The sequence below is a fragment of the Camellia sinensis genome, chromosome 1, assembly GCF_055761805.1.
Source record: "Camellia sinensis isolate YWXY chromosome 1, ASM5576180v1, whole genome shotgun sequence".
Lineage (NCBI taxonomy): Eukaryota > Viridiplantae > Streptophyta > Magnoliopsida > Ericales > Theaceae > Camellia > Camellia sinensis.
In genome coordinates, this window is record NC_138961.1 from 243,804,853 (window position 1) to 243,876,941 (window position 72,089).

At 34.5% G+C, this 72,089-nt stretch overlaps 4 protein-coding genes and 1 pseudogene across 17 annotated transcripts; 4 read left to right on the forward strand and 1 right to left on the reverse strand.

Moving 5' to 3' along the window:
- The first annotated feature begins 7,457 nt into the window (after positions 1-7,457).
- On the forward strand, positions 7,458-11,869 carry LOC114289316 (ubiquitin-conjugating enzyme E2 5). Of its 8 annotated transcripts, none has more exons than XM_082900225.1 (8): positions 7,492-7,690; positions 8,680-8,754; positions 8,982-9,017; positions 9,106-9,185; positions 10,359-10,473; positions 10,638-10,690; positions 10,989-11,117; positions 11,529-11,869. In XM_082900225.1, exons 2-8 carry the CDS (start codon positions 8,711-8,713, stop codon positions 11,669-11,671), a joined length of 600 nt encoding a protein of 199 aa, XP_082756351.1. In that variant the 5' UTR covers positions 7,492-7,690; positions 8,680-8,710; the 3' UTR covers positions 11,672-11,869. The 8 variants fall into 8 exon arrangements, with proteins under 8 accessions (XP_028088819.1, XP_028088822.1, XP_082756351.1 ...); XM_082900230.1 differs by having other exon boundaries at positions 7,502-7,690; positions 11,420-11,869; XM_082900224.1 differs by having other exon boundaries at positions 7,502-7,690; positions 11,526-11,869.
- Positions 11,870-11,904: 35 nt separating this feature from the next.
- Positions 11,905-25,824, forward strand: LOC114289313 (putative inactive receptor kinase At2g26730). Of its 5 annotated transcripts, none has more exons than XM_028233012.2 (4): positions 11,905-12,045; positions 16,303-16,402; positions 19,843-20,959; positions 24,870-25,824. In XM_028233012.2, exons 2-4 carry the CDS (start codon positions 16,388-16,390, stop codon positions 25,427-25,429), a joined length of 1,692 nt encoding a protein of 563 aa, XP_028088813.2. In that variant the 5' UTR covers positions 11,905-12,045; positions 16,303-16,387; the 3' UTR covers positions 25,430-25,824. The 5 variants fall into 5 exon arrangements, with proteins under 5 accessions (XP_028088813.2, XP_028088814.2, XP_082756349.1 ...); XM_028233013.2 differs by having other exon boundaries at positions 11,925-12,054; XM_028233010.2 differs by lacking the exon at positions 11,905-12,045 and adding an exon at positions 16,136-16,153.
- A 6,150-nt stretch (positions 25,825-31,974) lies between these two features.
- On the forward strand, positions 31,975-33,909 carry LOC114289315 (RING-H2 finger protein ATL46 pseudogene; annotated as a pseudogene). Its single transcript, XR_014347688.1, has one exon. The product of XR_014347688.1 is annotated as an RING-H2 finger protein ATL46 pseudogene (transcript).
- Positions 33,910-61,166: 27,257 nt separating this feature from the next.
- On the forward strand, positions 61,167-61,792 carry LOC114262495 (uncharacterized). The gene is made up of 2 exons (XM_028202854.2): positions 61,167-61,390; positions 61,438-61,792. Exons 1-2 carry the CDS (start codon positions 61,167-61,169, stop codon positions 61,790-61,792), a joined length of 579 nt encoding a protein of 192 aa, XP_028058655.2.
- Positions 61,793-62,656: 864 nt separating this feature from the next.
- On the reverse strand, positions 62,657-66,766 carry LOC114289319 (uncharacterized). 2 transcript variants are annotated; one of them, XM_082900232.1, is made up of 8 exons: positions 66,439-66,735; positions 66,266-66,346; positions 65,998-66,174; positions 64,261-64,431; positions 63,934-64,146; positions 63,763-63,851; positions 63,458-63,572; positions 62,657-63,379 (listed from the first exon to the last, which is right to left on the reverse strand). In XM_082900232.1, exons 1-8 carry the CDS (start codon positions 66,533-66,535, stop codon positions 62,892-62,894), a joined length of 1,431 nt encoding a protein of 476 aa, XP_082756358.1. In that variant the 5' UTR covers positions 66,536-66,735; the 3' UTR covers positions 62,657-62,891. The 2 variants fall into 2 exon arrangements, with proteins under 2 accessions (XP_082756358.1, XP_028088826.2); XM_028233025.2 differs by having other exon boundaries at positions 62,657-63,572; positions 66,439-66,766.
- Positions 66,767-72,089: the final 5,323 nt, after the last annotated feature.

Sequence of the window (72,089 nt, forward strand, 5' to 3'; positions counted from 1 at the left end):
TGGACGGTTTTCCAACTTGAATCAACCGTCTTCGGCGATTTCAAGCTCAATGGACATGAAAATGCAGGCTTTGGATCTCTTCACTTCTGGTAGATTTTCAGGGTGTTTACATCAGGTTTCTCATGATAATCTTGGACTTTACAAAGACAGCCTTTCTTATGGTGTTGGTCATATGCATCAACAATCAAGCCACAACAGGCAGACGGTGGAATCTCTTTTTCCCAGTCTCTCTCACTTTACACCCAGCCTTACCATACTCCACTCATTCTCTCTCAGTGGTCTACCTTTTTATTTTATTATTATTATTATTATTATTATTATTATTATTATTATTATTATTATATCAAATAATCCATACACTCATGTTTCCCACTGATAGTGTCCACTTTTGAACCCATCCCCACTTCTTTATTTCTTTTTAATCAAATTTCTTTTTATTATTATTATTATTATTATTATTCTTATTAAAAAAAAAAAAACCAAACACCATTGCAAACAATTTACAAATTTGCACACCAACTCATTTTATTCATGTCGGGTCTCACCCCGATCACCATGTTTCCACATACAAAAACACAAAAAACACAAAATAAAAAATAAAATAAAATAAAATAAAATACAAACAAACACCCACATTCACAGGTGGGATTTTTCTTCTCTATTCTGCCGCCAGTCTTTTCTTCTTGCCTCCGTCTTGGGCGGCCCTTGCCGGTGTTGCCTCCGTGTTTCCCACTCCACTGGGCATGATCACTACTCCCTCCTCCTCCACTGCAGCATATGGCGGCCCTCCAAATCGGAACATAAAACTGGCCTTCCGCTTCAGCTCCTTGTTTTCCGCCTTTAGCACACTTATCTCTACTCGCGCATCCTTATACATGCGTTGGAGCAGAGCCAGTTGGGCGTTTAACTGCTGCACCTCATTTGTCCTACTCTGCAGCCGGTTCGACAAATTTGTAACCGCAGTCATGGTTTCCACACATGACTTCAAGGTATACTGATTGGCCTCCACATCCGACTGCACTGCCATTCTTTGCTCCACAGACCGCATAGGAAAGTTCAACGGAGCAAACTCCGGGGCGCTTGGTTGAGGTTCCAGTGCCACTGCACCAGTTATCTCTCTTGTTGACTCGTTGAGGTCGGGAAAGAGAGTGAGCAGACCGCGGGAAGACGAAGCCATTTTTTTCTGGGCAACAGAGTGTTACAGAGTATCTTTCTCAGCAAAACGAAGAATTTTTCAGAGGTTTCTCTCAGTTTTTCTATCTCAGCTTCAGCCTCAGCCTCAGCCTCAGCCTCCGTCTTGGTTAAATAGCCGAGGCAGCCACGCGTATCGCGCGCCACTTGACCCCAGACGACAAACGGACGCGCCAGCCAAGGCACTCACGTGCCTCGCCATCATGTCCGGCACACCTTTTTATGACTTGGGCTCGCCTTTTGATGGCACGCCTTTTTATGGATTGGGCACGCCTTTTGATGGCACGCCTTTTGATAGATTGGGCACACCTTTTGAGGGTGCGACTTTTTAGGGGTCCGACAAGACTCTGTAAACTGTCCCGACATTGATTCCGGTTAGCTCCTTTATGGGTCCGACAAGACTCTGTAAACTGTCCCGACATTGATTCCGGTTAGCTCCTTCATGGGTCCGACAAGACTCTGTAAATGTAAACTGTCCCGACATTGATTCCGGTTAGCTCCTTCATGGGTCCGACAAGACTCTGTAAACTGTCCCGACATAGATTCCGGTTAGTTTCTACAAGGGTCCAGCAAGACCCCGTAAACTGTCTTCTACAACGGTCCGACATGACCCCATAAACTGTCTGCTACATCGGTCTGACACGACACCACAGTGTCTTCTACACCGGTCCGACATGACCCCATAAACTGTCTTCTACATCGGTCCGACACGAGCCAGTGTCTTCTACATCGGTCTACCAACCATACAGTGTCTTCACCAACGGTCTGACACGACCATACAGTGTCTCCTATCCTCTTTTATTTTTATGTATTTTCTTGTTTTGTTACTCTCTCCAAACTCAAGTTGGCTAGTTCCTATCCCCCTTGAGTTTGCGGGGGGCTGTTAAAACCTATCACCTACTTCACCCACTTAAACCTACTCCACTAAACCTAACCCACTACACCACTACCACCTCACCTACTCCACTAAACCTAACCCACTACACCACTACCACCTCCACTTCACCTACTCCTTACCTACTACACACTCACCCTCTTTTATATATAGGAATCATGAATCATTGTAATAGATATAACATTATATCAATCAATAATACATAAATTCTTACATATTCGATGGATTATCTTACAACAAAAGAGAAGAAAATATTCTGGATTTTGCAGATGTATTTTAAAGTTACTTAAATTGGTTTCTATCTCTCATTTACTCATTGTTATTAATCACGAGTGAAGTACCCAATTAAACATGCTTTGTCAAATACAAACTTTATTTTTCCCAGGAGAACGAATAAAGGATCAGTCTTGCAACCGAGCCATATCCTTGTATCCTAGGAAATGGTGTGTGTAGATGGAGCAGCCACATAATACCTATTTTAAAAATAAAAAAAAAGAAAGAAAAAAGGAGCAGCCACTTCTAATTTTTCTCTCTCTGATGAATGTAACATGTTCTGCATGGCTGCATTGTTTATGGTAACAGCAGTGCATTTCTGGTGGCAGGTTGGTTGTGGTGGAGGAATGGTGAAGGTGGTTGAGATGTAGTGAGTTGGATGTGTTAGTGGTTGGTTCAAAGTTTCTCACCCTTGAGAGTCTTATTGCATAAAATATGAAAATGAAAAAACAAAAAATCTAGGGGGAACTAGTGTGACGTTGATGCTTATTTCCTGACCATCTAAACAAGATGATGTAGTCTATTTAATTTTGGGTGTGGGTTGATTAGTTCATTGTGATCAGAACGTCTAACTGTGGGAGGACATAAAATTGAGAAGTTTCTAATTAAATCTGTTTTTTATTTGCCGTGGCTGAATACATATCATGACCTTTTCTATTTCAGGTGCATTTATAACTGCTGGGGTACTCACGGCTGGGTTAATCAGTTTCAGACAGGGGAATTCTCACTTGGGTCAGCAGCTGATGAGAGCTCGTGTGGTTGTCCAAGGTGCCACTGTTGCATTGATGGTTGGCTCTGCTTATTATTATGGAGAGAAGTTCTAAATGGTTGTTGATGGTGGAGTTTAACCACTAAGTTTTACTTGATTTTGCCCCTCAGGGATATCATTTGAGCAAAAAATGAAGGATGCTAGTTCTTGACAACAAAACTTTTTTTTTTTTTTTGGGGGGGGGGGGGGGGGGGGGGGGGTTAAAAATAAGGTCATTGGTTCTAGACCATGTCTGTTTATTTTAAATATGAAGATTTGTAACAAACCAGGTCGGTTGGGGCAATCTGATGCTCTGAGAACCAAAGACTGGGATTATGTCCATACAAAGAGTTAATATAAATGATTACCATATTAACTTAATATTTGATATGACAATTCAAATAAAACAGTGATGTCTCTTGAAGCTCCTTGTTTGAGTAGTTGACTTAAAGTTCTTTGTTGATCTTTTTAAATAGATGACTGGAATGACAAGTAGATAGATTTCAAATATGAGTGCAAAAACTGACCACTATATATTTGTTTTATTGCTATATGCATGCAGGAAACTGAAAATACCAGTGTTCTCTAAGCAATGAGAAAACTTCTTGTGATGTTACTCTTCTATGTGTTTGGCTCTATTTTAGCGCCATTAGTTTCTTTCTCTCTGACTTTTGTGAGAGAATTCAAAGTCAAAACTATTAGTTATGGTCCAAGTACTGCACTGCCTACTCTTAACCTGTAACAATGAGGTAATTCAAAAATAATTCTTTTAGCTTTGTTAGACGGAGTTCTATTTTCTTTCAAGTTTTTTTATTTATTCTTAATATCACATGTTCTTCCATTGCTGAATTGCTTTATTGCTCTGTAGCTTGATAGTTGAATGAATTACAGGGGCATAGCCCAATGGTGGTGTTGATGCTCTGGATGTGTTGGTTATGAGTGTTCTATTATGATGACAATCCTTAGAGGTGCATTGCATCGTGCTAATATTGGCATTGTCAACATTACCCAACATTTAATCTTTAAAAATGGATTAAACCTTCATCTATATGGCTAGTGATTCTCTCTATCCAAAATTACTAGTTTTCTCAGTGGAATAAAAAATAAGTGTGCTGTGCCTCAAATTGGGGAAAAAAAATTTAAAAAAAAAATAGAGAAGAAAAAAAGTATAACGTGGTGATAATCTTCAATTGCATAAATTTAGTGGCACAATCAATTGATAAGAATAAAGAAACAAAAAATATATATGGAGAATTTTGTGCCCTTTCTTAATAGTTTGTCCTAGTGGCTTAATTTTACAATTACTTATATAAGGAACTAGTGACAACTCGTGCTATGCATAAGAATACATGATTTAAATAATTTATTATAGTCATTTTTGTATTATAAAATAAAAAATTCTTATAAATTTAAAATATAAGAGGGAGTTATAACTAACAAATATTTTGAACATGATAACTATCTCATACCTAAATTCATGCATTCATTTTTTTTCCATAAATTTGTCACTTGAAACATTGATTATAAAATTATATATTTTTATCTTTATTCTTTTTTTGTTCATATATAAATAATTAACTTTTTATTTTAAAATTTATTTGACTTGTAATATTTTTTTATGTAAATATTTTTTAGTTGCTCATATATAAATAGTTAACTTTTTATTTTTAAAATTCATTGACTCATAATATTTTTTATTTAGTTATTTTTTAATCTTTTATTTGACTCTTTATATTATTTTGTGATTGGAATTTGAATAGTTATCATTTTATTTTTTTCTATCTCTATCTCTATCTCTTTGTTGTTCATATCTAAATATTTATCCTTTTATTTAAATATATATAATCCTTTTAGATATTGAGATTTAGATAATTGACAATGATTAAAAATTAGGAAAAGTAGGAGGGGAGACTTGAGAGGTGACACGTAAGAGAGATAATCCATAAGAATTTAGTATTAAGAATTTGAAGAATTATCATACTCCGCTATATTTGCTTCTAGATGTAGTATAGTATATAGTATAGTATAGTATAGTATAGTGTAGATATGTATCACCATAATTTATACAGTACATTTTATGTGGCTTCATAGATAACGTGATTATTTTTAAATATCATAAATTAATTAATTATTTATTTATATATATATATATATATATCAATATAGATTAAAAAATTAACCACCAAGGTGGTGGCCTCGTGGACAATGCATTCTGTTCTACAGAGGTGAGTCATGATTGAATCCTAGAAGGCGCTCTCTCTACGAAGATTTTGCACTGTATTATGATCGAAACTTGGCCTCTTCTGTAGTGCGTGGATAAGGTTCATATGGTGCCTCGATGGTGGAATTTTTTTTTTTTTATGAGTTGGGTTAAATTTGTTGAGCAATTTTCATTGTATTTAAATAAATAAATTATGTTTGTGTATTAAACTACAAATAAAATACAAAAGAAAAATAGGAAAATGAGAGAATTGTTTGATTACAAAAATAAACCAATAAATAAAAATAAATAAATAAATAAATAAAAACATATTTTTATTTTGTTACAAAAATAAAATCAAAATCTGATTTAAATAAATAAATAAAAAAGAAAATAAATTAACTTACTTGATTAATTTCTTGAACAATATACTGATCAAGTCCAGTGTTAGACACTGTGTCCTTAAAACAGATTTGTCCTCTCCACGGTACTTAGAGAATATGGACGTCTATCTTCCAGAACAAAATGATTAATTAATGAAAAATAGCAGCACTACAAATTTTTTGTACAACAAACACACTAAGTTTTTTATACTCTTTCTCATAGAAATTTAGATGCAGCAAAATGCAGAGAGCAGTAGCAGATTTAAGGATGAAAATTGGAGTGAAAAAACAAATGAGAGATTTGTTTATTTATAAGAGAATTTATGGCTGTTAGGTTTGAATTAAACAGGTGTAAAACCTGTTTGAACATGTATGATACATGTTCAGTTTGAATAAACAGATACAAATTTGTTGGGTTCAAATTTTGAACAGATAAAATCGAATTGGGTTTGAATCTAGACAGATTCGAATCTATTTGAACCTGTACAAAATTCTGAAGAGGTGTAACAAATTTGAATTTGAAAATTGAAATTGAAATTTGTACAGATTTTATTTTACCAAAAAATAAAATTGAATTCAAACGTTTTTTGCCTAAAAAGATAAGTATTAGGTTGGACAACCCAAGCCTAGGCCTAGCTCGACCGAACGGGCAACGATGTGCGTGTGGTTATTTTTGGGTTCAATAGTTCTAGCCCAATTTGCCTATAACCTCTCCCTTCTACAAACTTTGGGTGCCCCCTTGGGGCCTTCCCCAAGTTATAATTCCTAGCTATATAAACCCATAATTTTCTTCCCACCAAACCAATGTGGGACAAGCCTTTATTCAAACCTTTAAGGATTTTCCACCAAAACTCCATTTCTATAGAGCACACTTTGGCTTCAATTTTCCATTCACCTGATAATGATTTTGAGTAACCAAATATATCACGTGAATCGCAACGCAGTATAGAATGCGTTACCACCTTGACCCGCCAACTTTGGTGCATGGGTCCCACATAGAATATAGACCAAAGTTAAGAAAAAATGCTGTTTTTACCTAGATTTTTTCAAAACATTTCTAACAAAATTTGGCTGATAGGAGTGTAAATTTTTGGCCCACCAGCTTGCAATCCACTTCGAAAGCCCGCCCGCAACTTGGTGTGGGGCCCAGCCTAGCCCGAGACATTAGGCTTGGGCCCAGATCATTTTTCTGAGGCCCAGTCCATTGGGCCACTCAAGTCCTGACCTGAGGCCAATGTCATTTTTGTTGGAAAAAAATGGTTAGGCTTCGTCCAAGCCTGAGTACCTCTTAGAGTTGGGCCTAATTTTTGGCTCGTGGGCCACCTCGTCCCACTTGCACCGAATTTTGGCGTGAAATTGCATGGCCGGACAATGGGTCGGTTGAGCTAAATTTATACCCTTACTGGCTGAAAACCACATTGACTAAGATCCACAAATACTATAGTCACAGAGTTTTTTTTTTTTTTTTTTGCATTCACAAAATAAAAAATTTAAAAAATTATGCAGAAGATGCCATGTATAATATAAACTGTCACCTGTGTTCAAACAAAAAAAAAAAAAAATCCATACTATTACATAACAAATTTTTATCACATAACAAATTTTTCTATTCTAAAATAAAAAAATATTATCCAAAAGTGTGAATAAGATTTGAATATAAGACTTTGGTTTTCATTAAAACAAAAAAATCTTTTACCATTGCATATATAATATTATTTATCTAAATTGCACCCGCTACTATATATATATATATATATATTGTCACTCACACTTTGCACGTGCGGTCTAAGGTAACCATGTCGACAGCACATCTTCCCACCACCCATATCATACACGACACAACACACTTTCCCCATCCTTCTTGTTCCGTCCTTTCATGCTTTGTATTCCCTCTCGATCATTGTCTTTTCGACGGCCAACAAAAAAGACTTATTCTTCACCGTAAACACCACGCACCGGCGATCGACTCTCTGATCCTACACTTTTTCTCATTTTTTACGGTTTCTTTCTTTCTTTCTTTCTTTCGCGCTTCATTATATTCTTCTTGTTTCGTTCTAAATGTTCTCGTAATTAGATGGTTCTCGGAGCCAATCCTCATGAATTTGTTAAATCTCCTCAATCTCGCCCCATTTTTGTTTGATTAAATTGTTTTTTTTACTTCACGTGGCCTCTAAATTCCACATTTATGTATTTTTATTTTTCCTTTTGTAAACGTGTGGTCTCATATTGCAGTTTTTGATTGCCTTGGGTTTGTGTTATTGATTGTTGTTTTAGTTGACTTGAATGTAATTTCCAATGGAAGAACTTGCTTTTTTACTCAGTAATTTTGATGAACATCGCCATTAGAGATTGGATTCAGGGTTCCATGATAATTTACTTTGAATTTTGGTATTAACTTGAATGCAAAGTTTTTGAGTGGAAAACCCTTGCAGAGAATTTATATGCTAAGAATTTTTAGTGGAAACACTAATAATTGTTTTCACTAGCAAGACAGATATGAATCAGTTCACAAAACACATTTCATAAGAAAATTTTGTATATTTTTAGAGCATATTCATTTTGGACTTGTATGACAATTGGTTAAAAGAGTTATAGCAAGGACCATATTTATATAAATGGATAATGGTCTCAATCTAGGCACCAGGAAACTAAATTGGGGATGAAGAGGGCTTTTCTAGAAGTGAATTTCAGAGCTGTATATCCTGCCATAGTTGGGCCCTTTTGGCGTCGACTTGTAGGATTTGTGATATTTATGTTGTTTTCTTCTCTAAAGTTATTGCATACCAATTTGTGATATTTATTTTGGTTACTTCTCTCAAGTTACTGCATACCATCTTTTGATCTTGCCATAGCACATTTTAATTGTTCACTTTCTGTAATTTTTTTTTGTTGTTGTTATATGTTTGAATTTGATTTTTTAATGGACCTGCCTATTGGGAATGAACTTTCATGTGCTTACGTCTGTTTTCTTTTATTATGAATTTGGCAGGGTGGTAAATACATAAAATTTTTAGATTAAGATGTCTTCTCCAAGCAAGAGGAGAGATATGGATGTCATGAAATTGTAAGGTTTTTGAGTAAGATGCTGCTTTAGTTTCAGGCTTGTTGCTTTTTATGTTTCTACTTTGCTGACATAATTTATGCTATAGTTGTAAATAAATATAAATGTAACGAAAATCTTTGGCTTTGTGTACAAAACAAAAATCCTATGTACATCTCTGTTTCATATATCCAAAATTCTATAGTTATAACTAGTGGTATATTGACTTCATGTATGCGTTGGCTTTTCAGTTTGCGTTTTGGAAATTTGGATACTTCTGCTTTCTGGTTTTTCCTATTGCAATCTCCATGAAATCAAATTTGTGGATCCTAACCTTTTTAATTTTATTACTGATCTGCTGTGTTAATGTTATAGGATGATGAGTGACTATGCTGTGGAGCCAATAAATGATGGAATTAGTGAATTCAATGTTGAATTCCATGGTCCAAAAGAAAGTAATGTTTCTACTCTTTCCATGCTATAGTCTTATTGAAATATGACCTTAACAATTGTTCCCACAGATGCTCTCTCTCATTGCTTTTTACTACTTCAAAACTTGAATGGTTATTAGGTTTTGAGTTGGAGAACATGGTTTGCTATTTATGCCTTTGCTGTCCAATTCAAGTTATATGCCTGATTTAAAAGATAGATTCTACTGATTGTCAAGATTATAGACTGTTGGCTTTCAACACTTTTAGATTTGCATTTAAGGTATGTTTCATAGCTTTGAAGGAACTGGAAGGTCCAACCTTTCCTTTTTTCCTTTATTAAACCCAACCATCCAGTCCCCTTTTTTGCTTGATTCTAAACACTAGGTCAGTTTTCCATGTGCAATACAAGTATTTTGAATACTAAGATTTCTTTTAAAGGGATAAAGAATGTGTTTGGTTGTTTTCTGCTACAAGCTATATACGCATAGAGTTGATTTTGCAATATTTCGTTGCTAAAACGTAATTTTTGTTTTAGACAAAAATAAGTTTCCTCATTTGTAGAATTGTACTAAGTGGAATCTTTAAAAGCACAGAGTGCAGAAACAGCCTCAATCTCTCTCTTGCTGCCCTTGTTCCTTTAAATTTTCTTGCTTACCTAAGTTGATGTAGATATGCGTCTTATGTGATTCCTCATCATTTTGCAATTCCATCTTCTTTGCCTTCTTTTGTCAAATCAAGATTTTGTCTGAGATTGATTACTAGACATGTAAGAATGTTTTGAGAGATTGGTTTTTGTCATTATATTTGAGCATGGCAGGCTAGGAGTCCTGTTAATCACTTTGTTTCTACTTATTGATATCTATAGCTTATTACTAAAGTACAGAACCCCCTCAAATAGCTGGTGTCAGCAGATGTTTTAGAACTTGTGGAACAAAGTTCAAATGCGTGTGTGTGTGCATGTCGCAGGTGATGCTAAATTTGTTGCCATAACAAGAAAGAAATTTCATGTTTCTTTTTTCTCGCACTCATCAACAAGTTATCTAGTCTTGCCATGATATTGTTGTCAAGTTGTGCTTCGTTGTTTCTTTTTCGCCTGAGATTTCTCTGCCTACAGACCTATTAGTACCTTATATTTTGGAGGTCCCAGTAACTCCTGTTTCTGATTACATCTTATTGGTGGTATCTCAATGGTTGCAGGCCTTTATGAAGGTGGTGTCTGGAAAGTTCGTGTTGAGCTGCCGGATGCTTACCCATACAAGTCTCCTTCCATTGGGTTTCTGAACAAAATATACCACCCAAATGTCGATGAGCTGTGAGTCTTCTCACACCCTTACATAGCTCGCATGCAAGCTATATTGATTAAACAAGCAGCTATTGTTGTACTGCTTTTTTGAGTCTGTCTATTACGAGTCTTCTGAAACATTTTTGTTGGGAAAGTTGTTATTTACTGACTGGAAGGCTTTTGATCCACTGCAGGTCTGGTTCCGTATGCTTGGATGTAATTAACCAATCATGGAGTCCAATGTTTGGTAATTATTTTTATATCTTAACATATCGCTTGATGTTATATCTTAACATCCTGATATCTTAACATATCGCTTAATGTTGGGCCTATTATTTAGGTCTTGGTCTTTTGCTGATCGACCGTACCTAAAGAGCAGGCGCTTAAAAAATTGTTAGTACAAAACAAAGACGACTGATATTAACTAATTGGAAATGTCATTGATTATGTTTGTTTGTTGTATATGCTTGATCTTCATTAGGGGTCTTTTCAGACCAAAAAAAAGAAGTCTTTCAATATCTGACACTGTCTATTCTGGGCTACAGATCTGCTCAATGTGTTTGAGGTTTTTCTTCCACAGCTTTTGCTTTACCCAAATCCTTCAGATCCACTAAATGGTGATGCAGCATCGCTGATGATGAAGGATCAGAAACAATATGAACAGAAAGTGAAAGGTGAAATTTCTCGTCTATTTTTTTTCTTACGTATAGCTTGGCTTCAATACTGTAATAAATTGTGACTGTGTGAGGTTCTTTATGAAGTAATTTGAGAGGATTTTATTTGTTTATTTTATATGTTTACTTCAGTTGGTTTCCTTTTAAGGGGCTCTGGCCTAGACTTCAAAATTGGAGATGGCAGCTTAGGAATTTATCTATTTGATGACCAGCACCACAAAAAAATCCTTACATATGCCTTTTATTTTGTTATTTGTATATCATTATTATTTTGTAATTGTGGAATTTTTTTTTTCTTTTAGCAGAACACATGGAGGAATTGAAGGTGTTATAGGCCTTTTGGGTTCAAGTGATAGCATTAAGCTGTTAATAATGAAAAATGTATTTCTGACTATCTACTTGTGACAGCAGAGTATTGTGAACGTTATGCAAAGAAGGAGAATATCACCAGCACTCTGATAGAAGAGAGTGACGAGGAGTTAAGTGACGGGGATATCAGTGATGGACGAAGTGTGTCTAGCGAAGATGATGTTGCTGGAAAGGCAGACCCTTAAAGGGATGAATGGCCCGGACTTCAACATACCAAATTCATCTCATGTTTGCATATTGATTTTTAACTCAAATGTATGACATTATGTTAATTGTTTGTAAAATGATACTTGGGTACAAGATACCATGCATGTGTATCAAATCCATATTTATGCTGGCACATTCGTTCAAAGAAGAATAGAAATGAAGATATTGTTTTTATTCGTTCTCTTGTGATCTGTTACTCTGATTATTTGTGTTGCCAAATGGTCTGATTATTGTGTGAATTTGTTTTTTGTTTAATGATTTCTTTGGCAAGCCAGTAAAGCAGGGTTCCTCTTTAAAACACATCAGACTGGTGTCAAGCTCCAGATCACTCACTGATTCTCAAACGAACTTGGTGAGTCTTGTAAGTATTGTAAGCAAGATGACAGAAATATGAAGAATTATACAAGCTAACGTTATGATTTGGGAAGTGACTTGGAAAATGCTCGTGCACAAAATGAAAATTTTCAACTAGTAAGGCCTCGTTGGGAAACAGGCTATTTTAGTAATTTTTTTGCTTTTTGACTAAAATATGAGGTAAAAAAAATTAGTATGTTTGGAATGACTTTTGATTTTTATGAAAAGATATGCAAAAAGTAGATAGAAAAAGGAATCTTTGATTTTTTGGTATAGGTTATAAACTTTTTGATTGTTTTAGTAATTTTTTGGCTTTTAGACTAACACTCTCACATGCCAAACGTGGCCTTATTTTTTTTTTCTTTCCTCATTCTGCTTTTTGATGTTTAATGTTAATTTTTTTTACAATTGATAGGTGGAAAATAGGAGAAAGATAAGTTACATTGCATGGTAGTGAGAATTAAATCAGGACATCATGTCCATGAGGGCTCATCCAAAAGCCAACCCATTGGATGATAAGAGGCATGTTAACTGTTAATTCTAATGTGTAAAGAGAGAAATACAGAGAATAATGTATCTATATTATTATTGATTGATTGTAATACAAGATTGTTGTGTATATTGATTTTATTACAAGCTATTATATAGGAGAGGTGTGAGGTAGGTGAGTGGTGGTAGTGGATGGTAGTGGAGGTGGTGGGTGGTAGTGGAGATGGTAAGTGTGTTAGGTTTAGTGGAGTGAATGTAGTGGGTTAGGTTAGTGGGTTAGGTTTAGTGTACATTAACAGCCCCCCTCAAACTCAAGGAGGATAGGAACTAACCAACTTGAGTTTGAAGAGAGTAACAAAACAGAAAAATAAGCTGATAAATAAAATAAAACAGGATAGGAGACACGGTATGGTCGTGTCAGACCGTTGTAGAAGACACGGTATGGTCGTGTCGGACCGTTGTAGCAGACAGTTTATGGGGTCATGTTGGACCGTTGTAGCAGGACAGTTTACGGGGTCATGTCGGACCGTTGTAGAAGAACAGTTTACGGGGTCATGTCGGACCGTTGTAGCAGGACAGTTTACGGGGTCATGTCGGACCGTTGTAGAAGAACAGTTTACGGGGTCATGTCGGACCGATGTAGCAGGACAGTTTACGGGGTCATGTCGGACCGTTGTAGAAGACAGTTTACGGGGTCATGTCGGACCGATGTAACAGACACTGTGTGGTCGTGTCAGACCGATGTAGAAGACAGTTTACGGGGTCATGTCGGACCGTTGTAGCAGGACAGTTTACGGGGTCATGTCGGACCGTTGTAGCAGACAGTTTACGGGGTCATGTCGGACCGTTGTAGAAGCTTGTGGTGGTGCACCAAGGGGGCGACTTAGGGAGTGCGCCATGAGCGACTTATACATGATGATTGATACATGATATTGTGTATAACCCCCCCTCAAACTCAAATAGGTGTGAAGATAGAAACCTATTTGAGGTTGAAACAAAGGGATTGATAAAGCTGACCGGTGTAGAAGACACTGTATGAGTGTGTATATAGGCTGCCCAAAAGATATACATGGATATAGATATCGAGCCCTCAAAAGTCGTGCCCTCAAAAGGTGTGCCCGCACCCTCAAAAGGCGTGCCATCAAAAGGCGTGCCCGAGTCATGAAAAGGCGTGCCCGAGTCATGAAAAGGCGTGCCATGAAAAGGCGTGCCAGGTTGTCGGCGTCAAGAGGCGCGCGATGCGTGTGGTTGCCTCGGCGATATAACCAAGACTGAACCTGAGGCTGAGACAAAAAACCTGCGAATTTCTCTGAAAAACTCTTCGTTGTGCTGAGAGAGAGAGTTTGTAACACTCTGTTGCGAGAGATAGTCTGTAATACTCTGTTGCCCAGAAAATGGCCTCGTCTTCCCGGAATCTGCTCACTCTCTTTCCAGACCTCAACGAGTCAACAAGAGAGATAACGGGTGCGGTGTCCCGTGAACCTCAACCAAACACCACTGGGTTTGCTCCGTTGAACTTTCCGATGCAGTCGGTGGAGCAAAAAATAGCAGTGCAAACGGATGTGGAGGCTAATCAGTATACTCTGAAGTCATGTGTGGAAACCATGACGGCGGTCACAAACTTGTCGAACCGGCTGCAGAGTAGGACAAATGAGGTGCAGCATTTAAATTCCCAGCTGGCTCTGCTCCAACGCATGTATAAGGATGCGCGAGCAGAGATCAGTGTGCTAAAGGCAGAGAATAAGGAGCTGAAGCGGAAGGCCACCGTGATGTTCCGATTTGGAGGGCCGCCATATGCTGCAGTGGAGGAGCAGGGAGTAGTGATCGTGCCCAGTGGAGTGGGAAATACGGAGGCAACACCGGCAAGGGCCGCCCAGGACGGAGACAAGAAGAAAAGGCCGGCGGAATAGGCGAAGAAGTGAGGTCGGTTGGTGGCCGGCTGCAGAAAAGAAAACAAATTGGTTTGTTTGTTGTGGTTGTTGTTTGTTTGTTTGTTTGTGTTTTTGTTTTTTTTTTTTTTTTTTTTGTGATGTAAAATGGTGATCGGGGTGAGCCCCTGATATGAATAAAATATGAGTGTTGGACAAATTTGGAAATTGTTTGTTTTTTTTGTTTTTTTTTTTTTTTTGGTTGTATGTTTGATTTGACGTGTGCCCCTCTTTACAAAACAAAAACAATAAAATAAAAGAAAATAATAAAAAAAAGAGATATATATATATATATATATAGATATGAGGTAGGGGAAAAGATGGGTTTTAAAAAATAGTGGGTATGGGAAAGATGTGGTGGAAGTGATGATTATGTTTGTTTGTTTGTTTTTTTTTTTTTTTTTTTTTTTTTGTTCTGTCAGTGAGCACATGGATTTGAAAGAATGGGTGGATAATAAAAAAGAAAAAGAAAGGGAGCATGGTGGGTATGTAAAGTAGATAATAAAATAAAAGTGGGTTTTGTGTGTGTGTGTGTGTGTCCCCCTTGTAAAGAAAAGAAAAGTGGGAAATCACGTGGGTCTCTTGTTTATTTATTTATTCTTCCAAAACTGAAGAGAGAGGGATGTATGCCGTGTGTGTGAATGGTGTAGCAGTGTAGTGTGGGTCTGTTGAGTGGAATGTTAGAGAGAGAAGAGTGAGTGCCCCCCTATGTGGTTCAGCCGAGAGAGAGAGATTTGTAAGTGTTGTCTGTGTATATATCAGAGAGAGAAAGAGGGCTGTTGTGTGTATGCATGGAATGATGCATGTGTTGTATCTGTGTGGTTGTAGCTCAGATCAAGAGTATGGAGAAGAAGGATCCATCGGGCATTGTTCGGGGTCCAAGTCCAGTGACCGTCGCGAGTAGAGACACGGACGACGGGGTGAACAGCGTGGTGGCGGGTCGGGGCACAGGGGCGCTTTACAAGGCGGCGTCGGGGCCGAGGTCGACGGCGGTGGCTGCCGCGAGTGGCGGCGTGGTGGTTGGGAAGTGACACATGCCGATCTGATAGAGGCCGAAGTTATGGTTTGTAGCGCTGGCGGCTGTTGCCGGCCGTGATGGGGAGGAGAGGCGGCGTGGTGGTTGTCCTGTTGCTTGCAACGAGGGTGCGTGAGACGATGGCGAAGAGGGTGGCACCTGTGGGAAGAGAGAGAGAGAAAAGTTGATAAGTGGCGAGGATGGATGGTAAGGGCCTGCGATGGAATTTGTGGCAGCGGAGTGAAGGTATGTGTAGAGGTCCGGCGGGCGGCCAAGGCGAGACTGCCGCCCGCCGGTGAAGCAGAATGACTAGGTTGTTAACCTAGCTCTGATACCATGTTAATTCTAATGTGTAAAGAGAGAAATACAGAGAATAATGTATCTATATTATTATTGATTGATTGTAATACAAGATTGTTGTGTATATTGATTTTATTACAAGTTATTATATAGGAGAGGTGTGAGGTAGGTGAGTGGTGGTAGTGGATGGTAGTGGAGGTGGTGGGTGGTAGTGGAGATGGTAAGTGTGTTAGGTTTAGTGGAGTGGATGTAGTGGGTTAGGTTAGTGGGTTAGGTTTAGTGTACATTAACATTAACAATTGGGAATATTCCAGGAGACGTTACAACTTATATGTTGATTTCAGCTTCTGAGTCATGAGTTGTCACATGTTTGGGTTTTTAAAACTCGTATTTTTTTTAACCTTAAAAGTGGACTGATACGTCTTTCAGTGAGGGTGTTTTGGTTATATTAATTTAGGTATTACTGATAGCTATTGGAATGAATAAATTCTTTATAATGTGAATGTTTTCATGCTTTTAACAGTTGCAGCGGCAGAGAGAAAGCAAAGGACAAGAATAAAAAATGCATTGCATGAGCTAGGTGGAATTTTCATCCATCTGAATCTTCAATGAAGTTGTGTGAGGTTTGAGTATATATCTTCGCCTGAAATTTGAACCTATTTGATCTGATTAATTCCTGTCATATCATCAGTTGTAAATATACTGTTAAAATCCACCCACTACACCACTACCACCTCACCTACTCCACTAAACCTAACCCACTACACCACTATCACCTCCACTTCACCTACTCCACTAAACCTAACCCACTACACCACTACCACCTCCACTTCACCTACTCCACCTACCACCTACTACCACCTACTCTTCTATATATAGGAATCATTGTAACATATCAAAAATTAATAATACAATCAGTATCTATACAATTCTCTATTTCTCTTTACATTATATTTCTACATGGTATCAGAGCCATAAGATTTAGGCCTATATTCCTTTCTTTCCGGCGGGCAGCCGGCTGGCAACCATGCCTTCGCTGCCCGCTGGAGGGATCTGAGTCAAAAGCTTGTAAATATTATTGAAGAAAGTCAGCGTTCTGTTTCACCTCAGTTGTTTAATCTACAAGAGCGGTTTTTCACAACAATTGAAGATTTCCAGAAGCAACTTGACTTAATGGTCAAGTATGATTGGGACTTTGATCACTACCTGGAAGAGGACATTTCTGCCGCGCTGGAATATATAAGGGCAACCAAACCGAAGGATGGTAAATTGCTTGCAATTGGACACTCCAAGATACCCATTTTATTATTATTATTATTATTATTATTATTACTCCGGGTTACCTCCCTCTCCTCAACTATCTTTTATTTTCTATATATATCTATCTATATGTCCATTCCAACCACTTCTGATTTTTCCAAATTTTCTTTTATTTTCATTCCACAAAAAAAAAAAAAAAAAACAAAACAAAACAAAACACTTTATTCAAAAAAAAAAAAAAAAAAAAAAAAAAAAAACACAACAACCCACACAAACAACCACATCCACAGGCGGGATTTTTCTTCTCTACTCTGCCGCCGGTCTCTTCTTTTTGCCTCCGTTCTGGGCGGTCCTTGACGGTGCTGCCTCCGTGTTTCTCACGCCACCGAGCACGTTCACTCCTCCCTGCTCCTCCACTACAGCATATGGCGGACCTCCAAATCGGAACATAACAGTGGCCTTCCGCTTCAACTCCTTATTTTCCGCCTTTAGCACACTTAACTCTGCTCGCGCATCCTTATACATGCGTTGGAGCAGAGCCAGTTGGGAGTTTAACTGTTGCACCTCATTTGTCCTGCTCTGCAGCCGGTGTGACAAGTTTGTGACGGCAGTCATGGTTTCCACACATGACTTCAGAGTATACTGATTGGCCTCAATATCAGTTTGCACCGCCATTTTTTGCTCCACCGACCACATCGGAAAGTTCAACGGAGCAAACACAGAGGTGTTGGGTTGAGGTTCACGGGCCTCCGCACCAGTTATCTCTCTTGTTGACTCGTTGAGGTCGGGAAAGAGAGTGAGTAGACCACGGGATGAAGATACCATATTCTGGGTAGCTGAACGGGAAGAAGAGGCCATGTTGCTAAGTGTTTCAGAGACGAGTTGGTTACAGAGTATTACAGAGTTTCTCAGCAAAGGAAGAGTTTGTTTCAGAGGATTTTCAGAAGTTTTTTGTCTGCTTCAGCCTCCGTCTTGGTTAAATAGCCGAGGCAGCCACGCGCATCGCGGGCCTCTTGCCACCACCAGACGACAAAACGGGCGCGCAAGCCAAGGCGCCCACGTGCCTCGCCATCATGTCCGGCACACCTTTTGATGAATTGGGCACGCCTTTTGATGGCACGCCTTTTGACAAAATTGGGCACACCTTTTGAAGGTGCAACTTCTACAACGGTCTAACATGACCCTATAAACTGTCCCGACATTAATTCCGGTTAGCTCCTTTATGGGTCCGACAAGACTCTGTAAACTGTCCCGACATAGATTCCGGTTAGTTTCTACAAGGGTCCGACAAGACTCTGTAAACTGTCCCGACATTGATTCCGGTTAGTTTCTACAAGGGTCCAGCAAGACTCCGTAAACTGTCACAACAACTATCACAACATTGTCTGCTACAACGGTCCGACATGACCCCATAAACTGTCTTCTACATCGGTCTGACACAACCATCCAGTGTCCTCTACAACGTTATGACACCACCATACAGTGTATTCACCATCGGTCTGACACGACCATACAGTGTCTCCTATCCTCTTTTCTTTTATGTATTCGTGTATTTTCTTGTTTTGTTACTCTCTCCAAACTCAAGTTGGTTAGTTCCTATCCCCCTTGAGTTTGCGGGGGGCTGTTAAAATCCACCCACTACACCACTACCACCTCACCTACTCCACTAAACCTAACCCACTACACCACTATCACCTCCACTTCACCTACTCCACTAAACCTAACCCACTACACCACTACCACCTCCACTTCACCTACTCCACCTACCACCTACTACCACCTACTCTTCTATATATAGGAATCATTGTAACATATCAAAAATTAATAATACAATCAGTATCTATACAATTCTCTATTTCTCTTTACATTATATTTCTACATATACCATCTAAATACCGAAGAAGTTTGGTCGATTTCATGACTATATGTATTTATGCTACATCATACATGAATTCAGGTGCTAGGGGTGTCTGATGCAGGCATCTGTTCAAGTACATTTATCTAATTCTCAAGCTAAGGATATACTAAGACACCTAGATTTCATATTTCTTAAATCCTCTTTATTTTTGAAGTGTAAAATAATATTTACATTAAAATATAACATTTTAGTTATGTGGTAGACTCGTTATACACGCTTGGGTGGGTGTATGCACATTTAGGCAATATCAAACACATATCTCAGACTATTACTTAACTGTGAAAGTGTCCGACGAAACTTGCCAAAATATTTTACAAATTTGAAAGAGTCCTTAAAACTTAGTCCATGATTCTTGAAAAACACCACTGCTGAGGACATGACAATCCCATCTCATCTGTTTGTAATTGCCGCCCCCCTAATTCCAGTGATTACTTACATCCAATGGCTTATTATTTAACTCTTAGGGACGATCAATGTCATTATGGTACAAATTATCCTTGTGAAGTCCGCCATTTGGCAAAATAACAAATTCCCCACCATAATATGAACATTGGGATATTCTCCTCCTTCCACAATCACAAGCACTCTGAACAAATAGTACTAGAACTCTCACTTCCTCAAAATTGCAACATATTTGCTTACCTACCTGCATCAATCCTTTTCTCATCATCCAAAATGAATAGAATCTCTATCTGGGTAGCCTTGATTTTGTTCTCTCTCCTCCTCCACACAACGAAATCCAACATGGTAGAAATCAGAAACTCATTGATGATTTTTTACAGAAAACTCTCAAACAACAGTAGGCCATCTGATAGTATTTTAGGTTGGAATATGACCTCTGATCCTTGCAAGGATTCATGGTTTGGTGTATATTGTGATGAGCAGGCTCTTTCTGTGAAGAAAATCGACCTTGGTGGCTTAGGTTTTACCGGAACTTTCGATGCTAGCACTATTTGCAATGTTCAATCTATTGCCACATCTCTTACTATTCTTGGTCTCAGTAACAACAGTCTTGGTGGAGAGAACCTTGATCAGATTGCAAGTTGCAGACAACTCACCCATCTCAATTTAGGTGGGAACAGGTTCTCAGGTAGCCTTCCCGATTCTCTTTCCATGCTAAATAATCTGATTGGACTCGACATATGGCAGAATAACTTCTCTGGTAATTTGCCTGATTTGGCTTGGATATCTGGTTTGCAAGAATTTCGTGCTCAGCATAATCAGCTCACCGGTCCTATACCAAAATTTGATTTTCAGAACTTCATGTACTTCAATATTTCCTTCAACAATTTCACCGGTCATATTCCATTTGGCGGCAAGGGTTTACCTGTAAGCAGTTTCATCATGAACCCTGAATTATGTGGACCTCCACTGCCAAAACAATGCCCATCAGCATCATTAACCTCACCAGACTCCGATCAACAGCCAAAGAAGAAATCCAAGAAAATCTCAACAGATATAGGTATAATGTTTGTAGGTTACTTACTCATAGGGTTGGCTTTGTTCGTTATAATCGTTGTCAAGCTGTGTAAGAGAGGCAAGACAAAAGAAGAGAGGTCTGCTGATTCAGTCAACAAGGTAGCATCAGTTGATGATAGTTTCTACGATCCAAGAACTGCATCAGGTGAGAATAAAGCAGGTATGAACAAATCAGGAATTTCAGCTGAAAGTGGGATGGTTTCATCGTCGCTGGTAATTCTCACGAGTCCAGAGGTGAACGGATTGAAATTCGATGATTTGCTCAAGGCTCCAGCTGAGTTGATTGGGAGAGGAAGGCACGGTACTGTCTACAAGGTTGTTGGCGAGCAAGGGATGCCTCTGGCTGTCAAGAGGATTAGGGATTGGATGATTTCGAGCAACGAGTTCAAGCAGAGGATGCAGAGGTTGGGCCAAGTGAAGCATCCAAATGTATTGTCAGCTGTTGCCTTCTATTGTTCCCCAAAAGAGAAGCTTTTGGTATATCAATATCAAGAGAATGGAAGTCTATTCAGGCTTCTCCATGGTAATTTTTATTCCCTCATCATCTTCAAGCAACTTTAATCTTTGGCACAAGAAAGGCATTAATTTTGGTACCTTAAACATATCTACACATGCACATGGGCAGGCTGTGTTTGAATCTTACACTCAGTTTGTTTGGGCATGTTAATGTAAATTGTATAAATTACCACTACCTACCACCTCCACTACCACCTACACCTACCACCTCCACTACCACCTACACCTACCACTATCACCTACCACCTACCATCTTCTCTTCTATATATACAGTTGTAATACATAAATACAGAATATCAATATATCAATCAATCAAATATCAATCAATAATACAGTATTTTTTAACATGGTATCAGAGCAAGGTTAAGAAGTTAGTAATTCTGCTTCACCGGCGGGCGGCAACCTCGCCTTGGCCGCCCGCCGGACTCCTACACATACCTTCACTCCGCTGCCACAAATTATTCTTCTTGATCTCGACCTTCTTCAGCTGCTTTGCATAGCCGAGGATCCAAAGGCACCTTTCCAAGGAAAGGAACACCCATTTCGCAACACATTTTTGCAGCATCGCCATCACTACTATCAAACACTTCAGCATAACCGACCAAATCTAGCATTTCCGATGCGAGTTCTAGTGCTGAGTCAACACGAAGGTCGGACTCGCCGCCGGCCTGTACGCCGGCACCAGCCTGCCTGACTTGAAACAGACTCCGTACGTGTTGCATAGCGTCTTCGGCCCCAACGGTCCAGTTCACCACTGTGGAGTCTTCTCCGACGCGCAGTGCGTGCATCCCAAAGATGCTTGGTCTAGAAGGCCAGGAAATCCACCAGAGCAACCTTGCATGGTCTCCATCTATGTTGAGTCCAACCTTGGGATTATGTCCATTGGCTTCATGCTGCTCAACCCAGACGAGGCCGTCATATGGAGAGGCCCACGCAAGAACGGTATCATCAAACAATTCCTCAAGGATGTTTACCGGGGCGAGCTCGATTTTCTAGTAGTCGATGCTCCACCTGGGACCTCAGACGAGCACATCTCAATTGTCCAATTTCTCCAAGCAACTGGGATTGACGGTGCGATAATAGTCACCACCCCACAACAGGTTTCTTTGATTGATGTCAGGAAAGAAGTGAGTTTCTGCAAGAAGGTTGGACTTCAAGTTCTTGGTGTTGTTGAGAACATGAGTGGCTTATGCCAACCGGTGTCAGATTTCAAACTTATGCCAACCACTTTCTTTTTCACTCACATCACATGGGCTTGTTCCCACTTTCTCTCTCCTCCAACCCCACTCCACTTTCTTTTCTTTTATTTTTTTATGTATATGTTTATTCTAATTTATTCTTCAAAGCACACCCACTATGGTTTATTTATTACAACACATTTTCCCACTTTTTCAAATTCCCTTTAATCATCTCCCTCCTTTCCCTTACTTTCTTCCACCCACGATTTCACCATTTTCTTTTATTTTAATATATCTATATATATTTTTTTTTTTATTAAAAAAAAAAAAAAAAAAAAAAAAAAACAACATACATCCCTATTTTTCTTATCCCCATCCACAAATATTTTTCTCTATTTTCTTTGTCCATTGTTTTATTTTATTTTATTTTTCTTATTACACAAAACAACATTCACAAAATCACACCAACAACATTCCACCACCTTGTCATTTTATTCATATCAGGGGCTCAACCCCGATCACAATTTTACATCAAAAAAAAAAAAAAAAAAAACACCAACACCAGCAACAAATCAACCACATCCACAGGCAGGATTTTCTTCTCTACTCTGCCGCCGGTCTTTTCTTCTTGCCTCCGTCCTGGGCAGCCCTTGCCGGTGTTGCCTCCGTATTTCCCAATCCACTAGGCATGATCACTACTCCCTGCTCCTCCACTGCAGCATACGGCGGACCTCCGAATCGGAACATCACAGTGGCCTTCCGCTTCAGTTCCTTGTTTTCTGCCTTTAGCACACTCATCTCTGCTCGCGCATCCTTATACATGCGTTGGAGCAGAGCCAGCTGGGAATTTAAATGCTGCACCTCATTTGTCCTACTCTGCAGCCGGTTCGACAAATTTGTGACCGCCGTCATACTTTCCACACATGCCTTCAAAGTATACTGATTGGCCTCCACATCCGACTGCACCGCCATTTTTTGCTCCACCGACCGCATCGGAAAGTTCAACGGAGCAAACACAGAGGTGTTTGGTTGAGGTTCACTGGTCTCCGCACCAGTTCTCTCTCTTGTTGACTCGTTCAGTTCAGGAAAGAGCGTCAGCAGACCACGGGAAGAAGAGGAAGAAGAGGCCATTGTCTGGGCAACTGAGTGTTACAGACTCTCTCTCTCAGCACAACGAAGAGTTTTTCAGACTCTCTCTCTCAGCACAACGAAGTTTTTTTTTCAGAGGTTTTTCGCAGCTTTTCTCTGCCTCAGCCTCCGCCTCCGTCTTATAGCCGAGGCAGCCACGCGCATCGCGCGCCTCTTCTCGCCGACAAACTGGCACGCCTTTTCATGGCACGCCTTTTGATGCATTCGGGCACGCCTTTTGATGACACGCCTTTTGAGGGTGCGGGCACACCTTTTGAGGGCACGACTTTTGAGGGCTCGATATCTATATCCATGTATATCTTTTGGGCAGCCTATATACACACTCATACAGTATCTTCTACACCGGTCAGCTTTATCAATCCCTTTGTTTCAACCTCAAATAGGTTTCTATCTTCACACCTATTTGAGTTTGAGGGGGGGTTATACACAGTATCATGTATAAGTCGCTCATGGCGCACTCCCTAAGTCGCCTCCTTGGTGCACCACCGTAAACTGTCTGCTACATCGGTCCGACATGACCCCGTAAACTGTCTTCTACAACGGTCCGACATGACCCCGTAAACTGTCCTACTACAACGGTCCGACATGACCCCGTAAACTGTCTTCTACAACGGTCCGACATGACCCCGTAAACTGTCTTTTACAACGGTCCGACATGACCCCGTAAACTGTCTGCTCCAACGGTCCGACATGACCCCATAAACTGTCTTCTACATCGGTCTGACACGACCACACAGTGTCTTCTACAACGGTCCGACATGACCCTGTAAACTGTTTGCTACAAAGGTCCGACATGACCCCGTAAACTGTCTGCTACAACGGTCCGACACGACCATACCGTGTCTCCTATCCTGTTTTGTTTTTTATTTATCAGTTTACTTTTCTATTTTGTTATTATCCTCCTTGAGTTTGAGGGGGGCTGTTAATGTAAATTGTATAAATTACCACTACCTACCACCTCCACTACCACCTACACCTACCACCTCCACTACTACTTACACCTACCACTATCACCTACCACCTACCATCTTCTCTTCTATATATACAGTTGTAATACATAAATACAGAATATCAATATATCAATCAATCAAATATCAATCAATAATACAGTATTTTTTAACAGGGCAAAAAATGTTTTCCGTAATTTATGGCTTTTGGTATGAAAGAAAACGTTTTTCATGCTTATGGCAAAAATGCTATTTAGGCGAAAAATGCTTTTCACTTTTAATATGTGAAAAACGTTTTATGAACTAAACTCTTATCAGTGCCACCACACTTCCACTGCCGCCACCACCACACCTCCACTGCCACCACCACACCATCGTCACCACCACCACCTTCACTCCACCACCACCACCAACATTTTCCTCTGAAACAGATGTTTTCTACTGAAACAAATAGAGCGTTAGATTTGTGAAGGGAAAAGAGATTGCAGATCCAAACACAGCTGTAAAGAACAACATCCACTCATAAGAGAGAGGCATAGAAAAGAAAAGAAAGATGAAAATTTTGCTGCAGAGCAAACTCATTAACTAAATGTATTCCTGCAGTAATCATATGGCCCTGCATTTATCTACATATGGATTTCAGGAACACAAATGGGCCAAGTCCTTGACTGGAGTGGCAGACTTGGTGTTGCAGCTACCATAGCCGAGGCCTTAGCTTTTATGCATCAAGAGCTTCGCGAAGACGGGATTGCTCACGGAAACCTGAAGTCCTCAAACATTCTGCTAACCCGAAACATGGAACCATGCATTAGTGAGTACGGTCTAATGATGGTGAACGATGAAGATCAGTCATCGGTTGCCAGTTTTAATAGACAGGTTGGACCAAGCAATGCCTTCAAGTCAGACATTTATGGTCTCGGTGTGATTCTTCTTGAGCTGCTAACAGGAAAGATGGTTCAGAACAATGGGTTGGCCTTGGCCCAATGGGTTTTGTCTGTGGTTCAAGAAGAGTGGACCATTGAGGTCTTCGACAAAACCCTAATTCAAGAAGGTGCAAGTGAAGAGAGCATGCTGAACTTGCTACAAATAGCCGTAAAATGTGTTGATCGTTCACCGGAGGCTAGGCCTAGCTTAAACCAAATTGCTCTTTTGATCAACAATATCAAAGAGGAGGAAGAGAGATCCATTGTTTCTGAACAATGATGATTAAGGAAAATACTTTTCCCGGAGAAAACATGCGAAGCTACTTGTTAGAGAAAACAATAATAATTCTACAGATACAGAATCAACCACTGAATTGACTTATGAAGCAACGTGAGCGAAGCAATTTTTCAATGGCGGGCATTTCAGTTTTGTGGTTGGTTGTAGAATTATTGTGGAGAAAAATTTCTTCATATCGGGGACTAATACTAATACTAATACTAATACTAATACTATTCTTATTTAGATGTATTAGTACTAGGACGTGGCGTTTACTCTCTGTAAAATATTTAGACCTCTTTTTTGTGTTTTTCAATAATATGTAATCTCTCTCCAATAATGTTAAAATTAATAAAAAGATGAGGGGGTGCAATTTTAATTTGTCATAAAAGTAAAAATATTCCAAGTAGTGTTGTTTGGAATGGATTTCAATCACGATGTGCAAGTTATTAATTTAACAAATATAGTTACTTGCCTTGTGAAAAATTAAGGCTTATTTTAATAATTCATAATTTTAATAAAAAATTAATTATTCTTTTTATTTTTTTTTACACAAAAAATTTCTAAAAAAGTGAATTTCTCTAACCACCAATCACATTCCACAGTGGAAAATGTTTTTTAAACATTGACAGTGAAAACTATATAGGAATGGCAACGGGGCGGGGCGGAGCCGGAGACTACCCCCGTCTCCGATCCCCGAAAGTAATATTCCCCCCGTCCCCGATCCCCGACGGGGACCCCTATCCCGGCCCCATCCCCGCCCTCGATCGGGGATCGGGGATCCCCGACCCCGGATAATCCCCGGTTTTTTTTTTTGATTTTTGATTTTTATGTAAAACTCTATAAACATTCTCAATCACCCTTCAATACTGGATGTATAAATTTTGAAATTTATCAATATCAACCCTAATAGCTTCATTTTTTTAATTAATTAAAACTATAGCAACATACATAAATCTGTAGCAACATCCATCAGTTGGAATATCATTTTTTTAATTAATTAGATCAATAAATATCAATAAACATCCATTTAAAAACACATCATCTGTAGCAACATCAATAAATCTGTAGCAACATCCATAAATCTGTAGCAACATCAATAAATCTGTAGCAACATCCATAAATCTGTAGCAACATCAATAAATCTGTAGCAACATCCATTTAAATCAATAAATATCAATAAACATCTTGTAGCAAAACATTAATAAACATTAATTCAGCAGCCCATACATACACAACCCACACACAAAGCATCCTGTAGTAACAAAATAACACAACCAAAACATGAACAAAATAACACAACCAAAACATGTGTCCAGCAGCACACAAGAAGATTCAACAAGTAGCAAAGAAAATAATTAATCCCAAGCACAACCCGCAAGGGATAGGTTATCCAAAAACTGAAATTAAAAATAAATATAAAAATATCCATTACAACAAAAAAAGCAAATCCATTGTTTCTTCAAACCCATACAAACCACACAACTTCCATCATCTCCTTCAACTTGAACTCCTGTTAAATAACAAAAGGAAAAAAAATAAATAATTAATACTAATAATAAAATGTAAAAAATGTTAATTACAACAAAAAAGATGACAACTAACACAAAAGTGGCACATGACTGATCCGACTCGATCTCATCATCATCATATATAGTTGCATAGCCCACCGATTCCAATGTTGAATTTCCTAAAAAGTAAAGAATATAAATTCAATAGTGAAATTATTCCATGGTAATCATGCAAATGCCTGGTTCCATTTTTTGAATTACCTTCAAGATGCTTATTACAATAATTACATATTGCCTTCCACACCCCATTGACTTGTTGTTTTTTAAAATGTTCCCACACAATACTTGGTTTTCTTTTAGTTCCTCCACAAGTAGTATTAGACTCTTCTAAATCAATAACATGTTGATTAGAGAGGGGAGACGGTGAGTTCGTAGGTGCGTTCGTAGCTGGCGATGAATGTTGTGACGCATCACTCTCAAATGGTACTTGAGAGTTAACGGGTGCTTCAGAGTTAACATCTGACATTTTTAATCTTTATAAAAATAATATGGATTGAATTAATATAAATAAATTAAGTACTCATCATCTTTTAAACAAATTATGACATGATTGAAACATAATTGTAGAAGATTTCAAATATAAATTACCACACTGTAATATTTTATCAATTTATCACCTTTAAGCGAAATCCTAACTAGTTTGGTTGTGCTTCAAGACCAAGACAGACTATTTCCTAAGCTAGTTGAATCTGATGTGTAATGTTTTCCAATGGACTTGAGTGAGCTTGAGATCTAAATTATGTTCTATCAAGCAGCATGGACAGGTAGTATCCAAGAATTGGTTTTCAAAGCAAAAAATTTAGGGGAAATAAAAGTGCATGCACCATTTTGTTGCAAAATTATAGGAAGGCATGTTCCAAAATTCCATAGCTTGAACATTTTGACTATTTACCTTCTTTTTATATATAATATTCAAACTATGTTTGCATCATAAATTTTAGAGGGGGATGGGAATGAAGAGGAAAAGAATAAAATAAAATGACATAAGCTAAATTTGTTTGTTTTCATCCTATTTGATAAATCAAATTTACAAGGTAGTTGTAATTCAGTTCTCTTTTTTTCTTCTTTTGTTCCCCAGAAAAGGAAGCCTTCCATTTCAGTTCTCACATGTTTTTCATTCTTAGACTTGGATTGAGCACTGATGACTGGTCCATAATTCAAACATCATTTTGAACATTGGATTAATTTCTGTTTTGTCAATAACAAAAAATGCTATGTGCCAATTACAATCACTCAAGGTATGAATACAAAGAACACCTACTCTTTTTTTTTTTTCCTTCAAAAAATAAGTATAACCTTCTTCCCTATCAAACTATACAAAATAGCCAAAAACAACACTAAAGCCTATATAGAGACTGCTCTACTCCAATCTTAATACCAAAAACAACACTTAATACCATAAATGTAAATCTATAGATTAGCTAACCAATCTTTGTTCCATATCATGATCAAGACCAAAATTCAAAGCATCCAGAAGCTTAGAGAGACTCCTAATCCAACTGATTATCAATATAAAATAGATCGAAATCTGGGAAACCAGATCTATATTGTAAAAAATATAAAATAGATTCAAAGACAAAAAAAACAGATTCAAAGACTCCTAATCCAGCTGAAGAAGGTTCAATATAAAATAGATTAAAAAAAAAAACAGATCTATATATATATCCAGGGACAAATCTATAAAATAGATTAAAAAAAAAACAGATCTATATATATATCCAGGGACAGATCTATAAAATAGATTAAAAAAAAACAGATCTATAAAAAAACACAAATCCAACAGAGAGAGAGAGAGAGAGATACCTAAACAGAGATGGGAGGCGCGGTGGTGACGGAAGGAGGATCGCCGGTGATCGCCGGTGACAGAGGGAGGCACGGCGGTGACGGAGGGAAGAGAGAAGGACAGACCAGTGGCGAGAGAGAGAGAGAGAGGAGCGGCGTGAGTGAGTGTGAGAGGCTTTGAGTGACGAAGGGAAGAGAGAGAGACAGACCAGTGGCGAGAGAGAGAGAGAGAGAGGAGCGACGTGAGTGAGTGTGAGAGGCTTTGAGTGACGGAAGGAGGATCGCCGGTGACGGAGGGAGGCGCGACGGTGACGGAGGAAAGAGAGAGGGACAGACCAGTGGCGAGAGAGAGAGAGAGAGGAGCGGCGTGAGTGAGTGTGAGAGGCTTTGAGTGTGTGTCTCTGTGAAACCCTAACCAAGACAAGCATATGCATATATATATATATATATTCAGGGACAAAAGGGTCATTTTAGCTCGGGGACCATGAGGGGCGGGGCCGGGCCGGGGCCGGTTTTGAAACACATATCCCCGTCCTCGGCCCGGATATCATCGGGGATGAATTTTTAAATACCGTCCCCGGCCCGTAGGGGATATTTTTCGGTGAATAACCGCTGAATTCGGGGTCGGGGGGTCGAGTCACTGTTGGGGTGGTTTCAAATTGCTATCCCTAAAACTATATACACATATAAAACATAATAAGAGTACGTGTCTATGGATGCAAAATAAAATACAAATAATATTAAGGACCGCATTTAGAGTTGTTTTGAGAGTCAAGTATATTGGTTAATTTTTTTTTTTATTTTTTGTAAAAAAATGTATAAAAAAATTAAAAAATTAATTTTTTATAATTAATTTTTTGACTAAAATAGTCTATTTTTAAACTTGCTATTAATAAAAAAAAATAAGAATATCAATAAAAAAGAATATCATTTTTTTATATATAAAAAATTAAAATAAAATCCATAATTGATATTTGCCTAATTTAAGCAGTGAGTGACTGTGATTGGAAAGGCAGAGAGAGCTTTGACTTCTGAGCACACAAGTGCCAAGTGGGCTGAGTCCGGAGGTTACTTCCGAATCAAGCCCAGGCCCACCTTCCCAATCCCACTTGATACGCACAACTTTCACGTTCTTATTTTGGCGCGTGTTACTCTTCCAAAGTGAAAGTGGTTTCCTTTCGGTATTATTACCTTGTACTTTGGTAACCACTGACCACACTCACCGCCAGCCTTTTGTCTTCTCCACATAGAGAAAATGTTCTGATATGCAGCATAAAATTACGTAAATTTTTTGAATAATGTTTGGAAAACGTGAATTCCAAAAAAATTATTAAATTTTTTATCAAACTTTTTACATGGGTGTGGGATCTTTACCAAACGTTTCATATGTGGGATCCCACACTCATGTGAAAAGTTTGGTAGAAAATTTGATAATTTGTTTGAGGTCCTTAGCATAACTCATAGGTCATGTTTGATTCACAACACTAATAGTGAGGTATTAATAATCCTATCAAATTTAGTGTGGTATTAACTATCCCACCCCTACCCCATTACTAATAATCCTACAAATTTGTTGGATTAATTATCCATTGGATTAATAATCGTAAACCAAAATGTCAAAATAAACATAAGATAATTGGGCCCACGGATTAATAATCCCAATCCCATGCTTTAATCATTCCAATCAAACATGCCCATAATGTTTTATGTATTAATTAATTCATTAATTAGTGTATTAATTAAGGGCAAATTACATATACACCCCTTCAGGTTTGGTTAAATTACAGATACCCCTGAGGTTTCGGAAATTACATCCCGCCCCCTGAGGTTTGTATTTTCATAACAATTTACCCCCTGAGGTTTATATTTCATAACAAATTACCCCCTAATTTCTTATGGAAATATAGCATTCAGGGGGGAATTCGTAATTTCTCAAACCTCAGGGGGTATCTGTAATTTTGACAAACCTGGAGGGGTGTATATGTAATTTGCCCTTAATTAATAATGTGGTATAATTTAATTTTTCTTTAATATTTGTAATTTATATAATGAATGAGATCAATAATAATATCATAATTGGTGTTGACACACTACTTAGTACGTTAATTGGTACATGTAATACCACTGATATTTTTTTTTGAATTTATGTAAGTGATTATATAAAAATATATAAATTAAATATAAATTTATGTGAATATACAAATTTATAAGATTACTTATATAAATTTGTGTAAAGTTATATATAATGTACAATGCACATGAAGATCGAAAAAGTATTTTGCAATTAGAAAATGAGTAAGGATATATATTCTAAAAATTTATCAAATATCTTGTTTGGCACAATCATCTTATTTATATTATATTACTTTTCTATTATATCACTTTAATCTTAATTGACATTTTATATTTTTTTATAAAAAATAAAAAATATACTAATCTAATACTTTTCAAATAAAACTTAAATGTCTTGGGATCAAATGCATTTTCCTTAAAAAATTTCAATACAAAAAAAAGAAAAGAAAAAAAAGAATACAAAATTAAATAAAAAAATTATTGAACAGAAAAAAAAAAAGTTCAATATTTATTTGTAAATATTACTTTCTTAAAAAACCTATTCATCCATGTGTGTCTAATTTTTTATTTTGTTTATATTTTTTTAGATTCATTATTATTTTGTGCAAGAAATATATGTGTGATACATCAAATTCTGATATTATTTCTTACTCACAACAAATAATAAATAAAAATATTAAAATAATTATCTAAAATATTATTTAAAAATCAAAATAATAAACTATAATTATTTATTATGAATGCAATTTATATTCTACTAACTTCAAATTTACATCATCTTATCTTATCTTATGCTCTAGTTTCCCAATAATTAATTTTTCATGGTTACTATTTGACGATAGAATGCATCACATAATTCGATATGCATCTCCATTTGAGAAGGATTATTTGAGGCTTTTTTGGCTATTTTAATTATAAAAGACAAAATAAATTATTTTTGTCACAAAAAATAAAATATTATATTTAATTTATAATCATTATATTCTTCTCTAAAAAAATATTAAAACATTAAAAAGTCAAAAAAATTCTTCTCAAATTAAACTTTTTAACCCAAGTTAAATTAGTAAAACAAAAAAAAACAAAAAACCAAAAACGCCAATCCATTTTCCAAACGACACCATAAACTACTTTCACATATAGATATACCTTCTCTTTCAAAGTTTCGCATATGTATGACTTTCCTCTTCCTCGGAATCCTCTGTTCTAGGGTTTTGTTGCTGCTGCAACTTGAGGGTCCACTTGAAACGACTTTTAGAATTACATTAATGGTGGCTTCTTCTTCAGGATCAACAGGTAGGTACAAGTAAACCCTTCTCTAACCTCTATATTTTCTTCTGTCTCCTCCTTCTCATTATTGCAATCAGTGACTTGGGTTTTCCATCTTCAAGCAATAAAAAAATGCTACACCATTTCACCATAACATCTATCTGAAAAAGAACACAATTTCTCTCAAATCTGAGTGCAAAAGTTGTGAACTTCTTGTGAGTTTTATGTCAGTGAAAGAAAGTGTTTATTTTGTTTTGTTCACAAGATGAGTTGTGGGTCTGATGACCTCATGACTACTGGGTTCTGAGTATATACCCCAATGATCTGTTCAATGTCAGACTTCAGAGATCAAAGATGGTTTCTTGACCACACCCATTTGAAAATGTCTTGGATTCAACATCAAATCTCTCCTCCTCTCTCTCCATATGTTGGTACTTTTCATAAAGATTCAAACCCTTCACCCTCATCATCATCGTCTTCATCATCTGGTACTAGAATTAGTCCAGCTGTTCTATTCATTATAGTAATCTTAGCTGTTCTGTTTTTCATATCTGGTCTCCTCCACCTGCTTGTTAGATTTCTCATGAAGCACCCATCTTCCTCAACTCAATCCAATGACAGATACCCACAAGTTTCCAGCTCTGATGCTCTCGAAAGACAACTACAACAACTCTTTCATCTCCATGACTCTGGTCTAGATCAAGCTTTCATAGACGCTTTACCTGTCTTCATGTACAAAGATGTAGTGGGTAGTGGTAACGAGCCATTTGATTGTGCTGTTTGTCTCGGTGAATTTTCTGAGAAAGACAAGCTTAGATTGCTTCCTATGTGTAGCCATGCCTTCCACATCAATTGTATAGATACTTGGCTCTTATCAAACTCAACATGTCCTCTTTGTAGAGGGACCCTCTTTACTCCTGGACTATCCATCGAAAACCCAATTTTTGGTTTCGATGATTTTAGAGAAGATGATGGGTTTCCTAATAATCCACATAATGGGTTTGTTTCGAATCAGAAGACTGTAGAAATTGAGGAAATTGTCAGTGAAAAGGGGGTTTTCCCAGTAAGACTTGGAAAGTTCAGAAAATTGGACGATGGTGCCGGGGAGGCAGGTGGAGGGGAGACCAGTAGCAGTAATTTGGATGCAAGAAGATGTTACTCAATGGGTTCGTATCAGTATGTAGTTGGCGAAACAAACCTCAGAGTGGCATTGAGTCATGATCGAAATGGTGATGATATGAAGATTGTGAACGGAATAGAACAAAATGGCAATGGCAAACCTATAGTTGATGGGGATATGGAAGGGAAGAAAATTAGTATTGGGTCTAAAACTGATAGCTACTCTGTATCCAAGATCTGGTTGTGGTCAAAGAAGGGCAAATTTGCAAGTTCTTCAGAAACTCAATGAGTAAATATATGTTCTCTTAATATGGATTTGAAAAGGGCAATGGATGGGAAGAACAATGGACACATGAAAAGGTATTTTCTTCATTGTTTTCTTGGTTGAGTATTCACAATTGATTGAATTCGAAGCTTGTTCGCCTTTGTATCCCTCGTCTTTTTGAAATTTTTTGAGATGATGATTCAAGAATGTGATGGATTATTATGGTTTTGTACATGTGTACTTCATCTTTTGGTTCAAACTTGTAATGCCAGCATTTTCCTTAGGTTTTCTTCCTCATTTTGGTTCATAAATATTGCACAGAGAGAGAGAGAGAGAGAGAGAGAGAGAGAGAGAGACTCTAGCTTGTACATGTTTTCTTTAATCATAAACTTGTTATGGTATCTAAATCATTGTGTTCCATCTAAAGTTCAATTGTGCTAGTGGAGACAAACAAACTCTATTGATTTGTATCAAGAATTTCATGTTACTAGTAAGAATCCTATTCCTCATTGACAAAGAAGTCTGAAATCAAAATCATGGAACGATTCCAATTTTCTCTCTCACAATTTTAATAATTTTGTGGAACTTTTGTGTCAATTCATATCTCATTTGCTTTTAAAAGCTCGAGATTTTCCTGAACTTATGCCCAATATGTCGTTGCAGTGGATGAGCTTCTTTTGCTTTTTCTTTATTTTTCTCTTTTTTGTGGCAATTGTTTTTTTCTTTTCTTCTCTTTTGGTTAAATCCTTTTGTTGAACCTTTTTGGGATAATGCGAGGACTGTATCTATCTCTTGTGTGGTGTCATTTTCTGGGTTGGGAGTCTTGGGACATTGTTGGTGGTGGGATCCATAAAAGCTCTATCACTTAAATTTTCTTTGTTTTTATTCAGAGTTCTTTTTTGGATTCAAAACTTGGATGTAGTGTGCTCCCCTGGGTCATAGCTTGTCCTTTTCATGACTTGCTTGTTTGTTGGTTAGGATTAAATTTATGAAGTTAACAGAAATGACTTTATTATATAAAATGTGATTTTATTATTTTTATAAAATGAGAGTAATAAAGTCTTTTCACATAACTTCATGGGAATGCTAATTCCACTGAGAAATACCCAATATTTATATGTGGGTAGAAGTTCTCCAATCCCTTTTAAACATAAGCCTATTGGGTGTTTATTTTTCTTAATGGGTGTCCAATTGTGAAGTTTGTGGTCGGTGGAATAAACAATGGCAAGTGTACCCCACTCTACATCTAACAAATATCATCAGCACAAAATTTAGAAATATCTAGGAAAAAAATAGCAGTGGGCCAGGTGGTTTACCCTTTTAAGTGGGCTTTAGTCCATGTTTATGTGAATGAAGTGTGTATGCTAAAAACAGATAATGAGGGATATTTGTCACTTTTACGGTTAAAAAAAAAAAATCAATATAATTTTGTTAAAACAAAATAAATAAAGAATTTAATATTATGATGGTGCTTTATTAGGGAGATTTGGTTAAAATTCTCTCATAATAAAATTTTAATATATTAAGGACAATCATAAAAAAAAATTATTGAAAAGTTTTAACACATACTATTATTATTAAAATATTAAATTTTAAAATAATATAACTTTTGATGTAGATGCCAGTTTTTAATAAAATTAGTATTTTTAAAATTTTTCTCATCAAGATTTATCAAATAAGATCATTTCTTTTTTCTTTTTTTGGATCGGCTCATATAAGATCATGTTGACTATGAAATTCTTGAGTTTTTTTTTTTTTATTACCGTCGAAATTGATATAAACAATAACATGTTATTTTAATTCACAGTAATATGTTACTTTGACAATATTGTTCAAGAAAAAAAATATATTTTATTTTGTCCTTATTCAATTATGTGTTTTCTCCTTAGGAGATTTATAAAACAAAATAAATTGTGCTGTCTTTTTCACCAAATAAGAGTCAAATGGAAGGATTTTGACTAAATTTTCCTTATTATTATTGATAGGTGGTATAATTTGGTAATAATAAAATCATCAAAAAAATAGTAAACTCAAATATTCAAAGATAATTATTTATTTTATAATTATCACATATATAAATATGATATTATCTTATGATATGATTTTTCTTTCTCACTTTTAAAAGACACGTAGGGTCCATGATTTGTTAGATTGGATGTTTTGTCCATAGAATAAACATTTGAAACAAAATAAAGGAATTGTCAGCATTTGCATATAAACGGAACTCAAAATTTATAACTTATTTGGAGACATAATTAGTTTTTTTAAATGTAAGAGAAAAAAAATAAAGTAAACTAATTACATGATCTAATACACTTTGAAATATTGCTGTTTGGGATCTCCCAAATAAGCTCTCTCTCTCTCTCTCTCTCTCTCTCTCTCTCTCTCTCTCTCTCGCTCTCTCTCTCTCTCTCTCTCTCTATATATATATATATATATATATTTTGTTTTTAATAACATTTTTTCCAAAGCATGTTGATTTTTTTTTTTTTTTATGATCCATCTTGTGTAGACGAATTTATTAAGTTTTTTTTTTCTTTTGAAAAATTTGAAAAAACAGCCAAAAATATTGCTCTTTTTTACTTATTTTTGTCTTTTCCGGACTTCTTTTAATTTTTTTTTAAATTCGATTAATCTCGTTAAGTAAAATGCAGAATCCTAAATTTTGTTTTTATTTTTTTAAATAAAAATTCACTAAAAATAAAAAAATTAAAAAAAACCCATATAAAATAATTTGGGAAAATTAATATTTAGTGTAGATGCAGAAATTTTTTAACATAACAATGATAAATTTTATAAATATTAATAATTAAATTTATAAATTATTTTATGTATTTATAAATATATTTTTTAAAACACTTGCAATTCTCCTAAATAATTTCTGCTAAATATTTGGACAGCAAATCTGATTCATATACCTACTATTAAAATAAATTACCGAGATTACAAATGTATACAGGATAGGGTGCAAATAAAAAAAAAATATGAGATGCACAAGTATCACTTATACCCCATATATTAATAATTTTTTTTTCCATCTCACATCCACATATATATATATATATATATATGCGCGCATGTAGTTCTTCAGATTTTGCCCTTTTTAAAATACTATTGGACGACCCTGATGACCAAAACCCGATGAAGAAAAAGTCAAACCACTTAATGGATATCTGAACGACACGTGGACGGCCACGCGAGTTGAGCACCGAATTGGGGAGCGCTTGGTGTACCGACGAAAGAGAAGGCAAATCCAATCACGTGAGCAACAGAGCATCCCTTTCCTTTCCCAAGTCCATGGTTGACTTGGCGGAGAGCGGAATCGCGGCGTACCTTGAGGAGAAATCGCGGTAGACTCGGTCTTGCTCGAAATGACGGTTCTGCCCCTCTCCCTCGTCGAAGTTGAGCGTGTAACTCAGTGGATCGTATTGGAATTTCCCATTCCTACCATTCCGGTTCCTGTTGAATCGCCGGATAAAGGTCTTCCACCTGGGGCCGGCGACGACCTCCGACCACTCCCTGATCTTCATCAAGGCGTTCAATCCCTTGGACCACCAGCTCTCTGGCGGCGAGGCAGCAGAGGTGTTGGATGAGAAACACGGCATCCACTGACAACAACAGCCTCTCTGGGTGACCACCACGTCTTGCATTTCGTCCGAGGTGGTTGTTTCCGACTTCGATGCCATAGCAGCCAAGCTCTAATTTTCTTCAAATTAGGGCTTTTAAGGTTTGCAGAGAAAAAGAGAAACACAAATGGTGTTTTTTTTTCTGCAAACCCTAGCCCCCCTCTCTCTCCGTCTTTCATGTATATTGGGGGCTCTCTCTCTCTCTCTCTGTGCGGCAGAAATTGAAGGTTGTAACGGAAAATTGGTTGGACGTAACTGCATCGGATTGAATTGAAACAATAGATGGTGGACATGTCATCAGATTTTCTGATGTACGGAGAAAACCGAAATGGAAACCGCCAGTGACTTCAAAATTTTTATCGAATGTGTTAGATTTTTTTGTAGATCCATTTTATGTAAGATATTTAATAAAAATTTTAGTATTCCTATTATTAGTCAACTAAAATAACTTTCTGAAATTACAAATGTGTCCACGTAATCAAAAACAAATAAAGGTTAAATTACTTGACACATAAAATTTTAAGAATCACTTCTAGGGCGGGTTATACTAAAAGTCTTTATAGTTTGGAGTTTTTTTAACTTTAATATCTGACTTTTTAATTATAACATGTTTAACTTTGAATTTTATTTTAAATAAGGGTAATTGAATATATCATTACTCAATTTCTAAGACAAATTCGTTAATTTGATAAAATATAAATTAATTTAACAAAAATAAATATCAAAAATTATTTTTTAATTTTTTTTAAAATTATTTCTACCCACCAATGATAAAATTATGTAAAATTGATAAATATTTTACACATTTATTTATTTTTACCAAATTAATTTTTATTATGTGTTTGAATGATGATCATATAATCGGTGATTGTTTTTATTTTCATTAAATTAGTTATATATTTTTTCAAAATTCAAATATAGCGACAATTTTAATATTATTATTAAACCAATCCATCAAATTAAAAATTAAAAAAATTTCGTATATTAAATATATCGATTATACATTAAAAGCCTAACAACCATCTATTATGTGATCATTATTCAAACACATATTAATAAAAATTAATTTGGTAAATTTTTTTTTAAAAATGTGCAAAAAAATTATAAATTTTACATAATTTTATCTTTGATAGGTAGAAATAATTTTTAAAAATTCTTTTTTAATATTTATTTTTGTCAAATTAGTTATATTTTATCAAATTAACGACTTTGACCTTAAAATTGAGTAATGATATCTTCAATTGTCTTTATTTAGAATAAGATTCAAAATTTTGAGTTAAAGGTGTCATAATTGAAAAGTCAGGATTAAAGTAACACAAACTCTAAATTATAATTTTCATAATTATAAAATAATGAAAAAAATTATGATTTGACTTTTTAATATTTATAGTAATATTTATTATTAATTTTAAAATATTCTTTAAAACATCTTCTGAGCTGTAATTTTTCCAATTACAAACATATGTAATGTGGCTCTTTCTGCGCTTTAAAAAAAAAAAGAAAAAAAATAATGGGTTGAATCGTACTATTGGACTTGTGATTTCATAACAGATTTCGTTTTAATAATTTGTATCTTTAAATGTGTAAAATTTATTGAATACTTTATTTTTGGGCAAATTATAAACACCTCTCGAGGTTTGGTGAAAATACAGGTTCCTTTCTGAGGTTTGAGAAATTACAAATTGTCCCTTGAGGGTCAAATTTTCAAAACAAATTAGGAAAAATTATGGGGAAATCTGTATGAAAATAAAAACCTTAAGGGGCAATTTGTTATGAAAATATAAACCTCAGGGGGCGGGATGTAATTTCTCAAAAATCATGGGGGAATCTGTATTTTCACCAAACCTCGAGGGGGTGTTTGTAATTTGCCTTTTATTTTTTAAAAAAACCACATTGATCGGATATTGATAGTACCTTAATCGAAACATATTTTTGTTAACAATTTATTTTTAAAATTATATTTACCATTGTCAAAAATGTGTTCCGCTAAAAGAGTTATCGATATCAAATTAATGTGATTTCTTATAGAAATAAAGTACTTGATAGGTTTTACACATTAAACGATTTGAATTATTAAAACGGTACATGTGATCGGCCTCATGGGCTCAACAGTATGGTCCACTCCCCTATAGAAGCCCCTTTCTACAAAAAAAAAAAAAAAAAAAAAAAAAAAAAAAAAAAAAAAAAAATTGTATACTTAATAAAATTAGTTAATCGGGGATATCAGTACTCATATTTTTAGATTACAGCCTATTTTAAAAAGTAGAGAAAAAGTTAGCTTTTTATTTTTTTAATTTTTTTTTAGAAAAACGTGTGAAAAAATAAAAAAATAATATAATTCAAATAAATTAATAAATTTACTTTTTTTTAATTGTCAAAATAAGCCTACAAGTATATTTAAAAATGGAATTATGTTATATCACTAATTAGTGTACTAACTAGTGTATCAATTGATGATGTGGTATAATTTAAGATATTTTTTATATTTATAATTTGTATAATGAGTGAGATTAATAATAATGTCATAACTAGTGTTGGTATAATAGTTAATATACTAATTAGTACATATATCACTACCGTTAAAAATGAGCCATTTGTTTTAAATATTATATTTATTGCCTAATTTTATCTTTAAAAATGAGTCGCTTGTTTTAAATATTATACCAGCATAATTATCCGTACTATGCACAGATATAAATAAATAATCAAAATTTTATTTTTAAAATTAAATAATAATTTAAAAAATTTATCTACAATATTTAGCAAAAATTATTTAGAATCAACTAAATTTTATTCATTTTTATCACAGTCACATATAAGAGATTTTTTTTTTTATTCTTATGTCATTAATTGCGTGCTTTAAGTTTTATAACCAATATATGTCATAATTTAAGTGTAAAAATTAAAAAATAAATCACAAAAATTATATTTATAATAAAATATAAATACATTTCGTCTTATGAGTTTCGTAAATCTAATTTATTATAAGATAGTGGTAAATTACATTTGTCCATATAGTAATTTTTTCATGTTTTGTGAAGTTTAAAAATTATAATTTGCCTTATGTTATAAGATTTACGTAAGAATGAATTAGGATTCACTTGTGATATTACATTTGGGCTTAACATTAGATTTACGTCAACTTGTCGTTCACCTAATCATTAAAAATTGTCTTGTTCTGTTCGTGAAGAAAAAGTGAATTCTCATATTTTCATTACTCAATTGAATTGGTTATAAGATATTTCTATATATACCTAATACATGAATGACAAATCTGTATCTGTCTGTATCTTTCACGTTATATCAGTATGCTAACTAATTCAAGAATCTAACTAACAGAACTGGTACTGTTATTCTGACATGCTTGTGAGCTAGTTGGTTTAACAGCCCATTCTTGAGGCTGCACCTGTACATTATCAGCCCCCCGCAAGCTATTGTGGTAAGGAAGGACCAAGAGCTCGTTCTTGAGATAATGAAAGCGAGAAGCCGAGAGAGGCTTAGTAAACACATCTGCAATTTGATCAGCAGAAGGCACATAACGAAGATCAAGCTATTTAGCCACCACTTTTTCACGAACAAGATGATAATCAATTTCTATATGCTTAGAGCGAGAGTGGAACACATGATTAAAAGCAAGGGCCATAGCAGATAGATTGTCACACCACAAAATGGGAACCGAAAGAGCAGGAAGACACATATCCTTTAACAGCTGCTGCAACCAAGTGAGCTCAACAACAACATAAGCTAAGGACCTGTACTTAGCCTCAGTGGAGGACCTGGAAACAGTGGCCTGTTTCTTGGCGGACCAGGAGATTAAATTGGGACCAAGATAGACACAGTACCCAAAGGTGGATCTCCTATCCACAGAGTCACCAGCCCAATCGGAATTAGGGAAAGCATGAAGGGAAAAAGGACCTGAGAAAAAATTGAGGCCATGAGAAAGAGTCCTTTTGGCATACCGAATGTGACGCCCCACTCCCGGGTCGTTAAATATACTAAAATAGCCTAAAAAAAATATAAGTTTTGCTCCCACAAATAATAATTACAAAATCGTCTCCAAATGGTACAATATCCTCCAAATATTCTAATTACCTCAAAAATAAACAATATTACAACTATCTCCAAATTTAATAATTACAGTGGTAGATCCCAAATCTCTGTATTAATAAATCTTTTTAATCTCAATTTCGAGCTCTGCTAAAATCTGCTTCGCACTTGAAAAATAAATTAATTCGGGAAGTATACAATACGACAGGAATACAAGGCTCGGATACAGAATAAATTAACAGAAACCCAACAATTTATGACACTAAATCAATGATACGATAATCAAGCAATTTACCAAATTGCACAACAAATCAACCATAATTTATCTAGACCAAACACTCAGTCCTACTCAGTACATGACCAGTGAATAAATTCATTTATTCACCCACCTCACCCAAGCTCCACGCTTATCCGGGCATATTGGTGAAAACAATTAATAAGATTCACTCGATCTATGTACGGAGTATTTCCATGTCATTCAGCCAGACAAATCACCATTTAACACAGAAATATTTGTAGAGAATTTTACCAAACGATCAGAATATCAACGATTCAACAACGAACGATTTTACGAAATCTATTAATAACCACATTAATCAAGTGGATTACAAATTGAGGATGATTAAAAATATAGAACTCTTTGCAAAGAGATTTAAATAGAGCATATTGTATACAACCTGAATTTACCTCAAAATGATTAATTCCATCACCATAAATCTAAAATTGCTCCATGGATCTCCAAAAATAGCTTTGATCAAACTTCTAAAACATAAAGTATGTATGATTTAATAAAATCTACAACTCTCAATTTATTTATTTATTTTATAAAATACTCATTTTCACTCTAAGCACTCCCGTATCTAAACTTAATATTTCTACTCTATATAATTTATGAGAAGGGGAGAACTGAATGAAGAAATGGTTGTGAGGAGCTCCCACACTCGGCTGATTTATAGAGGAAATGAAGGAATGAAAGAAGATTAAAAAAATTTAAAAGAAATGAAAAGGTTAAATGATGGAATTGCTGGGTTTTGGTGGCAAGTCAGGGAAGTGAGGAAACTGTGGGTAAAGCCCACGGTTTTGTCTTCTTTCTATATATATATATTTTTTTTTCTTTTTCCACATTCTTCTCACATGATGGGGGAATGGTAAATTGATTTATTAAATAACAATATAATAGATACAAAGGAGATGAGATAAATACAAATAAATAATTTAAAATTAAATTTTTATCTAAAAATCTCACCACTAAATTAAAATAATAAATCACCAATACCACTCACTAAATATTAATACCTCAAAATACAGGGTGTTACAATCTATCCCCCTTAAAAATAATTTCGTCCTCGAAATTCCAATCCGTAATGCTCCAAAATTTAATCTCAACTAAAACTCCAAATAACACGGTTCCGCTACACACTCTGATATAAAAATGATTTTTTTTTCCCCCTTAAATATCAACCCCCCCCCTTTTTTTTCTTCATAATACTCACCACCCAACAGATCCCATGTAAGACCTAATCCCTACGCTCTGATACCATTTTGTGACGCCCCACTCTCGGGTCGTTAAATACACTAAAATAGCCTAAAAAAAATACAAGTTTTACTCCCACAAATAATAATTACAAAATCGTCTACAAATGGTACAATATCCTCCAAATATTCTAATGACCTCCAAAATAAACAATATTACAACTATCTCCAAATTTAATAATTACAGTGGTAGATCCCAAATCTCTGTATTAATAAATCTTTCTAATCTCAATTTCGAGCTCTGCTAAAATCTGCTTCGCACCTGAAAGATAAATTAATTCGGGAAGTATACAATACGACAGGAATACAAGGCTCGGATATAGAATAAATTAACAGAAACCCAACAATTTATGACACTAAATCAATGATACAATAATCAAGCAATTTACCAAATTGCACAACAAATCAACCATAATTTATCTAGACCAAACACTCAGTCCTACTCAATACATGACCAGTGAATAAATTCATTTATTCACCCACCTCACCCAAGCTCCACGCTTATCCGGGCATATTGGTGTAAACAATTAATAAGATTCACTCGATCCATGTACGGAGTATTTCCATGTCATTCAGCCAGACAAATCACCATTTAACACAGAAATATTTGTAGAGAATTTTACCAAACGATCAGAATATCAACGATTCAACAACGAACGATTTTACGAAATCTATTAATAACCACATTAATCAAGTGGATTACAAATTGAGGATGATTAAAAATATAGAACTCTTTGCAAAGAGATTTAAATAGAGCATATTGTATACAACCCGAATTTACCTCAAAATGATTAATTCCATCACCATAAATCTAAAATTGCTCCATGGATCTCCAAAAATAGCTTTGATCAAACTTCTAAAACATAAAGTATGTATGATTTAATAAAATCTACAACTCTCAATTTATTTATTTATTTTATAAAATACTCATTTTCACTCTAAGCACTCCCGTATCTAAACTTAATATTTCTACTCTATATAATTTATGAGAAGGGGAGAACTGAATGAAAAAATGGTTGTGAGGAGCTCCCACACTCGGCTGATTTATAGAGGAAATGAAGGAATGAAAGAAGATTAAAAAAATTTAAAAGAAATGAAAAGGTTAAATGATGGAATTGGTGGGTTTTGGTGGCAAGTCAGGGAAGTGAGGAAACTGTGGGTAAAGCCCACGGTTTTGTCTTCTTTCTTTCTATATATATATATTTTTTTCTTTTTCCACATTCTTCTCACATGATGGGGGAATGGTAAATTGATTTATTAAATAACAATATGATAGATACAAAGGAGATGAGATAAATACAAATAAATAATTTAAAATTAAATTTTTATCTAAAAATCTCACCACTAAATTAAAATAATAAATCGCCAATACCACTCACTAAATATTAATACCTCAAAATACAGGGTGTTACACCGAAGCAATCGTTTGACATCTTGAAAATGATCATTGGTGGGAGAGTGCATATGTTGACATGTCATATTAACAGCTAATGCCAAATCAGGACGAGTGATGGTAAGGTATTGGAGACCACCTACAATGGTTTTGTAGGAAGAAGGCTGAGAAAAAGGAAGAGAATCTGTGGGTGAAGTAGAGGATTTGACAGCCAATGGGGTAGAACATGGTTTATAGTCAAGTAGACCGGCTTTAAGCAAAAGATCAGCGACATACTTTTCTTGATACAAAAAATAGCCATTAGCTTAAGCATGAATAGAAATACCCAAGAAATAGGAAACATAGCCAAGTTCTTTCATAGAAAAGGAATGATGCATTTGAGTAAGAAGCTGAGTAATGAGAGCAGGATCACTTCCAGTCAATAAAATATCATTAACATAAATCGAAAGAATGGTAAGACTGGTAGGGGTTTGCTTGATAAACAAAGATGGATCAGAATGGCAGTTATGAAAGCCTTGAGTAACCAAGAAAGAGGAAAAAATGGAGTACCAAGCCCGAGGGGCCTGTTTAAGGCCATAAAGAGCCTTTTTGAGCTTACACACTTGAGTAGAATTCTGAACAAAACCAAGAGATTGCAATATATAAACCTCATCTTCTAAGTGGCCATGAAAGAAGGCATTGGATATGTCCAATTGCTTGATAGGCCAATCAAAATGGGGAGCCAAACACAAAAGAATACAAATAGTAGGTTGTTTGGCCACATGACTGAATGTTTCATGAAAATCAACCCCTTCTTGTTGCAAATATCCTTTGGCAACCAATCTTGTTTTATACCTAGCAATAGTGCTATCTGAATTCCTTTTAATGCGAAATACCCACTTGCAGCCAATGGCCACTTTATGAGAAGGAAGAGTAACCAACTCCCAAGTGCCTTGATGCTGAAGGGCCTTAAATTCTTCTTGCATGGCAGCAACCCAAACTGAAGACTGAAGAGCAAGTAGTCAGACAAAGAGGATGTCTAGATTTAGATCTAGTGACCATGAGATGAGAGATAGAAGCAGGCAAAGAAGCAGGTGGAGTTGAAGAGGTAAATCAACAGTGGGAGAAGTAATAGGAATAGTAGGAGAGGCAAAGGAGAACACAGAGGAACTGTGGGTAGAGAAGTGGAAGAAGAAGACTGGGCTGAAGAAGAGGGCTGAGCTGAGGTCTGAGTTGAAGAAGACACAGAAGAAGGACCCTAGAAAAAAGATGTAAGGTGAGGGACAAGAGAGGAAGAAAGAGGAACAACAGAAAAATTGAAAGAAAAGGGAAAACAATATTCATTAAAGAGCACATGTCTAGAAACATAGATTTTGCCAGTGAGAGGATCAAGGTAGCGATACCCTTTCATAGTAGGATGATAGCCAAAGAAAACACAAGCCACAGATTTGGGTTGAAGTTTGTGAGAAGTTTATGGTTTGAGCCATGGAAAGCATTGACAGCCAAAAACTCTGAAAGAAAAAAAATCAGGAATAGAATGAAACAAAACTTCATAAGGAGATTTATTTTGAATGTGAAAACCCACATTTAATTATTCTTAAAAGAAAATAAATAAATAAGTTAATTAATTAATTTTATCCAAAGTTTATCTAAATTATATATTAGTGTAAAAGTTAGTTTTAAATTAACCCAATTTAGTCACTAACAAAGACATTATTAAGAATAATAATTTTGTGGGTGTTCAATATTTGTTGTTTATAAATTATTTTAATTAGAATTTAACATGATAATTATTCTTACTAAATACCTTAGTTAAAAACCTTAGTGTATCAATTTTAAGAAACCCATACAAATACACACACACACACACAAAAAAAAAATAAAAAAATATTGGAATCAAATTTCGTGGTGGCAGAATAATGCGACTTGTTTGTTTGCATGTAAGTGTACGAACCCTCACCTAATTATGCTTCTTGGAATTGGAAGACTGGATTGGACCACTTGAGAGAATGATGAGAGAGAGAGAGAGAAAGAAAGAGAGAAAAAAAAAGGGCTCAGCTTGATTATCTATATATACATATGTATGCTTACTCCTTCGGATCAGTGAGGAGAATAGAGAGAGAAAGAGAGAGAGAGAGAGAGAAAGAGAAAATTTTGTGAGCAACAAAGCAGTAGGAGAAGAAGAAGAGTGGGAGATTAAGGTTGCATATTTTCCTACCATTTCACTACTCCATTTCAATCCTACAACTAAGTAAGAAAACCCTTTCAACCATCTCATTTTTTTTAATTGTTGAAATTTTCACATTATATTCATATAATAAAATGACTAATTTATAGATAGAAATTTTTATATATATGTATGTAAATTTTGTGATGTGTATATCAAATATTTGAAGATATTGATAGTCTTAAAGTCATGGTATTATTATGGAAATAGGCTTGCATGTGTAGTCTATACCATTAAAGAGAGGATTGAAGAATTTATTTGGTCCTTGAATCAGTCAGAAAATTTGTACGAATTTTTAGACAATTTTATACTCAAAATTTGAAGATGATTTCTTCTACAAAGTTGTTTATAAGGATGTCTAATTCATCCATGAGTTTTTTCAACAATTATGGAGTTTTGTACGAATTTATACAGATTTTCAACCAAATCTGGAGCTATAGGCAGATTTTACTATGTGTTTGAAAAATCATTAAAAATTTTATATTAAACCAAATCTGATAATTTTTAAACAAAAAATGAAATTTGAGAAGTCTAGTTTCATAATAAATTTTTAGATTATGGAATTGGTTTATAAATTTAAGTATGGAATTAGTTTAAGAAAATGTGATAAATCTGTGTCATAAATTTTCTTGGAATTTTTAAGAATTATTTATAATTTAGTTTTGGAAAATGCTTTCTGAAAAATGACCATAACATGTTTATTGAGTATTATGTAGATTTCTATGAATTTTAGAGTTGTATAAGTAATTTATTTATAATTTTATTTACGAGATATACATTCTGAAAATTTTGGCAGACTCAGGAGGAATAAAAAATTATCTCTTCAATATTTTATTTGGACTAAAATTTAATATTGTGCTAGTCTAATCTTGTAGATTAAAAATCCATGCATGTGTGTGATATGATTTATTTCTTTTTGGTATCTATATTATTATTTCATACTATGGTTTAAATTAATTGTTTATTTAAATTTTTTACATTGATTTATTTTTGGTGTGACATGTGTAACATTTTATGTTGGGAGTTTTCATGAGTTAGTACACCATTGTTGATGAATAAAATTGAAATTATTTGTGATTAATATGAAAACTAACTGAAACGATTAACAGCTTATACAAAGTTAACAATTGAGGGTTAATACCAGTTGTTCAGGGTGAGCCCTGATTTTTAATAATTTTTACGTAAATTGTGTCGCGAAACCCTAAGATGGCACGAGACTTGTTTGAACCCTTATTGGTATTTGGTTTTGGAATAAGGGTAGATGTACGAGTGGCACGCAAGGAGGTTACATACCCCTGGCAGATTGTTCCCTTGGGAAAGACCATAGATGCCACAGTTTGGGGGTATAACTCTGGGTGTGGGCATCTTTGGTAGTTTTTTAATATTTGACCAAGGGGGGGTTTCCAAATTAACCGTGGCCATGGCTTAGTGGTTAATAAGAAAATCTCTTTTGTGAGATTTTGAGTGTCATCTAAACTATTAAAATTGTCAAAATTATTATAATGGTTGTTACATTTATCATGCTATTGAGTTTTACTATTATTTTAATTGTCATGATTTGATAATTTTCTCTTAAAAAGAATAGTAGGTTGGTTACGTTTTCTTACTGTGTTGCAAAACTCATGGCATATATTTTGTTGCCCTGGCGTTTCATGCCAGATTATGTTGAAGAAGGGACTGAGGCTGAATTTGGAGGAGCTGCTACTAATATTGAATCTTGGCTAACTTAAAGTCAAGACTCTATCGAAATAAAATTTTATTACCTTTGGTATTAGTAATCACGAATGTTATAAAGTTGTTGTAATATTGTATATGGACTCGTAATTTAGTCATTAAGCTTTGACTATATGAAAATCTAAATTTCCCTAATTAGTTGTTAAAATTTTTATTTAGCAAGTTATTTGTTATTTAAATTTTATGATGTTCCAAAAGAAAATTTGGGGTGTCACAATGAAGGACACAACTAGGGATGCGATTGATAAGAAAGACAACCACAGTTATGGCATCAAACCAGCAAAGTAAAGGAATAGAAGAATGATGGAGTAAAGTGATAGCAGTATCAATAATGTGCCTATGTTTTCTTTCAGAAACTCCATTTTGAGCCTGAGTATAGGGGTAACTAGTTTGATGAATAATGCCTTGAGTTTGCAAAAAGGAATCAAACTTCTAATTAACAAATTTAGTGCCACAATAAGTTCTAAGAATTTTGAGAGTAGTATTAAATTGATTTTCAGCATAGGCCTTAAAAGCTAAAAACTTATCAAAAACTTCACTCTTGTAATTCAGAGGGTAAATCCAAGTAAATCTACTGAAATCATCTACAAACAACACATATATTTGCAAGAAGTATTAGCAGAATGAAATGGACCCCAAACATCACTATGAATTAAGGAAAAATGACAATTAACTAAAGTACTAGACAGTTTGAAAGGTAATCTATGCATCGTAGACAACTAACAATCAATACAAGAAAGGATGTTATTTACAGAAATTTTATTGGGTAAGTGCATAGCTAAATGATGTAACTTCTGTGGTGAATGATGGCCTAGCCTTTGGTGCCAAAGTAGATCAGAAACTGAAGAAGTAGTAGATTGATGAGCCTATGCAACAGGAGGAGATGATGACAGAGAAGATGAAGGAGAAAATTGATAGAGACCATTGACATGAGTGCCTTTATGCAGGACTTGGCTCGTGTGTTTGTCCTGAATAATGAATGTGTCAGCATCAAAGATAACAACACAGTTATGATCCTTGGTCAATTTAAATTAGTGGAAATAGAAGGAACATGAAGAAGATTTGTAAGATGAAAACCAAAGTGAGAAGTAGATAGAAGACCAGTACTAATGTAATGAATAGGCAAGGAGAAACCATTACTAACTTGAACTTGTTCCTGCCTTGATAAGCCTAATATAGATGAAGATTAGACACATCATTAGTCAAACGATTGGTGGTTGCAGAGTCAAGACACCATGGAGGAGCAGAAGAATCTGGAAAATTGTCAGGAGAAACAGATGCATTATAGGCTCAAGGTGTAACTTGAGAGGACTAGTGATGAGGAGAGGAAGAAGAAAAAGAAGAAAAAGAAAAAGAAGAAATTGACTGAAAATTAGGATAAATTCGAAACCAGCAATCAAAAGCCAGATGTGATAATTTGCCATAGATTTGACAACCAGAACCAGATGAGTCATAGAAAGAGTGTCTGCCTCGACTGCGATTGTTAAATCGACCTCCTCTATAATTGGTAAACCTACCACCTCTGGTACCTCTGTATTGAGAGCGACCTCTCGAACTTGATGAAAAACCACGAGGTGATCCAACATTAGAATGAGAATAAAAACTAGGATTTGAAAAAGATTATGAGAATGAAGATTCTTTAGTTGTTGATGCATTGTAGGTCACATGGAGATCATGTCTAGAGGAATGGATCATATTTTCAATATGAATCGACTCTGAACATGACAGAGAACATAGATTTTCCATCAAAACTGCTTCAAATTGAGTTCGAATAGAAGTTTTGAAAGAGTCATATTCTTCTAGTAAGCCATTCAAAGTCAGAAGAACTAGATCTTCATCATCAACTAGAGCAGAGGCCAAGGCCAATTGATCAGATATGATTTTGATTTGAGAAAGAAAATCTTCAATTGAAAAAGATTTCATACTGATGCTTTGAAGTTTGTTTTCAACTGGTGTATGTGTGATCTGGAAATTGAAGTAAATCGTTTCTCAAGAGTGTGCCATACTTTTTCAACATGTTAAAGATGAAGCACAGATGAATAGATTGATGATGACAAAATTGCAGTGAGACAACTGAGAAAGTGTGCATCAATTGTCTGCTATTGCTGATACTTAGGATTAGAGTTTGATTTTCCATTAGAATCAATAACATCTGAAGAAGGACATGAATGTGATCCATTTACATAACCAAAAAGACCTGTGGCTTGAAGCACATTTTGCATTTGATTTTTCTATATCAAGTAGTTGGTTGAATCGAGCTTTATAGTCACCAATGAATTGAAATTTGAAATGGGTAGGGTGAGATTGAAAGGGAGGGAAGCAGAAGCATTGTCCTCCATTGACGGATCATGAATTGCTCGCAAGAGCTTCAATGCTCTGATACCATGAAGAAAGAGTGAATTCTCATATTTTCATTACTCAACTGAATTGGTTACAAGATATTTCTCTATATACCTAATACATGAATGACAGATCTGTATCTGTCTATATCTATCACGTTATATCAGTATGCTAACCAATTCAAGAATATCTAACTAATAGAACTGGTATTGCTATTCAGACATGCTTGTGAGTCAGTTGGTTTGACAGCCCATTCCTGAGGCTGTACCTATACATTATCAGTTCGCAACTTATATGAATTATTTGACCTATCTATTTATTAAATTAGTAAATAAATATTTGTACATATTTTTTTATAATAAAAATAAAAAATATGGACTTATTTTATGCATACTTATCAAAAAGTTTGAACTATAGTTTAAAAAAAACTATATATTTTTGTTTAAAACAATTAAATAAATAGTTATATATAAAAAAATTATTTAAGATAAAGCCACTAGTCCTAATAAATTTAAATTATATCGTAGTTTATCAGTTCTTGGCTAATATGAGCTAATTTGGGGGTTCTAATATTGGATTAAACACTAAATGGTTGCCAAGAAAATTTAGTTCAAGTCGATTTTTTTGCCAATAATTCTTGATTTAAGCCTAGTCCTTAGAGAATCGTCTAGTTCATGTCCAATCCATGAGTTAGTAGACCTATCTATTTATTTAATTTTTAATTAGTAAATATATATTTTTAAAAAAATTATAACAAAAATAGGAAATATGTACATATTTGTTTGGTATATTTATTAACAATTTCAAAATTAATTAAGAAACTATGTACTTATTCTTAAAAGGACAAATTACAATGGTAATTCCTATATTTTAACTCTTGTGTTATTTTTGTCCTTGCAATTTTAATTTGCCCAATTTTGACCCTGAATTTATAATTTTGTCTCAATTTGATCCAATTATTATAATTGCTAGTGTTTTTTATATTGAAAATACACATATAAATAGCATCTGTTATACTTTTATAGATAAAATTACAAATTTGTTCAACTCAATAAGTTAATCTCAACTAACTCAATAACTGTTTTCTCTCAAAAAATCTTAACCATCATTATCAATTGGACCAAATTAATACAAAATTTAAAATTAGGGATAAAAATCAAACTAATTGAAATTACAGAGACCAAATTGACACAAGAGACAAAATACGGAGACTATCGATATAATTTACCCTTCTTAAAATATGTCTAATATTAATTGTATCAATATTAAGATATACTTATATCTGAAAAACTATTTAAGACAAAATCAGGCTAGAACCTGAATAAAAAATTAATAGCTTATTAAAAATATTTAATAATTATAAATTCAAATTTGATCAATTTTTCATTTAAATTTTTTCATAGAATTAGGTTGTTTGATAATTTTAATTTATAGTCCAATTTTTCCTTGTATTTTTTTTAAAAGGATTTTAAAATTATATATAATCATAATTTCTTTTGAAATTTCCTTTTCAATCTCAAATTAGTTATAATTTGAATTTGGTTAAAATTTATTTTTGACTTCTCATTTACAAAACTAACAACAAACATAAATTAATTTTTTGAACATTGTAAAAAGGTAAATAAAGAAATATATTATCAATAATAATAATAACAAACATATTTTTATTTATCATGTGACGTCTCACCACTGCATTGATAGTAGACATTCATAATAAAATTCATTACGATGATACAACAATAATATATCAAATAATAAGTAACATGTGATCACAATAATTTTTGATAGTTATCCAAAAATACCCAAAATTATATATAAAAAATAATATATGATCCATATTCAATTTTTATATGGTAAAACTCACACTTAATCTCAATCACGCATTAATTTTCTAAATCAATTTATCACCCAAACTATCTACTATTCTTCTAATATTTACCTTTTCAAAATCCATCCAAACAATGCTGGCCAAGCTCATCATCACCCTTGTTGTTGTCATGCTCACCACCTCTACTAACCATTATGCAATTCCGGTCTAGTTTTTTATGTTTTTTTTTTTTGGTACACTCTAGTTTTTTATCTTTGTAAATATAAAAAGACAATATTGTGGAAATAAAAAAAGTACCATTAGAGTTTTAAAGAGATAAAAATGAAAAATAAAAAAAAAAAATGCTTGATTTTAAGTTTTCTTATTCCATATATGAGTGTTAAATTTTTTTTATTTAAAATCCATAAATTATGGAATAATGTTCATTATTTAAAATTTTATTTATTGATGGGCAAGTCAATTAAATGTTTTTAATTTTTTACAAATAAAAAATTCGAAAATTTTGTTTGAGAAATTTAAAAAATGGCCAAATCATAAAAAAACAATATAAGACGCCTTATTAATATATATAAAAAAAAACTCATAACTATATTATCAATTCACATATATCAAAAGAAATAATAACAACAATATAAAAAGTACACAAACATCCACCAAAAAAAAAAAAAAATCAAATCGACTCCCAAAACAAAGATAATTAACATTTATATATTTATTATCAATTTAGTTGGAAAAAAATACATTGGAAAAAAAAAAGTCATATAGAGAAGAAAAAAAATACTCACAAAAAAATATAAATTAAAAAAAAATATATAAACAAACCAATTTAAAATAAGTTTGGACTATTGGCAAATAGAAAGAATAATCATTGCATCATTATATTTGGGGAAGAGTTGGCTTGGCCGGGCTGAAAAAAAGATTAAATATTGAGTATTTTAAAGAGAGAATTGTATTGAATTTTTAATTTGATTTGATTTTTAAAATTTTAGATTTATATTATTTTCGAAAAAGGTGAGTAGGATGAAGGTGGCGTACCATATTATTTTGAAATTTAAAATCATAGATAATTAGTGTCTTTATTTTTTTTTATTTGAATTGTTTTGATCAATATTATTTTTGGAAAGAGTGATGGTGACTTATCATATTATTTTGAATTTTAAATTCAAAATTGTAGATAATTAAAGCTTTTTTTTGTTTTTAGATTTTTGACTTAATGAACTAACTAATAGATTTTTTTTATTTGTTTAAAAATTAATAAATTAACAAAATTAATTTAAAAATTTGGAACTTCTACAATCATTATTTTTAAAAAGATCATTTTCTATATATATATATAGATTATTATCTAATTTTTTAAGAATAATAAGATTCAAACATATTGCAATTAATTTTAAATTAATTTAATTTTCTTATGAACGGCGTACTTTAATATGGACTAAAAATTCAACAGTTCATAAATCAACCTAAAGTGGGCCCATAATCACAAGCGAAGTATTCTCCCACAAGTAATGCTAGTCAAGCAAAGATCATTTTTGGCAATGATCATCGTCAAACGATAAGTTCTTGTGCTGAAAGTTTTCATTGACTTTGAGACTTTTCAATTATTATTAAGGAAATATTATGATACAACCTCTTTTAAATGTGTGTATTATATATGTATCTTATAATTAAAAAAATGATATAATTTTATATTTTTTAAGTTATAATTAAAAAAAAAAAATAAAAAAAAAATATCATAACGAAACACAATATGAGTCCTAACTAAAAAACTTATGTTATAACTAAAATAATATCATAACTACAGAAAAAAAAATGACATAATTAAGAATACATATAATACACTATTTTTAAGGGTGAATATGTTAGAATTTCCCCTATTATTAATATTTTAAGTTTGCAAAATTGTTATTTATTCAAAAAAATTATATTTGAAATAATATGGCCACATAGTATTTTCATAATTAAATAGACATTTTATTTAAAAATAATAAATTTTGTTAGCATAATATTATTCTATAGATAAATTTTACATATTTTTCTATCTACATTACTATCTTTTTTTTAGATCTCGAGCTTAGCCTGGTGATCACCACACCTTAGGATGTGGTGAGAAGAAGATTAAGAATTTGAGTTAATGGAGTAACGGTGATCCTTTTAATTATAATATAATTTTACTAATAAAACTGACATCTTACAATTTTAGTCCAAAAATATAAAAATAATTTTTTTTTAAGTACTATTTATCTAAGGCTTGACTTGTCTAACAAGTAAAATATAGAGATACGTCTTGAGTTTTGTTTGGAATGTAGGTTGGTTTTTTAAGTTTTTTAACTTTTTTAGCCCAAAGTTAAAAAGTCTCGTTTGGAATGAATTTTTTTATTTTTGTGAGAGAAAAAATAAAATAATTATGATTTGAATGTGACATTTTATCTTATTATTTTTTTAGCCTATTTTATCTTTTTTTTTAAAAACTATTTTACCCTTTTAATTCCAAAATTTCACATGCTAAAGAAGGGCTTGGTTGGTTAACCAGATGACTTGTAAGATATTAGTCACCACAAGCAAATATAAAAAAGATAATTAAAAAATATATAAAAACATAAAAATCAATCACTGAAGAAACACAACTCTCTCACATTGATGATAGCGAGAGACTTGCAAATAGAATTATCTTCCCACACTATAAAACACTAATGCTATGGTTCTAAAGTTTTTACCATCAAAATAATCTAAAAAATAAATATATGGTGTAAATGAAGACTTTTTGTGTTGTAATACCTATAAGGGCAAATTACATATACCCCTCGAGGTTTAGCAAAATTACAGATACTCTCTTGAGATTTGAGAAATTACAGATACCCCCTGAAGGTACTATTTGCATAACAAATTAGGGGACAAATTGTTATGAAAATATAAACTTCATGGGGCAATTTGTTATGAAAATATAAACCTCAGGGGGGTATTTGTAATTTTCGAAATCTCAGGAGTATCTGTAATTTAGCTAAATCTCGAGGGAGATATATGTAATTTGCCCCCATTTAATAAATATCATCCGTACAATTTGAATTGTGGACAATTTATTTTTTCTAAACTTGTGGCGTCACTGCTGATAAAATATATGTGAACAATTAAACCCTTTACTCAAAAAATTATTAATTTTATTATTTTAAATCAATCCAATCATATATTATATTTTATTCGCATGTAAATGTTGAATAAATTGGAACACAAGGTTTGGTTTCTGCCTACCACCTCCAAGGTTGAATTTCAAACTCGAGTCGTGAGTTATTAATGACCAACAAAAGCGAGGTAGTTAGCCAATGTCATTTTTATTTTTATTTTTATTTTTTATCTTGGAATTTGAATTTAATTTCAGGAGAATTTTCTAATATCATTTTGGTTACATAGTATAATCGACACAGTTTTCATCCAACTCAATTTTGCATCATACCAATAATATAAATAAAACAGCAAATCAAAACTAATAAATAAAGCAGATTTATTAAAAGCATTCAAAAATGCTATGAATTCAATATATATATCCTGAAATTTACATATAGGATAAGTAAGCTCGTTGCTCTTTCTCTGGAAGCTAACTTCTCTCCGGTTAGAGAAAATTTGAGAGGCCCGTGGGATCGAAAAAAGCCTATTTCAATTATTTTTGAACTATTTATTTTGTATTATTATCAATATATTATATATGAAAAAAATTAAATAATTTTGATAATTGTAACGTTTTTATTTTATCATATTTGTCATAAAAAAAATAAATGATCTATTTTAAAAACATACTTGTCATCTATTTTTTGAAATCATATGTAATAAAATAAAAGATATTATGATTATAAGATCAATCTAATTTTTTCTATGAATAATATATACTGAGAGCTGTATAAATGAATAATTCAAAATATTAAAATGAAACTCGTGGTACACTCTATTGACCCGTTTAGTTCAAGTTCAAAACCCAACCGGTTGTAAAAAAGTAGGTGGAAGGCGACGAAAATGAATCAAAGGAAGAGAAAAATAATCGGTTCAAAAAAACAACGTGGACTGGCACTCACAATTCCAACTTAAACTAGTCATTCATTCCCATATCAGCTCTCTTCAAAATTGTTCTACTTATTTGGCCCCCAAGTTTCCACACCAATCCTAATTCAATCTCTCTCTTTCTCTCCATGAATTTCCTACCATGCTTCCAACTAGCATACCATACACAGTTCTGAGACGTGTTTGGACTGGGCACTTAAAACTACATTATACCCAATCAAGCAAGCTTCTTACACTATAAATGCATAACCCAAAAAGCACTAATTATTATATTCATAACTCATACTTCATATACATCTCTCAGCAATACAAACTCCTACATTCAATGGCCAAACAGCCCAGCCATCTTCTTTTTCTCCTCCTCCTTTCTCTATGCTTCACCATCTTCTTTACCTCCTCCATTCATGCCCGCCCCATCGACGTCCCAAAGCATCCCTGCCATGTCAAGAATGATCATCATCATCGTCATCGTAATCATGATCAATATGATCAAGTTCTTGCTCTCCGCGGGATCAAGAATTCGGGTCCGAGTCCCGGGGAGGGACATTCCTTTGTCAATGACTTGCATAATTGATTCCGTTCCATTTCCAAAGCTTTTTCTATCATCTTTTGTGATTATTTCATTATAAATATGTAATACGTTAGAAGACATGGGTGCATTAAAATTGGGTCTGGTTAGGGAGTTCAGATAGTCCTAGAGGAATTTATGATTTCATGCAAAGCATAAAAATAGCCAAATCTGTTCAATTCTTTTGTTTATTCCTTTGATTCAATAGTATATTTTCACTTGTATTTATTGAAATTGTAGATCTTCCATGGTTCAATGATAATAATATTTTTGAATTCAAATCTCTCATATGGCGTTGTGATTATTGAACTTGCCATATGCTTGTGTTATATATTGTTGGACTTTTTTACAGATTGAATGTCCAGTTTGATTTTGATATAGTTCTATTGAAATTTGGGTCTCTTTTCCAGTTCAGCAAAATTGGGCTCAAGTCAAGTGAAAAGGCCTCATTAGTCCTGTCCAGGCCCAAATTTAAATCCAATATATCAGATTATTTGTAGAAATTCTGGAGATGTATGGACTCAGAATGCCACCTAGGCAAATCCCGGTCTGTCTGAGGGTCAGTTTTCATCTAACTGCTAAGAAATTACAATATAAAATTACAGCATGTTTTTAGTTAAAAAAAATATATATATAAATGAGGCAGTTTCCAGATCCCCTACATTCCCTCCTTGCAGGGGCCTTCGGGTCCACTTTGAGGCCCAGTTTTGATAATCCGAACCGTTCATATTTTTAGATTTATTCAATATATTATACCTGTAAAAAATCAAGTTGATCGGATATCTGAAAGTATGCGTTCAGAAAATTGGGACTACAAACTATTTTTTAATAAACAGTTTTCCGAACACATACTTTATGATATTCGATCAACTTGATTTTTTACAGGTATGATATACTGAATAAATCTAAAAATACGAACGGTTCAAATTATCAAAATTGGGCCTTAAAGTGGGCCCGAAAGCCCTGCAAGGAGGAAATGAAGGACCGAAATGAAGGGGAGGATCCCAATTCGGTGTAATGCCATAGGGAAAAGTGAAAAAGTCTGCAGCATTTTGACCCAAACAGTGAGGGAATGGCAGTGGTGCTTCTTCTTCTTCTTGTTCTTCTTCTTTTGTTTTTCTACTACTGGTTGGTCCCTGTCTCAATAATAATGTCATATGCCATTGATACTGTTCTAGTGTTGGAAGCTCTACCACTGCCCTCCTCGGCAGTCGTGCCACTGAACAATACCAGGACCATTTTTCAGCATGAAGATCCAGTGGTCCTCTCTTCTATAGCATGCCAAAGCTTTTATGTAGGTTGACGTTAATTGTTCACAACTATATATATATATCTTTATAGATGAGTGGATAAGACAGATGCCCCTTTTTTTGGTATGTTATTAGGATGGATGAGATCAACTGAGAGACAATTTTGACTGAGAAGTTTTTTTGGTTTTTCAGGTAATGATTTGATAGCAGTTGGTTATGTAAGATAAATTGATAGAGAAAGAGAGAGAATAAATTATGTATATATTGATGTATTGAATGTTATATTGAGTGTTCTTACAAGGGGAATGCACTCTCTCTTATAGAGAGAATTTGAGCATTGGATGCCCACTAACAGTGTGATGCATTGTACATTATAAAATATAAAGCTAAAGCTATACACTAACAGACATAATCATACACTAGCATGCTAAAGCTAATCATACACTAACAGCCCCCCTCAAACTCAAGGAGGATAGGTACTAGTCAACTTGAGTTTGGAGAGAGTAACAAAACAGGAAAATAGGATAGAAGACACTGTATGAGCGTGTCGAACCGTTGGTGAAGACACTGTATGGTTGTGTCAGACTGTTGTAGGAACTAACCGGAATCAATGTCGGGACAGTTTACGGGGTCATGTCGGACCGTTGTAGAAGCTGACCGGAATCAATGTCGGGACAGTTTACGGGGTCATGTCGGACCGTTGTAGAAGCTGACCGGAATCAATGTCGGGACAGTTTACGGGGTCATGTCGGACCGATGTAAAAGCTGACCGGAATCAATGTCGGGACAGTTTACGGGGTCATGCCGGACCGTTGTAGAAGCTTGTGGTGGTGCACCAAGGAGGCGACTTAGGGAGTGCGCCATGGGATGGCTTGAGTGGTTCCCATGGTGTGTAACCATGCTCACCATGATATATGTATAACCCCCCCTCAAACTCAAATAGGTGTGAAGATAGAAAACTATTTGAGGTTGAAATAAAGTGAGTGATAAAGGGGATCAAGACAGTTTACGGGGTCATGTCGGACCGATGTAGCAGACACTGTGTGGTCGTGGCAGACCGTGGGAGCCCAAAAGATAGAGATATATAGATATATATATCGCACCCTCAAAAGTCGTGCCCAATCTATCAAAAGGTGTGCCATCAAAAGACGTGCCCAATCCATAAAATGGTGTGCCGGACATGATGGCGAGGCGCGTGACTACCTTGGCTTGCGCGCCCGTTTTGTCGTTTGGCGTCAAGTGGCGCGCGATGCGCGTATTGGCCCTGGCTATTTAAACCAAGGTTGAGGCGGAGGCTGTGCAAACCAGTCTGAAACCTCTGAACATTGGCATTCTGAAACACTCTGTAAACATTCTGTAACCAACCCTTCTCTGAAACACTCAGCAACCCATAACATGGCCTCCTCTTCTTCCCGTCCAGCTACCCAGAACATGGCCTCCTCTTCCCGTGGTCTGCTCACGCTCTTTCCAGAACTGAACGAGTCCACAAGAGAAATAACTGGTGCGGTGGCCAGTGAACCTCAACCAAACACCTTTGGTTTTGCGCCGTTGAACTTTCCGATGCGGTCGGTGGAGCAAAAAATGGCGGTGCAAACGGATATTGAGGCCAATCAGTATACATTGAAGTCATGCGTGGAGACCATGACTGCGGTCACAAACTTGTCGCACCGGCTGCAGAGTAGAACAAATGAGGTGCAGCAGTTAAACGCCCAACTGGCTCTGTTCTAGCGCATATATAAGGATGCGCGAGCAGAGATAAGTGCGCTAAAGGCGGAAAGTAAGGAGCTGAAGCGGAAGGCCACCGTGATGTTCCGATTTGAAGGTCCGCCATATGCTGCAGTGGAGGAGTATGGGGGAGTGAACGTCCTCGGCGGCGTGGAAAACACGGAGGCAGCACCGTCAAGGGCCGCTCAGGACAGAGGCAAGAAGAAGAGAACGGCTGCAGAGTAGAGAAGAAAAATCCCACCTGTGGATGTGGTGGTTTGTTTGTATTTTTTTTTTTTTTTTTTTTTTGGTGTGTTTGTGTTTGGTTTTTGTTTTTGTTTTGTTTTTTTTTTTTTTTTGTTTCTGTAAAATTGTGATCGGGGTTGATCCCGTCATGAAAAAAATGATAAGTTTGTAGAATGAAAACCGAGATGGTTTTTTTTTTTTTTTTTTTGCAAGGAAGGGAATCAAAATAAAAAAAAAAATTGGGGATGGTGATGATGAATATATAATGATGAATAAAAATAATAAAGGAGGGAGTGGGGAACAGGGCGAATTGAGAGCACCAATTAAGCTTTATAATAAAAAATAAAGTTTGGGTGGTGGATGGGTGTGATTAAAGAAATTAGAAGTTAGAATAATGAAAAGAAAGGTTGGGCGGTGTGATTAAAAAAAAAGAAAAGGAAGAAGGATAGGAGATAGGAAAGTGCATGTTGCAGAAACAAACGATTGCCGTGAGGTTTGGGCTGGGCCTTTGACCAGACAAAGACTGGCTGTTGCTCTTGGGAATCGATGTTCAAAAGCTGCAAAGGTGAACTCGAGTTATGAAAAAGCTTTGCTTCAAGAGGTGGATGATGATGAAGCAGATTCAGCAGCAGTGGCCATGTGCCCAACAGAGTGGGATGGAAGCTTGACCAAGGGAGCTTATAATAATCCATGTGTGTGTGTTGGGGTGAAGTGTATGAAGCTCTGTGAGAGATAGAGAGAGAGGTTGATGCCGAGAGGGAGAGAGAGCCGTGGGTCTCCTTGGGTTGATGCCAGGAGAGTGTAAAAGAAATTGAGAGAGAGATGTGAAATTGTGTGTTGCTCTGTGGTCATGCATGGTGATCGAGAGAGAGTTGATGAGGGCATGGTTTGATCAGGCCTCCCATGGCTGAAGGGGAGTGAGACTGAAACCGGCAGAGCGGACACCACAGGAGGTGTGGCCGGAGATTGACCTCCAACGACGGCGCCTGGAGGCCACGGGCTGTGAGCAAGCAGCGGTACAGTAATCGAGTCGAAAACACCAAAAATAGCCGACTTGAGAGTGAGTGAGCGAGAGAGAGAGACTTTAGCATTAAAAACTGATTAAAACGATCATTATCATCAACAAATGAAGTTCAGCGATGGCTACAATGGCGTCGAGGGCCAAGATCACTAGGCTTCTCAGCAAACTGACCCACAAAACTCCGAGTTTAGCTTCTGGGTTTCGCTCTAATGGCGCTAGAGGGCAGATTCGGGTCAACCCATTTGGTGTTTCCGGGTTTCCATTATCATCTTCGGCAGCTCCTCTGGAATCGAACGTGATGGGTTCGAAAGATTACGAGGATTACAGGAGATCGCTCTCTTGGTTGGCACTCTTGTTGTTCCCTCTCAGCCCATGGCCCAGATTTACAGGCAGATTGGTGATAAATATGGGGTTGAGTACTCCGAAGCTGAGATATTGAACAGATATATGTGGGCTTATGAGCAGCCTTGGGGTAGATCTAGACTCAGATATGTTAATGATGGGCGACACTGGTTTGATGCTATGGCAGTTTCAGCTGAAGTTGAAGCAGAGAAGCCAAATCCCACCATATTTCTGAGAGCTTGTGAGTTGTTGGCAGTAGAACCTGAAGATGCCGTTCATGTAGGGGATGATCGTAGAAATGATATATGGGGTGCCAGAGATGCAGGTTGCGATGCTTGGCTTTGGGGAAGTGATGTTCATTCCTTCAAAGAGGTTGCTCAGAGGATAGGAATTCGGGTCTGAAAGAGGAATGGTTTCATTTCATTGTATAGAATTCTCATCCTGCTTCTCTTTGTAATAATCAATTGATAACAGACCATTGATAACAGACCACGCTCATCATGCTTTAGCTTGGATGGAATTTCTGATCTTGAAGGTGAAGTTCTGCCATGAAATTTGTTAGAAACTACTGTAGCGCAGCAACAACAAGATCAAGAGCAAGAAGAATAATTTGTGGCAGCGGAGTGAAGGTATGGGTAGAGGTCCAGCGGGCAGCCAAGGCGAGGCTGCCGCCCGCCGGTGAAGCAGAATGATTAGGTTGTTAACTTAGCTCTGATACCATGTAAGATAAATTGATAGAGAAAGAGAGAGAATAAATTATGTATATATTGATATATTGAATGTTATATTGAGTGTTCTTACAAGGGGAATGCACTCTCTTTTATAGAGAGAATTTGAGCATTGGATGCCCACTGACAGTGTGATGCATTGTACATTATAAAATATAAAGCTAAAGCTATACACTAACATGATATAAAGCTAAAGCTATACACTAGCAGACATAATCATACACTAGCATGCTAAAGCTAATCATACACTAACAGGTTAATTTTTTTATTTGCATAATTTGGAGAACAAACTAATGTGACTTTGACTGGCAAATAAAATTTAAAATCACTTCTACCCAACATAGAATGACAAGTTAAATTGTGGTAAGTAATTAAAAAAAAAAAAAAAAAAACCTCTTCTATTAAGCCTGTTTCTTGTTTATCTTTTCAATAGGTAGTGTGGCTAAGTAACAAAATTCAAACTTCACTGCTATTACTCCACTGCTAGCCGTGTTTTTCCACTTTTCAGACCAAAATTATATTCAAAAGAGCTACCAACTTACCATTAATTTTATTCTTTTGATTTATAGTTAGAAAAAGATATTGATCCCCTTCATTGTGATTTCTACTTTCTTGTACATAAACTCAGTGAGCAAAAGCTTTGGACAACTAACACATCTCCCAAACAAATTTGAATTTTTTCCCCCAAAATTCACTACATTGATCTTCTACATTGTCATCTTCATATCTCACGTGTACTTCGTGTATTTCATGATACGAAGAGATACATATGATCAATAGCCATAGGAGTAACCCATATAGTTATATCGAGACCGAATATTATGGTTATTATACTTAGGATCTCCATAGTCCATTGCCTTTATCACAACAGCTTCCCGACGACCATCCTGTTCCTGAACTGCACCAAACACAATCTCATTTGTCTCACAACTTTGCTCGTAATAAGTTTGAGGACCGGATGAGTAATGCCTCTGATGATGCTGTTGCTGCTGCATGTGCTGCTGCTGTTGGTGGTGGAGACGACCGCCATTCCACCCACTGTTAAATGCCTGACTTTGCTTGAATTGGTGGTTCTTTTCAGTGTCCTTAGTCATATACGGGTAGGCATTTCTGGGTGTTGGGGTTCGGGTATCTAGTGCTGGAGGCTCATCTTCACGTGGAATCACATAGCTCTCTTGCATTGGCCAAGTATTTGAATGCTTGATCGGTTGCTGGTAATATTGCTGCTGGATAGGACTGTGGTGGAGTGGCTTCTTCCTACCTGAAAATAAGCTCGTGAATATTTCAACCACAGATGAGCCGGTGTTGAGGAAAAGTCTACCCAATGAACCAAACAAACCCTCTTCTGCCTTCTCCGATTCATCTTCAGCTGGAATTAAGGGCGGCCTGACAGGTTTAAAAGGTCTTTCATGAGGCGCGGGTGGTATGCCTTTTCTGATTGAAGTTTCAGAATCCTACAATGAAAAATATGTAATGTGTATAAATGATTTGAGTTATAATTTTCTCTTCTTTTACTCCATATGTAACGTCTTAATGAAATTTCAGGTAAAATTTGGATCCCTAGAGAATTTTATTTCATATGCGGAACCATTAAGCAGTAATACATGAAGAAACAAAGTACCAACAAAGGCATGGATTACTCACACTGTGGGATGAAAACAAAGCTCTGACTCTACGCTGTAGCAAGGCAAGCATGTAACCAAAGAACACAGCCGCAACAAGCACTGCTATCCCTGCAATCATGAACAATGTCTCATCATTCATGGTCTTAACAAAAGAGAGATTGGTAATGAGTTTGTGACAATCGGCTTTTACCTAAGTTGAGATTCCCATCGTACTGATAAGTACAATCATCTTCACGGAGTTGGATCTCACGAATTGCCTGGTTTCCTCGATCCACAACCAAAAGAGAGCAGCTACTTCCGATGTAAGCCACATCAAAATCATTTGAGAACTTTGCATCTTCACTTGGACCATCAACGTGACCTCCTCCTCGGCCCCACTTCCCTCCTGCAATAGTGACAACCCCTGCATACAGAAAATACCAGACTTCAAACTTCCAAGTGAAGTGTACAAAGTTTACCTCCAAATCTCTGAAACTAAAATAGAATTTTGGTTTGTGTAAATGAAATCTGAGTTTACCTGCATCACTGATCTTCCTAATTGCCATATTCAAAGTGTCTGCGACATAGATATTTCCTCTGTCATCGACAGTAATCCCTTTTGGGTGGTACATCCTAGCCTCTCTTGGCTTCCCATCCACGTGCCCAGAGTACCCTTCAGGTGATCCAGCAATCAACTTGGGCCGACCATCTGGATATCAACCATTCATTTCAATGAATAAAAATAGGGGAAGAAGAAGCGAGAATCATTAGCCATAATACACATCCGAATGATGCTTGTTTGTAAGAATCTTGCTTGTTTGATTTGTTTAACCAAAAGATTCTAATGAACGTGTAAATTTGAAACCAACAGAATGGAAAAAAAAAATGCATTGAGTGTTGAATAAGAAAAAGAATATGAAATGAATCCAGAGAAGAATAAAGAAGTTACGTGTTCACCGGAGAAATTGGTCTAAAAAAAAAAAAGAAAAGAAAAGAGATGGAGACTTTTATAAAGATGGCACTGGTCCTGCAGAAACATAACTAACAAGACCGACTAATTAAAAAACAGCGGAGTCTTCTGCTAAACAAAAGCAAGTTATACCCAGTTTATCAATGTTCATGGTACAAAGTATTGTGTGCCAGATCTTTTAAAAAAAAAAGAAAAAGGGAAAAAGAAAGAAGAAAAAAAAAAAAAAAAACTGAATGTGTGTAAAAGAAGATCTTGATAGCTTCAGTTAAAATTCTTTCCCAAGGCTAACCCCAAAAAAAAATAATAATAACAAACAAACAAACTAACAAACAAATCTCTTAATGAATGACTACAATTGGCAGTTTGGGAATAATTTTCATAAAGATATCAACACCACAACTCAAAAAAAGAAAAAGAAAAAGAAAAAAAAGAAAAAAAAAAAAAAAAAAGAAAGAAAAAGGATTCAATTTGGAGATACTTCAAATTCAACAGCGGAAATCCAATAAAGCTAACTTGCAAGCCTTTCTTCAAATTAACCTAGGACGACACATATAACTTAAAAATCAATAGTACGGTTATACCAAAATGAACATTTACACACAAAATTATCACGAAAGAAAAAACAATTGGGTTTCACAAGCCGATCAACAAAAGAGGGTTGGCCGTGTTGCATAAGCATGCATACCAACATTCACAAACACAAGAATACAAGAATAGACTAAAACTAGTTTTTCAAAATATCCAAAGGCCTAATCTTAATCTTTTGGATAAGAAAAAAAATAAAATAAAATAAAAGCAAAACAAAACAAAACTGAATCTAAAGAAGAATAAAGAGAAATTTGGTCGGTCAATGAAGAAACTTGGTCTGAGAGTAAAGTGAAAGTTCACAAATCTCCAAAACAGAGTGAAAAGGCCTAATGTACTTTTAAAAGTGAACTCTTCTTCTAAACAAAAGCAAACATAAGACACATTTCCAAAAGTTTATCATAATGAAATTTACATTCTCAGAGAACTTAGCTTAAAGAGAAAAAGCTATCAACTAAAGAAAATCACCAAAAATTGGGTCAAATAGGATGTTTGCGTATAGTTTAATTAACAAATCAAAAACCAAACAAATCACAATTTCAAACCTTAATGTTGTGTTTGGTTGGGAGATTTGAGGAAGGATTTGAAAAGAAAAAATAAAAAACATATAAAATATACCTATATTTTATCTAATTTTATACTACTTTTCCCTTTTCCTTTTCAAATCCATTCTCAAATCACCCACCAAACGACAGCGCAAATAGAAAATTTTTAACTTACATCGAGACAACGGAGTTGAAATCTTGTAAATGTTACTGTTTTCAGAATCCAAAACCAGAAGCTCCCCAGATGGAGACACTTCAACAGAGTATGGATCAATTCCAAGTTTGCTTCCATCGAAGACCGTCTCGACAGTGTATCCACCTTCAAATTTCATCATCGAACGGCTAGAAATCGCTGATAAAAACCAAAACCCATAAAAATAAACTTGTCAAAGAAACAAAAACAGAGAAAGCATCGAAATGTGAGATCAGGGGAAGATCTAGACCTGTTTTGGGGGTGGGTTTTAGCGACCACAACCATTTAATGAGAGCAGAGACAACATTTGAAACAACCCCACTAACGATTTCTGCAAATGTATGAAAATGATTGAGAGTTTGTGAGATTATGAAAAACTAAAAAAGAAATACAAAATGTGCTAGCTAGGCTTGTACTACTCACTTGCAGGAGGTGTGGCTGAAGCTAATGAGAACCCAGAAAATAAAACAACAAAGATGAGAAGTGATATGACAAAGTTCCTCCCCATTGTTGTTGTCATAAACAAAAAAACAAATGTGATTATATTAGGAGGTTCAAGCTCTGCATTTTGAGAGAGAGAGAGAGAGAGAGAGAGAGAGACAGAGAGGGGGTGGGGGGTGTGGGAGTATGTGATAATGGAGGTTTTTTTAGTGGGAAGAGTAGTGAAACAGAAGGGTGGGGGAGCTCTGCTCAAGGTAAAAATGAAAAAAAGCGAAGGAAAGAAGGGTCAGATGCTCTGTTTTCGTCGCATAATGAAGTTTAATTAATTAATTATATTTACTTACAAACAATTTATTTATTTTTAAAGAAAGTTAAAGGTTAAAGAAAGAAGGGTCAGATGTTCTGTTGTTTGTTTTTTTTTTTTTTTTTTTTTTTTTAGATCGGGAGCTATGTTTTCGTCTTACAATGCAGTTTAATTAATTATATTTTGAAAAATAATTTTTTCCCTCAATTTTGTCTCCCGAACTCCTTGATTGCTCAAAACGACGTCGTTTTGGATAATTTTTTTTTTTTCTTTATGCAGGCCTGAGAGAGGGAGAGGGAGAGAAAGACAAAGAGGGAGAGAAGAGAGGAAGAGAGGAGAAGAGAAAGAGGAAGGAAAGAGGTAATGGAGAGAAGAGAGGGCCCCTTCGCTTCTGCCGTCGGCCGATCGTCGCAGTTCGTCGACCGATCGTCTCTGCCCCGCCTCCGTCTTTGCCTCTACCCCCTACCCAGCCCGGTTGATGTTGGCCTCTCCAGTCCTTCTTCTTCTTCTTTTCAAATTCGGGCGATTCGGGAGGCTCTTTTCGAGCTACATATCACTTCTGTTATATTTTACTGATCCGGCCACCAAGAAAATAAGATAAATATAATTTGCCACATTTATTTTTGATAATGAGGCACACCTATTAATTTGTGTATGACAAAATTCTAAAATAAGAATTATATGCAGGTAAAAAAAATAAAAAAATAATTATTAATACATAAAGGATATATTGTTAATAATTTTTTTCCTTTCCCCCAATTCCAAACCTGGCCTTCATGGTAGTGGATAACGGGAACAGAGTATGCGATTAGTTAGGAATAAAAATGTAAAAAAAATATTTGGTGATTCGAATGTGTATGGTCCGAAAGATTTGAATATATTAAAATGACGTCGTTTTATATTTAAAATCACATATTCAAATTAAAAAAAATTTGAATGTAATGGGTCGTTTGGTAAACGTTTTAGACTAAAAAATCACAAAATGACCAAAAGAAAAAAAAATTAAAAAATCACAAAAGACAAATTAAGTAAAAAGACAAAAAAAAAACATAATTTCAAAGCCAAAAAGCCAAACAAGAATACCAAACGACTAAAAAAACTCAGGTTAAAAAAGTCAAAAAAATTAAAAAACCAACTAAAAAAGTGGTTGGCAAACTAACACTTAAGCCTCGTTTGGCAAGTGCCCATTTTAGTTAAAAAGTTAAAAAGTTACTAAAAAAGCTAAAAAGCCAACAACTTATATAAAAAAGTCAAAGATTTTATTTTCTTTCTACTTTTTGCACATCTTTTCGTAAAAAGCTAAAAAATCATCCTAAACATACTAATTTTTTTTACATCACATTTTAACTAAAAAATTAAAAAATTACCAAAAAATCTATTTCGAAACGAGCCCTTATTATTGTTGAAAATATAATTTGTTAGCCTCCGTTTGGGAAGTGAGTTAACTTTTTGATTTTTTTGGTTATTTTAGCCTGGGCTAAAAAGTTTGGTTTGGGAAGGACTTTTTGACTTTTTTTATGAGAGAAGAATGTAATGATTATGGATTGGATGTGATATTTTATTTTTTGTGGTTAAAATAATCTATTTTATTTTTTGTGATTAAAATAGTCAAAAAAAATCCGTTTAACTCTTGCCAAACGGAGCCTTAGTAGGACGGCGTGCCTCTAATCAACGTACAACCAGAAGGCCCAAACAGCGTCAGAGAACTCGTTCAGCACTTGATGTGAGCAGTTTTGGACTTTGCTAGACATCATGCCTTTGTGTTTGTTGGAAAACTTTTTATAAAAATAAAAGAAATAATAATAAAAAAAGGAAAATTTTAAAATCTGTAAAAGAATTTAAAAACTAATTATAACATATTGATAAATTTTTATTAATATTAATAATTATAATTATAATTATATTTTTTTATACATATGTAATAATTTTTTCAAATTAATGTGATTGGTAATTTTTCCAAATGGTATCCAAATATAGTTTTACATCAAATACATTTATATATATATATATATATATATATATCGTGTCATTTTTTATTTTATTTAAATTTTTTAATTTTAGTTGAATTAGACCATTTTAAATAATTGACAGAATAATTATAAAATTCATCTATTGTTCTAAAGTATGCCTTTTTTGGGGTGTTTGAGAAGTTATGTTACTGATTTTTTTAGTTAAAATAGTCAATAAAAGTAAAATAGATTAAAATAATTAATAAAATAAAATATCACATTTAAATCATAATTATTTATTTTTTTCTTATAACCATCAAATTAAATAAAAAAAAGTCAATTATCATTTAAAACACAATTTTTTTAATTAGTCTAAAATAATTAAAAAATTAAAAAGTAACTAAGATAGCCAAGTTCTCAAACGAGCCATTTGGCCTCTTTTGGCAAGAGGTTAAAAGTTAGTTTTTTTGGCTTTTAACCTCTTTTGAGTCATATCATTTATCTATTTTTTTATACATTTTTGAAAAAAAAAAAATCAAAAAACTATATTTTAACCAAATTTTCAAAACAATTGGTCACCAATTTATCGCATTTGTTTTAAAAAACAAATAGACGGTAAGTGTATTTTTTTAAAATAAATCATACATTTCTTTGTGACAATTACAATAAATTAAAAATATTACGATTATTAAACCGATTTAAAAAAAATAAATTAGTGACTTATATGAATTTTTTTCCAAACGAACAATTTGAATCATAAAAAACGAAGTCACGACAAACCCCATAGATCGATACATCATTCTCCAATCCATATCAAGATACTCAAAGCCTATTTTGACATTAAGCTCCTTTAACCAAAAAATCACAACAAAAAAATCAATCAGTTTATTTAGTTTGAATTTTCAAGGTTCAATTTAGATTTTTTTTTTCTTTCTATTTTTTTGGGTAAATTACAAATACACTCTCTAAAGTTTGCTTAAAATACAAATTATTCCTTGTGGTTTAAAAAATTACAAATATCCCCTTATTAGAATTTTTTATTTAATAGAATTAACTAAAAAAATGAAATTCATAATTGCTCTCCTATACAATAATAAAATTACCTAAATTATTAATTGAAACATATTTTTAACATCATCAAACATAGTTAATTAACTTGATAATTTATTAATAAAATTGGTGATTTGTTATGAAATTAAAAACCTCAAGGGTGAAATGAAATTTTCAAAACTACAGGGAGAATTTATATTTTAATCAAATCTCAGAGTTATATTTGTAATTTACCCTTTTTTAATTTATTTTTTTTAAAAAAAATAGATACACCTAATATAAATATACTTAAAAAGTATAATATTTGTGAAAAAAATCTTCAGAAAATTTATTAAATACCAAAAATATATATATAAAAAAATACGTGAATTCAGTATATTTTTCAAATTATTGTGTATTTATTAATTTTTTATAAAAAAAATTAATTTTTAGATACATCTAAATAAGGTGCATTTGAAAAAGTAAAAAAATTGCTTAAAATTTTAAAAATATTTACTAAAAAAAATTATTAAAAATATAAAAAAAAACTCAATTTCCAAAAAATTGAAACCAAATACACTAAATTATTTTCTCTGTTTTTTTATTTGTTTATGTTATACGTCTTTTAATGTATGAACAACATTCATGTACGGTATAAAAAATAAAAATATTAGAGATTCCAAAAATTCTATCAAAATTTGTATTAAATGTCTCATATGAGTATGTGCTCTACAAAATTGCGAACCCATACCCATGTGAAATATTTAATCATTTATTTGGTAAAAAATTTTGTATCCCTAAAATTACCTTATAAAAAACGATAAAAAAAATAAAGGGTAAATTACAAACACCCCCTAATGTTTACTTAAATTACAAATTATCCCATATAGTTCTAAAAATTACATTATGTCCCTTAAGGTTTTTAATTTCATAATAGATAGGTTATTTTATTAATAAATTATCAAGTTAATTAATAATTTTTAATAATATTAAAATTTTATTTCAATTAATAATTCAGATAATTTTATTATTGCATAGGTGAACAGATAGAAGTTTTGCTTTTTCAATTTATTTTGTTAGATAAAAAATTTTGACAGAAAAATATTTGTAATTTTTTAAATCACAAGAGATAATTTATATTTTAAGTAAATCTCAAATAGTGTATTTATAATTTATCTAAAAATAAATAATGTGACATAGGATTTTTCTTTTTTGAAACAAAAATGATTTAATTCATTTATGTTTCTTGTCCTCTACTATCACGTGGCCCTAAGGGTAGATCTCACGTGAGAAATGGAATGAAAGTTGGTGCACCTCTCTTTCCAACATTATAAATTTTTTTATTTTTTATTTTTTGCCATTGTTTCACCACCCTGCTTAGAATAACAGAATCAATTATGCCATTTAGTGGTTGAGGTTTGAATCCCTGCTCCACTTCCCCCTTAATGTACTAAAAAAAAAATTAATAAAAAATTAACCACTATAATTTTTTTTTGGATAAGTATAATTTTACAATTTTACATCAAATAATAGAATTGTCTGTGTCTTTTGGCAATATTTAACTCGTAACCTACTAAGGACTGGTTTGGATATCTTAAAAGATTCAAATGTTAAAAAGTTATTAAAAAAGTTAAAATGTTATCATTATTTATCAAAAAAATATATAAAAAAATTAATTTTACACAAAATTATTACAAACAACTCTGACGTCTCCGCAGACACATAGGTAATTTTTTAAGAAAAATTACACAACCGGGGTGTACAAAACAACATGGTGTTGTTCGGCCTGTGGGGCCCCATCACGGGTCCCGTTTTGATAATCTGAACCGTTAAATATGTAGAACTCATCGAATACTATATGCTAATAAAAAATCAAATTTATCGGATATCGCTAATTACATGATCAAATCAGTTTTATATAAAAATTGATGATGTTATAGTTAACGGTTGAAAAAAAAACTAATCCGATCAGATAGAACTAATACTTTAGTAATTTTTACATATATATAGGGGAAATTATATTTCCACACATTTAATCACCTCAATAGACATCTTCTCTCAGTATATACACTTATTAATTTGATTATTAATTAATTTTCTTAATCCACATACTAAAAGTTGCCAATTATACCATTCACTCATAATCATTGTATACACACTACTTAACTCTCATTTCTACACACTTGTTGAGTGACCTTACTTCCAAATTTATAAACTCATCGTTGTAAACCCACGTGAAGACTATTCAAGACCACAGTGTGGAGTGAAGTGAAGTGAAAACAAAATCCTTCATTGAAGACTCTATTAAACCTCCATTAAAAACACCGTTGAAAACCTTTCAAAATATTGTT

Excerpts from the sequence above, each read along its gene's own strand:
- LOC114289316 (XM_082900224.1), top strand. The coding sequence starts at position 8,711 with ATGTCTTCTCCAAGCAAGAGGAGAGATATGGATGTCATGAAATT. Across the intron at positions 9,018-9,105 it reads TTGGATACTTCTGCTTTCTG|GATGATGAGTGACTATGCTG; the intron begins GTTTTTCCTATT and ends TTAATGTTATAG. Across the intron at positions 11,118-11,525 it reads ATATGAACAGAAAGTGAAAG|CAGAGTATTGTGAACGTTAT; the intron begins GTGAAATTTCTC and ends TACTTGTGACAG.
- LOC114289313 (XM_028233009.2), top strand. The coding sequence starts at position 19,501 with ATGAACATTGGGATATTCTCCTCCTTCCACAATCACAAGCACTCTGAA. Across the intron at positions 20,960-24,869 it reads TCTATTCAGGCTTCTCCATG|GAACACAAATGGGCCAAGTC; the intron begins GTAATTTTTATT and ends TATGGATTTCAG.
- LOC114262495 (XM_028202854.2), top strand. The coding sequence starts at position 61,167 with ATGGCTACAATGGCGTCGAGGGCCAAGATCACTAGGCTTCTCAGCAAA. Across the intron at positions 61,391-61,437 it reads TACAGGAGATCGCTCTCTTG|GCAGATTGGTGATAAATATG; the intron begins GTTGGCACTCTT and ends CCAGATTTACAG.
- LOC114289319 (XM_028233025.2), bottom strand. The coding sequence starts at position 66,535 with ATGACAACAACAATGGGGAGGAACTTTGTCATATCACTTCTCATCTTT. Across the intron at positions 66,347-66,438 it reads TTCAGCCACACCTCCTGCAA|AAATCGTTAGTGGGGTTGTT; the intron begins GTGAGTAGTACA and ends ATACATTTGCAG. Across the intron at positions 63,852-63,933 it reads CGATGGGAATCTCAACTTAG|GGATAGCAGTGCTTGTTGCG; the intron begins GTAAAAGCCGAT and ends TCATGATTGCAG.